The 72,089-nt window shown below is 41.9% G+C and overlaps 1 protein-coding gene across 1 annotated transcript; it reads right to left on the bottom strand.

Moving 5' to 3' along the window:
• Nucleotides 1–36,323: 36,323 nt before the first annotated feature.
• Nucleotides 36,324–48,033, bottom strand: rab11fip2 (RAB11 family interacting protein 2 (class I)). Its single transcript, XM_030748382.1, has 6 exons — nt 47,892–48,033; nt 46,485–47,073; nt 42,949–43,355; nt 41,686–42,040; nt 40,728–40,788; nt 36,324–37,249 (listed from the first exon to the last, which is right to left on the bottom strand). Exons 2-6 carry the CDS (start codon nt 46,835–46,837, stop codon nt 37,025–37,027), a joined length of 1,401 nt encoding a protein of 466 aa, XP_030604242.1. The 5' UTR covers nt 46,838–47,073; nt 47,892–48,033; the 3' UTR covers nt 36,324–37,024.
• Nucleotides 48,034–72,089: the final 24,056 nt, after the last annotated feature.

The following is a 72,089-nucleotide window of genomic DNA, read 5'->3' as shown; positions in this document are numbered from 1 at the left end:
TCCCTGTGCCCCTTTCATGATGTAATGACATTATCAATTAGACCCCATTAATTTAGCAAAAACAAATAAGCACCTCAGTACAACTCCCTTCAAGCATGTGGTTCTGATTTCCTGAATGTTTGTCAGTGGCCGCTGTTTGGTTAATCCTTTGGCCAAGGTGGTGTGGCCGAGAGAAGTCATGCCTTTCTCGCTTCCTTTCTGTCCTCTGAAGGATTTCTTTTGGCGCACTGCTAATTTTTCCTGCTTCTCTCCATTTGCCTGTAATAACTTATAATGCATATCTAGAAGGTTCATAGTTAAGCATAAACTATAAATCAGTTTACATTTATATTTGTTAATGCTAGAGTGGGCCGCAACATGGAAATGATCTAACTGAATAATCTAATTGGTTGAGTTAGGCTAAACCAGTTATACTGAAAATTGGTTATTGTAATAGCATCCATCATCCATCCATCTATCTATCCATCCATCCATCCATCCATCTATCCATCCATCCCCTTAACCACTTATCCACCTCAGTTCTACAAAAATAACACGCTAGTAATCTAGTTAATCTAGCTAGTAATCATATAGCTACAAACAACCACACTCTGAAAACAGATGTGTTGAAATAACACAAAATAAGTTAATTTTTAACACATCTCCCCATCTAGCTAAGGACAAACCATGTTGTGTTATTTTTAATAGAGTCACTGTGTAATTCTCTGTGTTAAATATTTCTACACATGACTTTGTCAAAAATGCCTTTATTGGATAAGATGGTGAAAAGTTGACAGCAAAGTTTGGGGGGGGGGATGAAGGGAATGACATGCAGAAAACAGCCCAGGGCCGGCTTGTCCCCAGGATGGTACAGCAAGGACTCTGGGTCATGGTACCCGGGTCACATGTTCCTCCAGGCGAGCTATAGTGGCACAAATCCAAGTAAGTGAGGCTCTGACTCAGCACTTCTGTGTTATTGTGATTTTACTTTATTACATCTCTTCCATATTTTAACACAACATATGTAAAATAAGTGAAGTGTGTAATATTTATTTTGGGGGCTTTTTGTCTTTGTTTGATAGTTCAGCAGTGAAGAGGAGACAACAAAGACACAAAGCAAAAAGCTACAGGCCAGACTCAAACCCAGGCTGCTGCATTTCAGCCACATGGCACAGAGTTGCCTGCTCAGCCCAGGGAGCTAAACTGGCAACAAATGTTTAAGATTTTAACACATCAAGAAAAGTCAACTGAATATTTACTGTAAAGTTTCTTGTCACCATCCACTAAGTGAATTGCCCCAACCAGGGACTCAGGAGAATCATTATTTGCTGCTGAAAAGATAGAGATTTAATTTAGACCATAAACCAAATATAAAATGTCAACACAGCTACTGTGATACCACCCATTGTTTTGTTTTTTCTGGCACGATCGATTGAAACATGACTGCATTTGGACAAGACAGTAGAGCTGCTAGATATAGCTAGCTAGATTAGCAAGGTGCATTTATTAGCAGGGCCACAATCACTCAGTGCTCACTATATAGGATATAGGATTATATAGCAAGTTTATTATTTTGTAATGCTGGTCATAATCATATCAACTATATACATTTTTATGCAGATGCCACTCCTTATCTTGATTTGGCCATTGCAAATCTACAGTCTGTTTTTGATGCATTTCAGAAATCTCTTATCACACAAACGCTTGTTTTAAACTCTGATCAAACTGAGTGCAAGATATTTACGAGGTCACGTAAAAGTATGCAGATACAGTCCATATTCAAAACCTTCACGTTCACAAGACAAAGACGAAATTGCATTTTTATACAGAAACAAATCTTATTTCTCATTCACAACTCATAAAATCAACAATCCACAATTTTCTCCACGCTTGATTGTGGTGATACTGTTCACAAATATTTTATCACAGTGCATTACGATTTATCGCAGGTGATTCTTTTCTTACTCACCATTGTATCTTATATGAAAAAGTAGGATGGATCTCTAAACGGGACATGTAAGTTATAATATGAACACGTACTGCTCAGAAGAAGGCTTAAAACTGGGGATTGAGACATTAGGAAAATGTTTACTGAAGAAATATATTTGGTTAGAAGCAGGATCATTTTCTCATAGACTGTATAACATCAGACTACTTTTAACAACCATAGCAGTCGCCCCCTGCTGGCTATTAGAAATAATTCAGGTTTAAGGCTCTTCCACATCTTCAGACCTGGAGGCTACGCCCACCTTTTATACACTGTCAGTGATTCATACTCATTTTCATTTATCTTATTGCTCCTGAGGGAAAGCTGAAAGTTCTGAGTAAGCGTGCAAAGATCATCGCAACAAAACACAACTCAAGTATTACTGACTGAGCCACTGCAATCAGAGAAAAAACACATCCAATGCAGGCCTACTGTATGTACACACTTTATACACACCGCACACACTCACAGGCTCATATGTGGCTGGACTTTAAATTTGTGATTTGTGCCTAAAATGCAAAGCTACGCTCGACTTTACCTTCATGCTGAACATCTGGTAAGGTTGCTTATACGTTACACGTTACAGAAGCTAACTGACAAACTTGAATGGCAAAGCAAAAATAAGAGACACATATGGTAATGTTTTTCTTGCAGTCATTATTGCACATGGCTTCAGGGTTTGGGGGGGGGGGGGGGGGGGGGTTCGTTCAAGCGGTTTAGCTACAGCAAACCTACAGTAGCTTATCTGAAAGCTAAAGTTGGCAACTTACATCAAAGTCCAGGAATATAACTTTAATAACTTATTTTTAGACAACAAGACTCTTTGGTAGACAAAGAAACTGTGTTTTCTTTGCTCCACCCGTTGTGGTCAAACACAAATGCTGAAATCTGCCACCAGAAACCAACGTAAGCACTGACTAAAAGACCATTGTGGTGTTTATAAGTGGATAATAGACTCTGAAAATAGTTATACCCATATTCACAGCTAACATGGGAAAAACACACATTCATAAATACACAAACAAACAATTAGAAACATATAAATATACACCAAGCAATATCAATCTGCATAATATGGATTTTATGTTAGTTACATGGAATTAAAGCTAAGTGGAAATGCCTCTAAAACGAGCCTGAGGAAAAGTTGACAACCTCCGCTGTGAGCCACTGCGTCCCAGAGGAGCAGTTCATACATTAATACTCGACCCCTGCAGGAAATTGGGGCTTTCCCTCCTGTATCTCTGTAAAACATATTCCACTGCAACAAAGGCTTTGGAAAGAAGCTCGATTTTTTATACTAATAATGAGGTTAAGACTGACGCTCATAGATTAGACCACAATGTCTGGCTGCATGGCTGCGCAAAGATGAGAAGTTGACCCCCTTTTTCTTTCTGACTATGAAATAGCAAAGAAAAAAAAAAATAAACAAAGTCACAGATCATACAGTTATGGCTGCTACTAAAATAACCACAGTGGTGTTTGACCACTGTTTAAAGTCTTTTTCTTCTAAATTAGAACATTTTTTATTAAAGTTTGAAAAAAAAAAGGAAAAGAAAACTAACATAAATAAACAGCGGGCCTAATTATTTGGTTTATCTGACTGGGTTTACTAAACACAAACTGACTTGTTTATGATTTTTTTTTTTAACCGTGCAAATATTCAGTTATTCTAAGGTTAATGGTGATTAAATAAGTTATTATTCTTTCCATCTGATCATTCAAAATTTCATAACTTAAGTGTGGCTCCAAGCATATCAAGTTCATCGGGGTCCTGTTTTCCCTTCTGTGGCTCTAAACCTTTGGTGTCTGGTTTTAACTGTGAAATAAAGACGAGTTTACGGCCACAGTGAGTGTTTTTGTCTGCAATCAAATAAACTCAGCATTTAGCAAAAGGAGCTAAATCTGCAATATATGGACAGACGATTAAATGGCAAAGGTGGGGAAAGAAAAGAAAGGCGTCACAGACTAACCACAGCGAGTGACCGCAGTGCAAATGAACAAAGTCAACAAGCACGTAGGAAACCATCAAGATTGTGACTTTAAGTAAACACTAAACATTAAAGAGAAACACTGAGATGACTAAAGAGACTCGGTAAACCGCATGCTACCGGGTCAGTGAATCTGGATTAACTATAGGGGTCTGCTCCTTTTTCTTTCAGTAAATCTTCTGTGTGAATGGTGTCATGCTGCCTCTGCTCAGGCCACGCTGACACTTCAATCCTCATGGCTCATTTACTAACCACAGCAGATTTTATTGTTTCCGAGGACCACTTTTGAGAAGCGGCGAGATGCTCAAAACACTGTGAACTTTACCTTATCGCTCCCAAACCATCAGAGGATGGGAAATGTTAAAGAGTTTATCTGCTCGCAGATTAATTTAAACAACAATGATTTTGATTATGACAACATCTTAATCTAGACTGCTGTGTTTTCTTGATAGCAGCGCAAGTGTTGCTTATGTGATTGCCTCCCTCTGCCTATCCTATTTACTTTAGACTGAAGGGAACAAATCTCCTGCTTCTCCTCCAGGTTGCCACACAGTAATTCCTGAAGAGAAATCAAGGACCTTGAAGCGTGTTAATGCTCACATATTGAAGTCTTACAGCATGGTTAAGATACAGTACCTATGAGGGAGCACAGATAAGAAGGTGTGGACAGTGATGCGAAGTTTCTGTGCAGCATGTTTGTGTAATATTGCATCTAAACACTTGGACTTTTCACCTGACTTATGCTTAGCCAATCAGTAATGTACATATTTATGCCAGAATCAACTTTGGATTGGGAGCTTTCTAGAAAGCTCTTTAGAGATATTTCCATTAGGTTTTAAAAGATTATCCAGCAGGGTAATATTTTACAGAGTAGATTTCTTTATGAAGTTATTCATTATTCTTTAGATGAGTTCATCTTAAGGCAGCATAGCTTTGTAAATGACTAACCGCTTGGAGCTCACATCTTGAGCTCTGTGAAACAGCACACTACATCACTAAACCTTTTGTTCAGAGGAGATACTTAACACAGTACAAGAAAATAAGGAAACATTTTAAAGGAATAAATAATTAAATCATTCTCAAGCAATATTTAAATGATCAATCTGGTAAAACTGGGGTAAACCCCATGCTTCCATTAAGTCTCCAAATAAAGCAATAATTGATTTAACAACAGTTTACACTGTAAAATAACATTACAGTTCTAGATAGCACTTTAGAAAAAAAATTCACAACGGCCTTAACAAGTTAGGCTTCGATTACACTTTCACCATCCGCACGGGTCTGCTTGGATCTGAGTTTTGTCATCAGACAGTGAGCGTGAGTGCAGACGTCTGCATGTCTGCCACTTTTTTGTGGGCACGTGGACTCGTCCTGGGAGACTTTACATTACAATCCACCCTAGGCATCGGACTTGAAGCAGACTTCAAAGAAGGATAACAGGAATGATAACTCATCCATTGTGTCTCTAGCCATCCATGTCCATGTCCCCAGCAGAGTATAATCAGGGCTTATGCGCTGATCTTATGATCTTTGCATCTGCAAGTGCATTGTTACAAAAAGTTTGAGTTATTCTGTTTTATATTCCTTGTGGACGTAATGTAATGCACTCAAATACAGTCTTGCTAACTACTCAAACCGCTTTAGACTACAAGTCATATTTTAACCATAGAGGCATATAGTGCTTTATTCTGTACACTTCGAGCACTCCATCTACCTCACACCAGCAGCCAATTTACAATCACCAATTAACCTAACGTGCAGGTCTTTGGACTGAGGGAGGAAGCCGGAGTACCCGTAGGAAACCCATGCAGACATATGGAGAACATGCAGACTCCACAAAGAAAAGCCGCAGCTGGGGTTTGAACCACGAACCTTCTTGCTGGGAGACGACAGAGCTTAGGTCAGACACTTTAACTTAGGTTGTTTTCACACACAGTTTGTTTACTCTGCTCTGAATCAGTTGCTGAGTTTGTAAACTGGTAGCTTTTTCCTGTGGTTTGTTTTTGTCCCACAGGGAAAAACTCCACGCAAACTCCAAGTGAACCAAAATGTGTCACTGCAAACAACGTGAGAACATTCAGTCTGTTTATTGCCCACGTGTGTCTGCAGCGGGAGCAACAAAAATAAATACTGAAAGAAGGTGCTGTGTTCTGGATTAGGCGATAACAAGTGAGCACTTGGCTCATTTTACAGCTAGTTGTTACAGTTTGTGTTCTTTGCATGTCGCTGGTACTCTGCCACATTAGAGAACGCAAAGCACACCTGACTAAGGGATGACCTTTAGCTCAAACTTGCAGCGTACACCTGGTAGTTGGGTTGGACTGAGGTTGGATCACGTTCTCACCGCTCTGGGGTTCATTTGGAGCTGCTTCAGGATCAACTCCTCCAAAAAGGTTGTTTTGGTCCGCACCCGAGTGCGATTACCATGTTCACATCTGCACAAACATACTGCACCGAGGGGGAAACTTGAGTTAGACTGAAAAGGTCTAAACACCGCAGTACAACTGTATTCTGATTGGTCAAATAGGCGTTCAAACATAAATAAAAAGAGCTTAAATTTCATATCGATGTCATGTCATGTTTAATTCCACAGTCTAAATTTGTTCATGTTTGTCTTACATATTTTATTGTCTTTATATTGTAAAGCCCCCTACACATATAAAGCAATTCACTCATTGCCCATTGGTTTTTAGCTGTTAGTTGGTCCCTAGTGACATTCCCATTCCAGGCTTGGTTGCATTGGTACCACAAATCTATTTCATGTCATACAGTATGTCACAGGTATGCTTTGTTTCCAATGGCAGTTGCTTCAGTCGCTCAAAGTTGAGGTTAGTTTAAAGCCCCGTCCACACAGGTGTGGTTACTACAGTAGATATTCCAGTCTCTGGTATCCCTCTTGTATATTTCCATCGTATGTCAGTCAACAGTTTTCTTTGCTCCCATTGGTAGTCGCTTTAATTGCTCAACTTTAAGTTAAGAACAGTTTATCTTGGTACCCGCCCACTTCATGTCACCAGATTTTGTTTACATTTCACGGTCCCCGATCGCCAAATCACTTGTGTGTTCCTGTGTGTGCGCCCCTTAAGGCAGCACATGCATAAATGCCAGTCCATTTCCATTTACTCTAGAGGCTATTACAAAACCTGTAGTAGATTAAATAATTGCATTATATACATACACAATTTAGTGTGCCGGTGATGCTAAAAACAATCCAAACATCATCAACATCTGACCTGTAATTACAGTAAGGATCACCCTCTTTGGCATAACTGCAATAATAAAGCAACAACTTCCTTTTTTTTCTCCTGTCCTCACATATCCACAGCTGCATTCATGTATTGGCTTTTGGAAAAAAGAGAGAGAATGGAATTTCTTCTTTGATTTATATGATGGGCCTGCTTTTGACCCAGTCGTACTGCTGGAAACTTGCCATCACCTCATGCAGTTATCAGTAAGCACTTGAAAGTGACCAGTCAACTATTTATGCTACGCTTGGGTCATTTTGGGCAGGCTGGACATTTAAGGAGTGGAGTGTTTAGTCAGGTGTATGAGTAAATATTTCACGCACGCACGCATGTACTTCATTTATTAAGTCTGAGCACCATGGCTGGAGAAGTGAATTTATGAAGAGCTGTTCCCAGCGGAGTAGTTAGAATAGTTGAAGTTGATGAAGACTCGGAGAAAGTAAAGAGTACAGTAGCTCCTTCCTCTTTTATCTCTAGAGGAGCTATGGTAAAACCTTCCAATGAGCACTTGTAAAATGTCTGTTGGTAAGCCGTGTAGTAGTTAGATAAGCAGAAAGGAAATCTAGAAATAAATAAAGTGGATTACGTCCTCTGAAAGCTCCATCTTTGCCCTACAGCCGACTGGGTAACTCTCCTGTCTGCATGATAATGGTTTTGTCAAGGCTTGTGACCCAGTTGGTACAAAGCGGGAAATTACGTCATTTGCAAATATGCTTTTATTCCATGATAGTGTATAATTGTACAAATGAAATGAGATTATCTCTCTAGTCCTTCACAAACAGCCATGCAACTCCATAGGGGGGATTGGAAAAGACTGATAATTTGCCAGGAAAAAAAAAAAAAACCCATGGGGTGGAAGCATATACTCAACCTTGGGCCCAGGTTATTTTAAGGAAAGCCAATCTTTGATCAGCCAAGCTGAAATGGCTAAGATAAGTGGGAGCTACATCTCGCGGCAGGACCGCGCACCAGTCTGATATTGCTATTTCCTCCCTGGTTTCTCAAGAGCGGTAAATAGCTGCTGCCCCCGCCAATCCCCCCACCCGACCCACCCATCCTCACTCCCTCCCTGCACCTCCTCCCCTCCCCCTTATCTGCTCCCCACTTTCTTCTGGAGATCTCTGTCACTTTAATCCACAGAGTCTGCCGCTGGTTAACAAGGAAATCCTGTGTCAATTATCACCAACCACTTCCTGCTGGGAGAGCAGCAGGGAATCAAAGGGGCCTGAGAGTCTTTCACACCAGAGAGGAGCAGTAGGCCTAATTAAATGGCCCTTGTGTCCCGCTGGCTGCTGGTGGCCGGGTGACAGATAGCCCAGCCCAACGATAACCTCCTTCAGCTGATGATTGTTTAGATAGGGGAGCTAGTAGGCACTTTGGGTGCCCTAAGGTTGGCCGATTGCGATCCAGGAGTCCAAATTAAGTCCCATCCAGGACGCAAAGGTTTATGGAGAAAAATGATAGATAAATTCTTTGAAATGTATGTAATTATAATGTAATGTGGGTGTAACGGATATAAGCGAGTCATGCTGAAATGAGCTCCAAGCGGTTAAAGCTTTACAGTACAGTGTATTTTCTGAGAGTCACCATAAGCTTTCCACACAAAAATTAAAAAAAAAAAAAAAAATCTCCCAAACTATAAGTCATTAAAATTCTGGTTTCATAAATCTGGGAATGTGAACCCACGATGCATCATTTGCACACTGGTGGGTGAAGCATGCATATTAAGATTTGATATGCCATATTTTATCTCAATTCTCAAAACCTTGCGTTTGGGAAAAAGGGAAAGTTACTTGAAGCCCAAATATGCAACGCTCAAAGTGACAATTCCCAGACCACTTTCAGGTGGAGGTCTGTGAAAGCACAACTTAAGGTTCAAACTGCTTTATATCATCTTTAAGCATCATATGAGGTCAGCAAATCACCAGCTCGCCTGCCTTGTAGTTGTCATTTCACTCTTAACTGTCACTTACAGGTATCTTGTGTCGCCTGCATAATGTGAGATTAAGCTATCACCCACAGTCACTGGAGAAAGTAGCTTTTTCTCTTCATTAAAAAAAAAAGTTACCTTCTAAAAACTCACCAGAATTATCATTTCAAATAGTGCCTGTATGAAATATGCTTCCTAGGGATTGGTTATGGATTGTGCATGATTGATAGAATAGGTAATTTAAGGGATGGGGGGTGAAGTGAATGCGAATGAATGCGTGCAGAGCTGCACACAGAGAAACTTCCTAGAATATTTAACATTTAAACAGTCTAAATATAGTGCTGGAATTTTACATTGCAACCAAACACTAAGAACAGAAAACCCGCAGCTAGATGAAGTTCATCACAGTGTCCTCCCCCCTACTTCTCTCAGCCTCCACTCCTGTTGGAGACAGCTTCAACCCCCTGTGCCTTGTCCACCTTTAAAATTTCATATGGAGGAAAAGGGCTGCAGAAAAACCAATTTACTAACAGAGCGACATCATCTGTTTGGCCGTTTATCTCTGACACACCACCCCTCAGTCCAGTGTTGACAGTACATGATATTCCATTAATCTGCCTAATGAAAATTTAACCAGTGTTATAAACAAATAATTGGCCATTATCCTCTCAAAGATCCCGAATAAATTACTTGGGCGTTTTTCATGGCTTCTGAAAGAAGAAGAAGCCGGCCCCTCCTGATTGATGTTGGAATAAATGCGGGGCCGGCTCCGACGCTGCGAGTGGGTCTCGGCTAAGCCTGTGATTGACTTAATGAGAGTCTTTGGGGTGAGTAAATGTTCCAAATTGCTCAGTCATTAGCTTTTGCTCGGCTGTCTGAAGATACCCCCGGATCTGCAGCGCGGGTCTCTCCTCTTGTACCATTCCGCCTGCAATTACATTTTCATTTAGAGCAAACCTCTGAAGTCCGATAGGCAGGCCCCTTTTCATTATGCTGGCCTCCTTTTTCTTTTTTATCTAAATGGTGTGAAATGTCTCTTCATTTAGACCAATTAAAGTTGAAAAAGACTGCGCTGTAATGAATTATCATACAAATTATTTACTTAATGCCACAATCTCTCGCCTTTTCTCCCTCTCCTCCTTTTCTCATCCTCCTCTCTCTGGCACGGGGTATGCACGGAGTCAGGCAGACGGGGAATTCGGTGCGAGAGAAGACGTGGTGGGAGTCCACAATGGATCTACTTTGAAACTGAAACTCCTCTCAAAATGATTTTGCTGAGGTTATGTCTCTCTTAAGCATTTATCTGTGTCTTGCATGAACTGAGCTCTGCATATGGACAGTCTTGACTAAATGGAAGAGGATGGGGAACCCAGCATCGGAACAAAAGGGAATAGTATGTCGTCAATATAGCTCATTTCAGATATTTCATTTCAGGAGATGTCTAAGCTCTTCTTAATTAAGGACAAGCTTATGGTTTCAAATTAACTCATTTAATTGAGGGGACCAGTTCTTGTCTGGAAGACGGTGTGGAGAATGTCTCCAGTCTCTGTCTGGAGGCTGTTGGCTCACGCATAAACACTGGAAGAGTTCACAACTATCACAGCAGCACCATCCATACCTCTGGGACTGCCTCTCTCTCCCTCTCTCTCCTCAGCGAGAGACACACTGCCAAGACTCCCTCCATTAGCTTTTCACCAGCAGAGCAGCTATTCAGCACATATTCTCCAGCCATTATTCGTTTTAGCAGCCAATGCACCATATTAGGGTTGTTTTTCACCAGACGACATAATGGGGAGAGGAATGAAACGGTATATTTTCACTCTTTTTAAATTTTTTTTTTTTTTAAAAGTCAGTCAATTCACAGGCTGATCATGCTGGTTAAAGCTGGTGGAGCTGAAGTGACTTGTCACCATGGAGACGGCAGCCTCTACTTCATGCCAGAGCAGTTCTGCTAAAGCCCCGAGATGAGGGGGGCAGTAAAAAGGAGCTAGTAGTTTGTCCCCTTCCTTTACTACAAATGAGGGAGACTGCCCTGACCTTAGATGGAAGCCAGATTTGTAACCAGAGGCCATATTTAAAAAAAAAAAAAAAAAAAAAAAGTGGAGCTGGTGAAATGAAAAGTCCTTGCCTGGATAAATTAGTTTAACGCTCTGCAGAGAAGTCCAAAGCGTTTTGGGGGGGGGGGGGTAAACTTAAGAGGGGTCAGTTTCGGAGGAGGTGTCAAACTGTTGCTAAACTCACTAGGCAATAATCTTAAGTACTCCATGATTTGCACTAATTGGTATGAAATCACCCACAGTGCTTAAGTGCAGCTACCGCTTTGGTTTGCTGCATCTGCACCGTGTCAGGGCCGATTCCTTTTGACAGCCTGGAAATACAAATACAAAATTGCCATATGGATCGCCCACCTTTGAGCTTAAGTCACAGGTACAAAGAGGGAATGGATTTGCACCAGAAAATCTTCTCTATTGCTTTTTTTTTTCCCCTTTCTTATCAGCAGCGAAGAATATAAGTGCTATTTGCTGTCATTATCAAGAAACACATAAAAGCTGCAGATATTCTCTCGTGGAAAGGGAGCCATTCTAAATATTATGACAGGAAATGATTTACACACAATGACAGGATTGCTGTTTGGCAACTTAGACGAGCAGTTAAAAGTGGAGGGGCGACAGAATGTCACAATATTTCCAGATATGTTCATTATACAAAGAAATATTTTGCCTTTCAGCAGGAGACAAGTGATTATGACAGTAATAAATTACAGCTGTGAGAGGATACGGCGGGGGTTTGATGTCAAAGCCTCCGCACTTAGATGTGTCTGGGGATAGTAATAACCACACATGGCGAGATGAAACCATTTGTCTCTGAAATATCAAGCTGTCTGAGTACCCAAGGATGTGTGGCATGCACCTTAATGCATGCTAATTGCTGGTTATTAACCTAATATGTACTTCCATTAATAGAGCGAGCTCATGTATAAGCAACATATAAGCACGAGGAAAGATGTTTATAGCTCTTGACAGCAATTAAGGCAGGTTATGAATCCGTGCACCTGATGCAGATTCAAATCCAGTCTGATTTATATTGTTTTAAATGTGAATTGATCTCGGGTGCTTGTATGTTTTGTTCCAGTGCACCTCACTGCACAAATGTGCTGACTTCGAGTGAAATAGTCACCTGTCATGAAATGTTTTAGTCTCAGAGCAGTGTCATGAGTTGTGTTAGGCGGTTCGGTGACACGAGAGGAAATTCTACACAAACCTGCAGGCTAGCATTACCTCCCTGTTACTCTAGCACAAAAGGGCTTGTTTCTACAGTATTAATAACTAAACCTCACCTAAAAATTAATTTGAAACTATGCATACGGTCCTGAATAGGAGAGGGTAAAACTATTAATTAAAAGTGGAACAGGTTCTTATTTTAGTGGAAAGTGGAAAAATTATGAGCCTTTGTTAAGGAGGGCCCAGGAGCAAAGCTTTCATTAGCCTACATGCATGGCAAAAGCAATTCATCAACTGTAATTTTGCCTCAATGGGCAAAAAAGAGGGATCAACCTCAGCATGCTATTTATGGAGATTTACGGAAGTCTGGGAAATGCTAATGTGATTAACATTTATCTACAACATGTTTCGAAATGGCCCTCATGTCCACGTTTTGCCTTTAAGATTAAGTTATTGCACTTGCTCAAGAAGAGAGAGAGAAAATTATGGAGTGATACAGGATCTGCTTTGCAGTGCAAGAGCACACAATGATGATTTTTTTTTTTTTTTTTTTTTTTTTGGAGAACTCTCTGTCACATTAGTGGAGGATTTCTTAACCCCCCCCCCCCCCCACCAATTCCCTCCCCTCTCTCTAAATATCTCTCTTTATGTGTGTCTGTCCCCAGATGAAGGCGCGGCGAGCAGAGCGGTGCTTTTGTCCTACCGGAGTGTCTCTCTCAAAAATGTGAACTGTTCCACGGATTAGCTGAGCAGAGATTTATTTAATGCATCCTCATAGAGTATTGTTGAAATCTATTTTGGGATATGGAGCTTGCCAAGCTCTAAGCCTGGTAATATATGCCTGCTACAGTTTAAGAGAGAGGGTTCACAGACCCTCTTTATGTTGGGATCATATGGATCACACAAAGTCATTGAATATGAAAATATTGAAGGCTGGTTGCACATTTATTGTTTTTGCACAGAGCCTGCAAAAGGGTTGTTTCCATGCCCTCCCTCCTGTCTCTTGTTTGTATGGACTGTTTAAATATTTGATGTCCTAGAGAATGATTGTGATATTCACCAGATAAGATACTGCACATGCATATGCCATGAGAGGCCCCTATTTAAGATACCGGCTTAAGGTTTCTGAGAGGCCAACAAAGCCATGGATGGAAAAGACTGCAGTGCATTTGCATTTAAGCTGTGGATTTAGGAAGAGCTAGAGCAGAATGAATACTAATAATGCATCTAATTTAAAATGCTAAGTATTTACCTTAGAATTTATTCAACCAGAAAGCCTTATAAATGAAATGAAACGACATATATTTATTCAATATTTACAGAAAATGATAGCTGTTCTTCATGAAGCATTTTTTATTAAAAAAGTAACAAATTTGTCATAGTTCTTTTTTTTTTTTAAAGTTTTTACTTGCAATGTAAACTGCGCTGGACCACTTACGGTCTAGAAAAACACTAAAAATAAAACAACAACAGAGACTACACTTCCCAGCATGCCTGGAGGGGGGGGGTTGGGAAGGTGGGGTGGGGGTGGTGGTGGTGGTGGTGGTGGAGGGATAAGGTTTGGACCGGTTCTCAACAGAGTGAATGGGTAGCAATGTAACAGAGAGTGACACAAAAGAGGAAAGCCAGGGGGTGTGCAGGAGTGGGGGAGAGGGAACCGGACAAAAGAGAAGACATGGGCTTTGCACGGAGGACATGATAAAGCCAGGAGCATTATCGTCACTGTGAAAGACGGGGGCCATACTTCAAACGGGATTTTCTCTCCATGACAGGATACTCCGCTGACGCAGAGCAAATAGCTCTCTGTAGCAGTATATACCTTCAGGGCTTCTAGGCTTCTTTGTGAATTCAACAAACTACAATGCAATGATAGGATCTCATGCAGAGAAACCAGAATCCTTGGTACCAAATTATAGATAAGGTAAATACAATGGTAGCTAGGATAAAGTGAAAAGTATTTGACAAATATTTTATTGCACCATATTTTATTTCATAACTGAAGGGAATAAAAAAGTAGTAATAAGACCAACTTGAAAGCAGTTCCAGCAACTGATGCATTGCTTTAGCTGCCATAGTGGCGGCATTAAGCTTTACAAATATGACTCTTGCGAGGAAGCCGCAGGGTTCAATCAATTAGTCTGTGATTATTATTACTTCTGTTGTTATTACTAGTCCCCGCAGCCAGGCTGTTATGGTAACCCTAGATGCGGTCCATACTACTAATCCTTGCCCCTTCTCTAACCTTAACCTTTACTCTCTTAATCAACATCATATTTTAAGCAAGTGGGCAAAATATTTACATGTTATCTCTCGCAGCGTTCAGTGAGAATTTGCTTTCACTCTGGGAATTTTGAGCTGTGTTCGCATGCATTGCTGTGTGTACAAGAGTGTGCACATGCATGCATATGTGTGTGCACGTGAGGGAGTGTGTGTGTGTGTGTTATTGTGTCCGGGCTCCACTGTTGGTTTTTCATCTTTTGTCTGAGTTAAAAGTCACAAGGACATTAGGGTCCCAATAAATTAGAGGAAGAAAGGCTCGCACTGTAGATGGACTGCAGTGGGTGGTGTTGTTCTGACTTTATAAAACTCTGTCTTGCACATTATGGTGTTCCTGACAAATAAGGGTTTAGGTTTGGCCTTAGAAGTTTGTTGTAAAATAGAAGATATTTTGAGTTAATGAAAGACAAAAATACAGTAGGAGAGCAACCACAACTAGACAAGTTTATATCCCAGACTGGTGGAAAAGCTCTTTTTTTAAAAATTGTGTTCAATATTCAGCCCATCTGTCCTCAATTCTGAAAATTACTACTGAGAAGTTTGATCCAACAGCAAATAGAAACTGGACAGCAAGATAAAGGAAAAGCACGAAAACACTGAAGCAAGCAAACATCACAGTGAGACAAAGATATTTCCTATGCAAAGCTTGCACACAATGTCATGTGTGATAGCAACGAATCCCGTCCAAGTCACACGCAGGGGGGTTGGTGGGGAGACAGAAATGAGGTCGGCTGCCTGCATCTTCCAATGATTCCCCCCTCTTAGCTCTGATTCTTCTGATCCACTATCTTGCCATATAGCAAGGGGACACAAAGCAGATTTCAGCTTTGGGCTAATCTCATTAAGAAACTCTAACCACCCTATGAGTAGTGGGGGGAAAAAAAAGCAACTCATTCTGCACTATGCCAGAGCCAAGGCTCAGGGAGGCAGGTGTAATGTTACATAATTAGCCTCTAAACGGTAAAAAGGAGATTATTGCAAATGGCCTACTAGCCAGCACATGCAGTGGACCTGGTCCCTGAAGACTCGCCAGTCTAGTGAAGCTGAAAACATCCCTGGGGAATTGATGTGTGAACAAGGAAAAACAGGTTATTTGCACAAAGAGTGGTCAAGACCCTCTGCAATTTTCCTTACTTTAACAAATGATCATGGGTTTGATTATGCAGACAGCCAGTTCGGCGCTGTTGGTAATGCTGTAGAATTACCAGTGACACGTAGCTCATCTTTCCACTGTCTTTCATAAGTGGAAATTTTAATTTACACCGCAAGATGGGAATTCTGTGAGGCCCGAGTTTGTCCTCCCGCTGAGATATCCTGTCAGCCACCGGTGGTGAATCTGCAGCTGACTCCTGTGTAGAAATGGCTAACAGAAGAACCGATAGTCGGTTTGATCCACGAGCCCACACCTAGTCACACATAACCTCAGCCGGACTACCATGTCAGATTGTTGCCATATGTGGCACGGTGCACCACTCTGCCAGTGACAGTGATCGACTACTAACGTTCACCACAGCCATCCAACAAACATTACTGTCAGAGTTCAAACGCTAAACGGGCTCAAATAAAGGATTTCTGCAGCACGTCGCGGGCACAATAGCCCATATTGTCCACCAAACATGCTAATTAGAAAAACAGATGATCTGAAAGTCTTTCCGGGCAGAGCCAGTTAGGACAAAGAAAGAGAGAACGGCGGCATTCCTTTGTTGCCTCTTCAGACACACTGAAGCATCGGCTTGTTGTTACATAAAGTTGTATAACAAATGAGCCTGGGCTCTTTGAACTGGCTGACCACACAAGCCTGGAAGAGTCACTAGGAGCCCAACATGTGGCAGCAATAAGAAGGCCCCGCCCTCCACAAGACATGTGGGAGACACTGCATTCCTGAGGAGCTCATTAAAGTTAAAAAACAAATCCAACAAACACTGGCTCAGTCTCAGAGGACCATGAAATATCTAGGACAGGCCGCGGCAAACGACGCCTGCCATTACCCCCCGATTTATTTTTCAAATTTTTTAATAATTTGATCATGTCCATTGTCTGCTCCTCGCAGCACCAAAAAGACACAAACCTTCAGAAATTCTCATAACCCCTGATTCCATTTGCTCATCATCTCTATGACTTTAATGAATCGGTGCGAGGAGCAGCCGATTTTTCAGACACATTTCAAAGACAGTGACATTTACCATGCCTTTTATAAAGTGTACAGATGTGGTTTAGCGTTTAAACCTGTCACTGAATTTGGCTTATTTATAATGCTGTTTGTTCCACCAGTCTGCCCAGTTAAGCTATGTGCTGTCTGTTTAACTTGGCTATAAACAGACCATTGCTGACTGTTTGAACTCCTCCTCATACACATGAGCAAAGGGTGTGTTTGACTTTTTTTCTTATTTATTTAGTTTTTTTTTTACTGTTATTGTAGAATGTGACATGATATTCAGCTTGTGTACATGACTTCACAACATGAGGCCGCGCGTTATGAGGATCCCAGAGTGTATTCACTTAAGATTTGATAAAAACTCAATAAAATCAAATGCCCACCGGGGAGGTAGTCTATAGCAGACATCTGGCATGATTATTTTCAGCTCTTCAGCTAATCCTCTCTAAATGTAAACTGAAGAAAAATGTGCCAAATGGCTTTAGAGCAAGACTGAATTTTGGACTTGTGAAAGATTTAAATGAGTTTTATAGAAATGTTAGAGGCATTATTGGAAAACACAGTGAGACAATTGTAATTAGTTTTCAGCCTGTCACATTTATAATCATTATCCCACTTTTTAGACATGCCAATTTTTGACTCCTGTTAACCATTGCAGCTGTGGAGAAGCCACATAACATAGAGCAGTTTTTTTTTTTTTTTTTCTTTTCAGGTTTTGATGTGCTTTCATCTGTGTTGCTGGGCGTTAGATGTTTGATATGTAGCGCCGTGACTGGAAACGCTTGAGTCGTGTGCATGCCATTCAGAGGTGGCCCAGTAAGAGCTAATCTACTTGTCAGGGTTGACTGCCAAGCATATCAGCCCACACACTTCACAATATGACTTTATTCATACTGTAGATCTGGGACATTAACTGTCTCTGCCCACCAGAACACAACACTTACGCCCACCGCTCCCAATGAAAGGAACCTACATTATAAGCCTGTGCAAACGATAAAAAAACTGATCCACATCCTGTGCACCTCTCATCTTCAACCCCCGTCACCTTAAGAATACAACCTGAACCTTTCGGAGACACATGCCCGACTCAGATCTCCACTTAATTTGTGCTACTTTGGTTTGCCTGTGAGGAAGCACAGCACTTCTCTACATTTGGATGTTTCTATTCAGCAGTGTTTAGGAAAACTGCCAGCAGGATGTTTGGACAATGCTCTACTTTACAATGGATGAGTTCTTATGTAGCCACATTTGAAATAAAAAGGCTTTAGGGCCTATGGGGATTACAGCAGCTGCATCATTAGGGACTTCTCAGATGGCTACCACCATAGTGAGCACAAAAGATTCAGAAACATAACTGCTTTGTGATTAAACGAGTCAAACCCAGAATGAACATCATCTCCAGGCTGACAAATGTGGTGCTGCCTTCCAAGCAGATGCCCTGGAATCATCTTAAATAAAAACACTCCAAATCACATAGATGCATTTGATCAGGCTTATAGCACATTCTAGTAAAACACAAAAAAAATGGCTGGCATGATTTATTGAGCTCAAATAATAGTTCCTCACGGGCATTTCATAAATCTCTAATAGGGCAGTGACCTCAGTCGCTGGCACATCATAAATCTACATCAAGAAAATTGGAACATCAAAACGCACAAAATACAGCAAATATGTTTAATATGTTTGCTTCAATTAAAGAAACTTAGTACAGGTCAGATAGGCAGCTTTCATAAATACATTAAGGGCAACCCATTGAGCAATTATTTAGAAAGCAATAACTCCTTGATAAAGAAGAGGCGACACACAGACATCTGTAGTCGATTAAAGCCTCGCAAATTTACAATGAGGCGGAAAAGGGATGTCAGGTTTTTACACTAATTTAATACGAGGTCTTAGTGACCCGGCTATTATGAGAAGGATTCTTTTACATAACATATTGTAAAGATAATTTTAACTCGAACCCATAAACCAGAGAAAGCTGTCACAGAAATGGCTAGTGCCAGATGGAAGAAATATCACTCTGGACCGTATTGTAGCGAGACAAAATGAAAATAAAAACGTATCCAAAGTTCACAATAGCAAAGCTATTCAAATAAACCAATAAATAAATGAGTGTACAAATGTGTAAGCCTCAGGGCAAAGAGAGGATCTTGCTGCCAAGTCACAATCTCAATCTCAGTTTGTAGTGCACCACAAGGGGCAGTGTGCAGTACATGACAAGTAAGGGCTGCAGTGCTGATTCACATTTGATTCACTGCAGGGGTGGGCCGCTCACAGAAGTCACTTAAGGTTATCAAGTGTTTGTGGCTCTTTTTTTTTCCCCACTACAAGTGTACAAGAAGAAGTAAATCATAAATCATCATTTAACACTGTTACGCGCGTCTGAATCTTCGTGGGATGTATATGAAGGTGGAGCGCTCTTTTTGAGGATGCAGTCAGAGATTTTATGCAGAACATGAAGCTGAATGCTGCTGCTGATCACTGTTAATATGATGTTCCTCAGGCAATACAATACTGAGCCAATATTAAAAAGACACTTGAATAATTGTCCATTAACTCCAAAATGACTATTCACTATCAATATGCCATTAAAACGAGGTGAGAGGAATACTGAATGCTTTATGTGGCCAATTAAAAGGTTCTTAGAGGATCATTTTTATTTGAACTAAGAGGCTGCCGTACTCTGCTGTCTAATTCTTACTCATGAGATCGTTTCAAAGGCGATATTTTAAAGCACAATACTGTGTGTGTGTGTGTGTATTAGGTGGTGGCAGCATTTGTAAGTTGCCATTTAAGTACTAATATTATTATTGTTTTATTAATTATCTTATAATTTTATTTATTATCTGTTGTGTTAATTGCAAGACATTTATGAAAGTAGTTGAAATTTTTATATGACCTATACAAGGCCGTATATACTACACTTGGCTGTATTATTCACATATACAGTCTGTTTCTACAGTACATAGAGGGCTGGTTTTTCCATCTGTGTTTACAGTTAAAAAAAAAAAAAAGGCCAGATGACCCTCCGAGGAAATCAAAGCTGGGGGGGCTGTAGAGTTTGTGGAACTTGAGAGCACGACCTGAATCTCTTTCAATCTATGTACCAAATTGATGGCGATGAAAATAAAACTCCGAGACACAAAAAAGACACTTGTCTGCAGATTAATGTCTTGAATGGAGGCCTGTGAGGGCAGTCTTTGTCGCAAGCCTCACATTGTGCCTCAGCCTTCATCTGAGACTAATGCTCAAACGACCCTAAAATCACACACCAGGCTGAACAGCGCAAATGGGACACATAAAGTAATAGTTTACCTCACAGGAGATGCTCCTGTAAGTCACAGTTATTTAGCAGTAAATAAGTAAGCACACTCACTGGAGGAATTATTACTACCGTGTGTGTGTGTGTGTGTGTTTTTTTTTTTTACAATGTCACATTTAGGCTCTAATATTCTCCAGGAAAATGAATATATTTGTTGACTAACAGCATGGATAAAACTCTTAAATATTCTGCATTTTTAATCTGGTTTAATATTTCCACCCGTTTTATGCAAATTACAGTCTATTAACATAATCTCATTTGAGAATACATCCTTTTAAAGTAAAAGATTATAACCTATTTTTTTAAGCACATATAAATCAAGTGTTATATTGAAATGGTAATGTTTTAAAGTCTGTGAGCTCTGCAGAAAAGAGGAGCATTTACATATACACTTTCTCCTGCATTAGTGGCTCAACACTACATGAAAAGAAACAAACGAAGCTAAAACCTCCATGAGGGAAATCATCCAACAGCTTAAATGTCTTGGCAAACACGAAACATCCATTTAAAGAGCCACAATAAACAACTGCAAATATTCTCTTTGTGATATTTTGTCCAAAATATACAGCGTACATGCATGCACAGTGTCTGATACCAGTACTGTCGTTGACAAGATTAAATCAATTTTCCTGGCATGGAGAGGAGAGCAGAGGGAAAGGTAGGACATTACCTTCAGGCATTTAAGTGGAAACAGGGTCTGTAAAAGCTTCAGCGAGATATTGAAGTGGATAAAGATGTAAGAAAGGGCCATTATGCTGCTGAGGTAAAGGGGGGGTGACTCTATCTGTCTCCATCCCCTCCTCCTTTGCTCTTTACGTCTGCCTTGAACTTGTAAGGAGTTCAGCAGGACTGAGCCTACAGTCCAGACAGGCCTCTGGAATGCGGGTGCAGCTACTCAAGCCCGTCTGACCTGCCACCGTACCAGCTCCATTTCACTGGGCTAACTTACCTATTCATTTACAATGGGACTTCAACTTTATCTTCCCTTGTAACACAACATTAACTGCCAAAGAGCTGGAAATGCATTATCAGCCTGCCTCAAAGCTTGGATTGCTTCCCTCATAAATAAGATCATTATACGAGTGGTAATCCCATTAAATAGATCATTTTGCAAATATCTAAATCCAATTAATAAAGTGTTTTCAGAGGGGGTGCAGCAAACACCGCCTTTTAGAGAGCTGACATGCTGTGACTCCAGCTCTTTGTTCCTCACTCCCCTAGTACCAAGGGTGATATTAATAAATACAACCTCGAGTCTCACATACCCTCTGACAAAAAAAAAAAAAAAAAAAACATGATTCAGTTGGAGCTTGCTCTGGTAAAATGTAAAAAAAGAGAGCCTATGGTTATCAGTAAGAAAAAGGATATATTTATTTAAAGTTAATTTGACTACAGATTGGGAACGATTTGCTTCAAAAAGGACCTCTTTCCCCACCTCTCACTCTGCCATGCACTGTAGTTGCTTGCATAATGTGCTTATAGGATGTCCTTATGCTGTAATCCTGTAAAAATCCCTAGCTGGACTGAGCTAAAAGCTTTTAAATGATTGCCAGATGGTTTAACAAATTAGCCATTTATGGAATTAATTCAAACTTGTTTCCTAAATTATTACCATAACTCATCAGTGGAAGTGCCCTCCAAGTGCCCTTTAACTTTTAGGCGTGTGCTCCTGCACGGACCATGTCAGTTTCTCTGGACAATCAGTCAGAATACAAGAAAGATGGAAAACAGTCCGACTAATTAATTGCCCTTGTATAAACGAACCATCTGCGAAAAGGAGGCATTATAATCCTAAAGTAGATGCCCCTCAAGTGCTTGTGTGTTTGTTCCACTGAACTAATAAAGTGCATAATCCGATAAAGGGTGATATCCTAAGCTTTGATTGTGCCTGAAGTGGTTGTTTTACCTTTGTGGAAAGTGCATCTGGCATGGTAAGAATGTTTTTGTATCTTTTCATGCTTTTTAATTGCCTGCTGAAGCTTTTAGGAAAGCACTGCTGTGGTTAAATGAATTAGAAAACAGTGCCCCTGGGTGATGTTAACACATTGCAGTCGCTCATCCAACGTGTATGTAAGGCAGCTGCCAGTGAATGATCTATGTGTCTTTTATATTGCTGTTTATGGTACAGAGAGAAGGAGACCACAGCTCTAATTATGGTTTTTAAATATGTCTTTCGCTATCTAGATAATATCTTTGTCTTAGAAGTTTTTGTTTTAAGTCTGTGATTGTTTAAATCACACTGGTGACACTTTTGATTGTGGCGTGACTCATGAAATAAATCATGATGTCAAGCGTATGTTTGTATCAATATATACCGTTCCAGTGATAAGCTTTAAAAATTCTGGAAAGCTCCGTGTGTTCAAAGCGAGCAGCTTTGCAGCAGTTCACAACTCAGCATCCTAATGACAGCATCATTAGAAGTATCATAGCGGTAATTATTCTCTTCATCTGAGCACGAGTCCATAAAGAGGGGCTGCTAAAAAAAAAGAAAATGGAGGCTGAGGTTGAGGCCAGTCTCTCCCCCTCTTTCTACACGGGCCCCCCCCCCCCCCCCCCCCCCCCCCCGTCTAATCTGCCTTTTTCTAATGAAGAGAAGGAAAGCGAGAACAGCGCAAAGAAAGAGATGTCAAGATTGAGGTCGGCTGCCCCCCTCACAGGGTCAAACTCGAGGGGTTAATACCTGGTGTCCGACACTGCACATAAACTCCGCTGAGCTCATCACACTAATTAAACAGACACACATCCTCTCGGAGCTCCGATGGCCAATCGCTGCCAGCTAAAAAAGCAGTCCATTCATGGAGGTTGGCAGGGTGTGCATGTAGGGTGGGCTGGGGAAATGCTACCTGCCCTTCCTCAGTTTGATTAATGTGAAGAACAATGGTGCTCTTGTGGCCCGCAAGCCTCACTCCACTTGGTTCTGGTTCACTGCTCGAGGAGAGGGAACTGCATGTTCCAAATTCATACCCCCAGACGAACCACCACCTAGCCTAACAACTTCTCTACCACTGCCGCCTTCTCAAAACACCTCCATGTCATGCTAAACACGCTGAATGCGGTCGCATCAAATGCAGAACATTGTTAAAATAATCTTAAAGCAAAGCGTAGACCGGCTGACAACAATATCTGTACGCTCTTTTCTTTCCGGAACTTTCTCTTTGCCTCATCACAAGGTTTTGGGAATGCTGCTGTATTCCATATTTGAACAAACACTGAAGATGAACGCTGGCCAGACGGGATTAATCGCTACAGGAGTCCTGGTCATGGTGACCTTTACTAGAGAAAGCTCGTCATTGTTTTCAGCTCCACAAACAATGGAAACAGCTTCAAACTTCAACAACAAAGTCTAAACACTGAAATGACCACTGCAACACTAAATGATTTAAACTTAAAACATTCCCATTCTTTCTTGGTAGTCAAAGCGACCTCATCCTCAGGCTGCTACGGCCTACTGAAGTAGTGAGACTTGATTCTGTGAGATGAGTTAGTCAAGCAACAGAGTGAGAATCCAGTCTAACTTACCTGAAAATGAAATGCTTTGTAAAAGGCTTTAAAATGAACAGTATACAACTGTATTACCTTACTCTACAGAATTTCCTGTATTTTACACAAATGTTTACAGTTATCATTAAACTAAGAATCATGATTATTTTCAAACATCAAATCCTCATTAAAAAAAACAAACAAAAAAACAAGAAACGTAAACTGAAAATTTTTAAAGTTGCTGTTTATTTCTTCTAAATAAACAGCTTTTAAAACTAAACTTTGTGCCTTTAGACTGGAGCCAAACCAAGGCTCGAGTCCGATTCGTGGTTTCCTTATAGTAGCTCTGCCTGGGAGGCACTAAACCGACATTTATTTATATAAAAATGTCACGGATTATTACGTTAATATCTCATTTGTTTGTATTTCCTCAGACTTTAACAACTGTTAAATGAATGCATCACTTGGAAGTTAAGAGAAGCCAAGCCTTTGGTTTTGATGTTTCCACAATACATTAACTAGTGTTTTATGTGGGCCAGTTTTATCAAACGTGTCAGCGCATATTTTTTTTTTTTCTTGGTGTTGTTGTGAAGAGCAAAAGACAGCCAGCAATTACATTCATGGGATAAAGACATCAGCGTCATCTCTCTGAGGGAGTGACAGCATAATGTTATGCGAGTCAAAACTTGGGCGACATAATTAATTGCAGCACCTCCTGAACTCAGGACTTGTAGGGTTTTTTTTTTTAACCAGCGCTTTGCCAATCCTCTGAGCTTCAGCAATATCAAAACAGGGAGACAAATTGAGCCACCTGCACGTCTCCGAAGCTTGACAACTCATCTCACTTGCAAATTGCGAGCGTTTTGCCCCCCCTACAAAGGAGTCCATAGAGGCTAGCGGGCTCCTCACCGGCCAAGGTTTGATAGGTCTTCATGCAGCTACGTGACACTTTGAAAACAGTGGAGACATTCCATAATACTGGAGGCTGGAAAAAGAACATGCACAGTCCTAATGATGATAGTCCACACGGCTGAGGCTACACTGCTGGTCACACACTCTGGGCTGTTTGGAGAAGTGCTTCACAATTATCTGCAGTGAAGTTATATTTGAAAAACAAACCACGATTAGTGCGCTCCAAAGCCCGCAGTGAGGATTATGAAACACTGCCATGTTGGTTTTATGTCCCATTAAGTTTATATAAGATTTTTAAAACAAATCCGGCTGGTTACGAGACAGCTGAAAAGCTGCATTTCATCATTATGATTTTAGAGGTGAAGCCAGTTAGTCCAAAAAGATGTCTCAGTAACTATGGAGGGGTCACGGGGTAGGAAAAAGGAAAATCTTGAATCTGTGGACACAGTTTGCCGGTCCTCGAGGACGGCTTCCCTGGATTTCATTCATCTGTTTTCACATGAATGTTTTTTCTACCATATGGCATCTCAGAGGCTTGGAAGTAGCATGCTTCCACAGTTAAGGATTAGTACTGTATCTTATCGGCCAGTCAACTCAGATGTAAATAAGGATGCGTCTGAATATATGGGTGCGCAAAGTAAATGGTTGCAGCGATGTGACTCGCAGCTACTGTGCATCACAAAAAAGAGAGAAAACCCGACAGAGAATGAGGCTAGAGACAGACGTTTCAATTCCTTTCATTAAAACTTATTACTTTGTATATTATGGTATTGTAATCCTCTCGATGAGCAATTTTGTAGCAGCATAAACCATTATTTATCTCAGATTAATTAGATTAAAGACCTTTTAAATCTCGTTTGGTGCAGAACGCCCATGGAGCTTCTCTTTTCACAGCAAAGAAACATCAATAGATCTTTCCTGATGATCACTTTTTGTAGATTAGAGGATTGTTATTAATTGGTCAATTGGCTAATTGTTATTTTTTTCCTAATTAGTCACCGCAGAGGAAAAACAGGCTTTCTTCGGTGACCCTCATTTACACAACTGTCCTTGTCACACATCTTGTATTAGGGGATTCACTAAAATGCCAAAATCTGAATTATTAGGGCAGAACTGCACGACTGTGTGTTTTGGAGAATTCAAGGCTGGATAAAAATAAATAGAAGATTACAGATAACACTACTAACTCGAAAAAAAAAAAAATCTTATCACCCATTGGATATTGCAAAATATTGGCAGTCAAGCTATGAGAACACATTTCAGAGAAAAAGCCCACAGTGGTTTGTGTAGGATGAGGCAAGGTTACAGATATTTGCATTCGCAGCTGCCTGCCTGCTAATAACACATTCATAAACTAGTGTAGAAAAAAGGGTGCAAACCAAGAGTCACTGACAGTAACAATGTTAAATTCTTCTTAGTTTTGGTCTCTACTCTTTCCTGGTGGTTCCTGCCATTGTTTATGGACTATATTTCCACAAAAAAAAACCAAAACTTGGGGCTCTTTCTCATCCAAGAAAGCTGAACAAATGGCTGCCTTGTGACCAAAACCATTTGCTTTCTTCCTGTTCTACAACAGTAGTAGAAACTTTTCTCATAAGGTAAAGCAGGGAGAATGTTTATGAGGAAGACTTTCCAACCTATTTAAAGGATTATAAAGAATTTGTCTTCATAGTTTGTTTATAAAAGATGGACGCAGCTGATGTAGCCGTATTTAGACTCAATTTTAGTCTTTTGGCTGTCACCGTCTTGTTTTGTTGGTGCCAGTAGTGACTACCTACTTAACTTGCTACTTCACTAACACTTAATAGCAAGCCTGGTTAGCAAGATCCAAGCACAGTGTTTGCAATTAGTCCTGAGTAACAAAAAAAAAAGGAGAATTTCATCCTCCAAACTGGAACACAGACTTGTTGGATTGTTGGTACAGTTAACTTAATTCCATTTCAAACAGCAAGCCGTGTTATTCGTTAGATAATTACACTGTAAATGCTCCAAACACAGTCAAGCGGCCCAGAGTGAAGCCAAAGCAGCCATGCCCCCAAAGATGGGTGACTTTAAGCCTGTGCAGTTGTCATGAAGGAAACAAATAGCTATATAGAGCAAAACAGTTTTGTAACAGGCTGTTAACATGTGCTTTCCTGCTCTAAAGTTGGCCATTTGGGGAACTGCGGTATTTGCCACATCTGTGATGACTTCATTTTCAGTCCCCAAGGTTGGCTCTTGGTACTCACATGGATCAATCTTTTTGCCAAAACTGTAAGTACCTATAGCTACAAGAGCTGGTGCTAATTAAAAGGCACAAAGATCACATCTAATATTGATTTTGGGCTGATTTTTTTTTCTCTGATTACATTAATGTGTATGAACTTAATTAATATTTAACAACTGTTCGTGGCATTATTTTGGAAAGCATTCTCACCTAGCTCCAGAAACTGTTTCACAGTACTGTGATGTTTTTCAACTTTTAAAACTGGATGCTTTCCATATACTATGCTGCCAAAAGTATTTGCTCACCCATCCAAATCCTTGAATCAGGCCACAGGTGTATAAACCAAGCACGTAGGCATGCAGACTGCTTCTACAAACATTTGTGAAAGAATGGGTCGCTCTCAGGAGCTCAGTGAATTCCAGTGTTGTACTGTGATAGGATGCTACCTGTGCAACAAGTCCAATTGTGAAATTTCCTCACTACTAAATATTCCACAGTCAACTGTTATAACAAAGTGGAAGCGAATGGGAATGACAGCAACTCAGCCATGAAGTGTTAGGCCACATAAAATCACAGATGCTGAGGTGCATAGTGCAAAAAGGTTGCCAACTTTCTGCAGAGTCAACTTCAACTTCAACTGGCCTTCAGATTAGCTCAAGACCAGTGTGCAGAGAGCTTCATGGGATGGATTTCTATGGCCGAGCAGCTGCAACCAAGCCTTACATCACCAAGAACAATGCAAAGTGTCAGATGCAGTGGTGTAAAGCACGCCGCCACTGGACTCTAGAGCAGTGGAGATGTGTTCTCTGGAGTGATGCTTCTCCATCTGGCAACCTGATGGATGAATCTGGGTTTGGTGGTTGCCAGGAGAACGGCACTTGTCTGACTGCACTGTGCCAAGTGTAAAGTTTGATGGGGGGGGGTTGTTTTTCAGGAGTTGGGCTCATATTAAACCCTATGAATTAAGAATGGGATGTTACTCAAGTTCATATGCATGTGAAGACAGATGAGTGAATACTTTTGGCAATACAGTGTAGCAATGACCTGTAACCAGTGCTGTCAAAGTAAATTGAAGGTGATGGAAGGCAAAACAAATGTTAATTCTCTAAAATATCTAACTAAGCCTAAAATCAATAAGCAGACTGCGTTCTGGTTCATTTAAGTAACAGGTTAGAACTCACTATCACGTTGGTGTGCTGTGATGTCACATTCTCCTGGCCGTGCCTCCCCCTTGTAAACTGTCCACTGCCATCATCTGTAAGGAGACCGGGCCACGCAGCTCAACAAGGTGCTCTGTATGAGGCACTGTGAAGCCAGACACTCTAAGACATTGGCAGACTTTGCTTAGCTCAGCCCAAAATGTGCAACACTCTCCCCTCAAACCCGGGCTTGTTTAGCTGCTGGCACATGAAGGCATCAGTCAGATGTATGCCAGCTGAGCTGAAGTGTGCCCACAGAGTACACACTGCAACATCACTACCAGTACTCGTGCCCTCACCTTGTCTACCTTGGCACTTTTTGAGTTTGATGGAAAGTGCCAGACAGCATATTTATACATCTTAATTAGCAATAATGAAGCCCGGTACCTGCCAACAGTCTGTTGCCAGTGGTTACTGTGTGGTGTTGACTAGACTGTATGCCTGTTGTTTGTCTGCTACTTACATGAGAACTGCACAATTGAAATGGGTGAAAGGATCATGTGTTTTGCTAAAACCAATTAGATTCACTAACAAACACCTAATGATGATGGATATTTAACACTTGAGGATGAAGATATTTAGCCTGAATGGGCCTTTTACATCATGTAATAAGTAAGCCTGTATCTATAGGAAGGTAAAGCCTGCAGGCTACACCATGCCCCAGATTTATAGAACATTATGAATGAGCAGGAGATGGTTATTAGCTGTTCGAACTGTTTGTCACGTTGTAGCTCATTCATTTTAAAGGGCCTGTCAGGACATGTGAACTACAGCAAATTCTGATGATGTTTAAAATCGCCATGATCTGAGGCCATGTTTGGATGCAAACATGTTTAGATCTGTCGGCCAAGATAAGTTTGAACCCTGCACAGCAAGATAGTTTTATGGAGTTGTAAAAACAAGTTGCATGGATTTTTAAAAATTTTTTTTAACCATGAAATAGGCTACAACCATCCTACTGACGTCTGGATTTATGGGCTGGTAATTCCCCTCTGGAGTAATTTGGCTGGTACATCTGCAGCTTAGCAGCATTCCAGCAGAGCTCTCCTGTGCTGTGAAGTCAGGAGATGACTGATTGATTGATTGTATTACTCCAGTTTTAGCATGGCTTTACAGAGCTGTAGCAGTGAGGTTCTAATGTGAGCTATCCAGCGAGCAGGCTGCTTGGGTTCTGGGTTAGCCTGCTGTGATCATTGCACATCAAAGTTAGGACCTAGACTTCCCAAAATAACACACTGCAATAACAATAAGCCGATAGATACTGTTCTAGATTACAGGAAATTTAACGTAATTCCAAACAGAATTATATGTAAAATGTCATTTTTACAAATTATAAACCTCTGAATACAGCATAGCTTTTATTATGTGCTTTTCCCTGGTAATAACACCAAAACTCGCGTATCAGAGTTCCTCATCACTGCCTTGATCCTTCCACATGTTATTTCTGGTGCCAGCTGCAGGCTAAAAATGATTAAGTGCAAACCTATAGTGTGCTGATGGAAGTCTGCAGCATTTACTGCTCAAAGACCAGTTGCTTTATATTATCACTTTTCACATGCAAGTTAGGAAGTGTTTTACCAAAAAAAAAACCATTCCCAGCCTGCAATAAGGTAAACCTAAAAAACACGCACCTAAAATTTAAATGCATTTTAAAGAGATTCCTGGTGGTGCAGTTCCTAAAATTAAAGACAACCCGCTAATTAAACAAACTATTAATTAGCTAGTTAGCAGCTAGCTACAGAAACTACATTATGTTAACTTTACCTTAATATCACCAGATACTTTACCGTTTGGTGCATATGTTACGATGCTGAGCAACAATAGTTAATTTGCTAGTAGCATCTTGTCTGTATAAACAGGACATAACAAAATGAAAAGGAAAAAAATGTAAGGTTAGCAAAATATGAGATGACACTGACACAGGTACACAAATTAATTGTATAAGCGTTACAAATACAAACTTAAATACCTTATGGAGAAGAAAAAACTGAGACATGCTTGAAAAACATGGGACGGTACCTAATGAGGTGGCCAGTCAGTGCTTGTGACCACTGTCCTGCTGCTCATTAATCCAAATATCTAATCAGCCAATCACAGGGCAGACATGGTCAAGACGATCTACTGAAGTTCAAACCAGGTATCAGAATGAGGAAGAAAGGTAATTTAATTGGCTTTGAACATGCCCTGAAAAAGAGAAAAGAGCGGCAGGTCTCTGGCCAAAAAGGCCTTGTTGATGTGAGAGGTCAGAGTACAATGATTAGTACAAAATCTCTGAGGAATGTTTCCAGCACCTTGTTGAGTCTGTGCCACAAAGAATGAAGACAATTATGAAGGCAGAAGAGGGTCCAACCAGGAACTAACAAGGTATACCTGATAGAGTGGTCAGTGAGCGTATATATAGTCTAATCTGTTACATTTCTTCAGCATAAGTGTGCTTGAGGTCTTCTATAGACAAGCTATATTCTTGTACATTTTTTGAACGTCACTTCACTCTTTAAGCTCTGACAGTATAATATGAATTAAGATGATTTGTCTTTGGTAAGTACAGTTTAAAAGTTTTTCTTTAAATTTAAGGTTAATATAGTTATTTAATGTCACTGCATCCTTTTTGCAGTTAAATGGGTTCTCTTCCTTCACCTTCACACTTGCTTGCTCTTCACTGCTGACACTTCTCTTTCCTCTGGTTGTCGTCTGGCTTTGTTCACCTGATACCAGACGCGTGGCAGCTATCAGGGGAAGACAATGCCGTCAATACAATGCTCAACGCAGGGATCCACAGCATGTTTGACAGCTGATTTATCTCAAGCACCTATGTAAAATGTTAACTATCCAACAACAAAGGGTCCTACGCTAGATGAGTGGGTGCGGTCTGATACTCTTGGGAGTTGGAGGGGGTTGACCTTGACATCTGGCCCCCGATCATGCAGCTAGTTCAAGCCAGCTGCCCAAATAGGTCTGGTTTTTCCCCTAAAACACCTCATCCATCTGCTGAATTTCGTGTCATATAAGTTTCTCCATGATTGCCCGAGGCACTTCCATTCACAGACACGCGCAGGGTGACACTGATCCCCGCTTTGACGCCCATCCATATTTAAAGGGGTGCGCAGGTGACCTGTGGGTGGCCCTTTCTGGCACGCTTGGGCTCTCCTGCGCCCACAGAATCTTGCATAACACATTTGTTAGATATTTCCTCAAATTACAGCCATATGATATAATGCACAATGAGCTAATGGGCTTTAGTGTAGTAGGCACTCAGATGACACGTGCCACCATCGCACAAGAGATGGGGATGAGGGAAATTCAATCTGTTGATGAATGTGTAAGGATGACAATGATCGTGCCAATTAGCTTATGAATACAACAGGTGACACCTACATAAAGCCCCAATTACACGCTTTTTGATGTTCAGGGTTCAGGCACCCTGTCAGTTAAGATAAAAAAAAATATTCATTATATATGATGCCACTTCTGTTACCTATAATTTAACATTATGACAACAGGCAACTTATACTTAGTCTCTTATAAAGTCTAATTCTTCAGTCAGCACAGGTGCTTATGCTGCCATTTCACCTGTAGCATTTCAAGATTTAAAGGAATTAAGTGCTTTTCAATTTATTATCTTACTCGCGTCTGCCGTTGCCACTCCTATGCAGCTCTGGGGTGGTGTGCACTGGCAGCTGGTGCATTGCTGAGATGCACCTCTTCAGGGACGACTAAAGTGAGGTGATTGGGGGGGGGTCATGTTTTAACCTGTTATGTGGCAGGAAGACGGGGAAGCAAATCATCTCCCACAAAAGCATCGACTGGTAAACAACACGAGTGCTTCTTGTCCCAGAAGATTTCACACAGCGCTGTTGCACACGCGGGCGAATGAAAGTGGAGTTTTTAAAAGCAATCTTGCTACTCAGTTGTCAAACGATGCAACTTCTCTCTCTCTCTCGCCTGGAGGGCATGGGAATTTCTCCAGAACAAAAGGAAGCGACGCTTTGAGCAGGGAGAAAACAAAAGCTTGACACAAATCGGCACAATTATAAACACTAATTGTGGTTTAACTGCCAGCGAGATCAGAGTTAATTGAGAGTGGCTTTTAATTTATCCACAGGACAGGTGTTAAACGGAAGAGACAGCGATCCACTTTATGGAAGATTTGCATCAGATTTGCGCTGCACTGTTGGATTAAACAGATCTACTGCAACAGATTCACAACACACTATAAAATTTAAGTGTCATTTGCCATTAGAGGTTTTCAATGTGCCTCAAAAACAAGCAACGCACCAGTTTTTCCTTTACTGTAACTTTATTGAAAAGGACTTAACAATCTTACCTGTGCCTTTCAAGCTACATCCAGTGAAACATTGGAACTGATTTATAATAGTCGTGGTAATATCTAAAAGTTCATGTTACAAACTGTAGCACACGAAGAAATTGGTGAACAATAACTGCACCATTAAGTGCTATTGTTGGCACTTTACATTGTAACCATTAACAGCATTATATTGTCATAATACATACAGTTTCTACACCACAATGTAAAACTACAATAATAATAATAAAAAAAGAAAACAAAAACAAAAACATACATTCGTATCCCCAAACATCCAGGAAAGTCTTGCATATTTGCTAATGTGTAAAAATTAAACACAAAAAGATGATCTAACTTTCACATCTGTTAATTATACAGTTCTGAGTTAAATAGATTACAACAAGGTCATGAGGTTTGATCAGAATGAACCCACTAGAACCCAATCAAGTGGATCAAAGGTTTAAAAGTTGGCTAGTGTGTAAGTGATACATAATCAAAACATGACCGACATGCAGAAATGACAAGAATTCAAACACCCATTTAATTGATAATTGATTTGTAACATTACAAAGTCTGAATGAACTGTGAGACCAATCTCAAACTCTCTCTCACTCTCACACACTCACACTCACACACACACACACGACAGAAACCAACATGTTTGCTTCAAATTATTATTTTAGGTCTCCATCATGTTGGGGCACCAATAGCTACCCATGTTTAATTGTGTTGGCCTCTGTGCACTAGATGCCATTCATTCCTCTAAACTTGATGACGCTTCGCTAAATAGCGAGATCGTTCATAAACGCCGTCATCATTTCCTTCAAAACTGTGTGCCACATTACAAGCACCGTCAGGGGATTTAGCTGCAGCTTAAGTCTTAGTGTCTGGCAGCTGTATGTGGCCTATGGCAAGCAGCATCATCGTATCAGTGAAAGACTACCAGAGGAGGATTGTCAGATCCCCGCTGGAGCTTTAAGTCATCTTCATCAGAAGGTTCAATGCATGCTTCATCAACAAGGGAAAAAAATAAAAAATCCCCGTGTATGTGCACAGTTTGTTGGAACAGGGCGGACATTTACCTAAAACTCTTAAAATATTGAAGGCGCACACTGATGAATATGCACAATTGATATAAACTTAAATTACAGTGTGGGCCACTTTCTATAGGAAAATTTGCCTTCAAGCCTTTTAAATGCTTTGCATATTCAAATTTATTGTATGAGAAACATTATGCAAAGAGGCAAGGAATATTGATGCAGATCTTCCCTTGTTTTTTTGGGGGGGTGTAAAATATCGCTTTGCACTGTTGTTGTCAAACATAATTTCAAAATGCTTTTCATTTAGATTTGCCTTTTCGTATGACATCTACCAAAGCACCAAATTATGTTAAATCATAAAGCAAATGTATCAATCAAGCTAAAAGACAAACTGACAGCCAAAATTAATTAATTTGAACTACTCACCCCCATTTTTCATTTGAACTAAATAACCCGAGGGTGCAAATGTACTGACATCAAATGTTCTCAGACGATATCTTTTTGTTAGTTAATCATTCGAGCATAAGGGGCACATTGTAGCCTTGAGAGTAAAAGACCTGTTCCAAACAAGATTTTCTCTGATATACACGATGACCTACACTAGAACACCACTGCCAGAAATGCACACGTTTGCTTTGCTAATGAGAGATTTTGTGTCTATAACAATAATAAAAAAAAAAAAAAGCATGAGAAATAAAAACACTTCAAAGCCCGAGAATCACAATCGAAGCCAGTTATCAGTTCATTTGAGCTCACTGGAAGATGGTGAATAATGTGGTTTTTTTTATTTAACCTGGCTAACACCTTTCCCAGGAAGCACAATTTCAAACATTTTAAAAATGTGTAAAAACTCAAAACTTGAAGCGATTTTGCAAGTGACTATACAGAATATACAACGGAGATCTCGAAAAGATCAATGAACACCTGGCAACCTACCAATACAGACCGGTTAAAGCGGTTAGGAAAGCCCAAAACACACGAGTCCAGAATTAACACTTCAGCCAAAGTTGGAAGGCAATCAGTGAGAAGCTGATTCTTAGCCATAAAACACCCATGGTTCCAAAAACGAATTTAAACACTGTCAGCATTGCAAAATCATACAGATAAAACATCAGATTACCATTTTCCAGACACACAGGAATTAACCAGTGCCTTTGCCACATGATCAGACAGCATAACCACCAACAGTAACTTCCATAATGTGTGTGGCTAAACAAAAAACAAAAGAGGGGGTTAAACAAAAAAAAAAAAAACACACAGTCATGAAATGTTCTCTTTGGATACTCCAAATACTTTAAAGGCAAGCAAGGATCAATGACCTTGTTAGCGTACCATTAACATACAGTTCAGAGTTAAGTATGCCGACTGCGAGACATTCAGTAACAGGAGGTTTTGGCCTTATGTTCACACACCATCTGATAAAATAACCACTTTCACAACAGAAACAATGTAATGACTTGTGTTCGAGTGATGTAACATTCATGAAAATGTAAATTGTGTTTGTGATGACAATCCACAGATAAAGTGTAGCAGTTTGTCTCACCTGTGATTTTTGTGATTTCATACAGTGTAAAGGTCAAATATTTTTAAGACATAAATAGTACAAAAACCACCAATAAGGATAAGATGGATCTGTTAAACGTGGCCACAATAAGTAAATGACATTTATGTCACTATAAAACATGTTTAACACTGTGAATACAGCTGGAATAGACAGCTATAAATGTATACTACAGCTAAAGATCTTGCACAAACCATAGACTGTATATAAAAGATAGATTTAGCCTCTGGGTCTAAAAGTAAAGCCAACCACCATTTTTTTTTTTTTTTGACCTGCAGGAGGTGGGTGGTGAGGCCTCTGTGAGAAAACAAGCCAAACCCTCTCAATTCACTACTTTAGGAAACATTCTTTTTGCTTTTAATAAAGTGTGGCATTTTGTAACATGTGGTCCAATTTAGAGCAAAACAAATGGATAAAGCAGGCTATTCTTTAAGGTCTGCAGGCTACCTTTATGATTGAAAAGTTCCCAGTATATGAAGTGTCCTTAATTTCTCAGTCCCATACGCCACCTGATCACCAAGCCTGGGTTCACAGATGGCTACAATGCTGAACTTGAAGCCTCAAAAGAGAGGGGTCCATAAACCAAACCAGCAAGTGACACCACAGTGGCTATTTCCATCTGTGTTTATACAGTCTATGGCACAAACACAAGTAAAACTGAACTTAGCTTTATCCAAGACCAGCTTAATATGGGTACCAGCAGTGAGATCCACCAGCTGCCTTGCAGCTAATTTGGCATTTGTTCAGGAGAAACAGATAAATGAACAAAATTAAGGAGCATAGTTTAACATAGAAACCGTAACCCTCAAAGTGAAACAAGAACAGTTAGCTTTTGATCGTTATGGATTACCTAAGTGACATTCACTGCTTATTTACCTCAAGAAATTATCAGTGAATTCTCATTAGCACCCAGTGACGTGGTAAAACACACTGTACATAATGAATTTGAGCCCAAAATAGGAATTACACATACACGAATACTGAACTAATCAAATGAGAAGTATGTTTTTGTAGATTCAGTGTTTTTACAATAGGACAGGCCGTGGAAGAGGATGCTGGGAAACAGCAGCACAAGGTACCTTACAAATACATTGAAAATCATATTCATAAGTAAATAAGCTGTGAAAATTTGATAAATAAAGATTACTCAACATAAACCCACATGTAGAGTTTAATACAAAAAAAAAAAACTGTCTGAAGTAGAGGAAGGCTGTTCAAATCAGTAGCTGTAACAAAGAACCCCAAGCTTTTCTATCAACTCGAAATAAAGAGATGAGTTTTACTCCAACATGTGATTACAATGTAAACAAGAACATTACCAGCAGAATATAAAGCATTACTTTTACGATATGATTATTGCACTTAAAGTAAAAATTATCACCTCCAGCGAGTGACTGTAAGAGCCTTGGTCAAAGAAAATTAAATGATAGTCATCACAAAAGGAATAAAAAAATAAAATGTCAGTAACTGATAAAAGGAATGTACATTTGTTCTTGGGGTGGGGGGGGGGTGGGGGTAGGTGCACACCTCAGTAAGCTAGAGACAGACAAGACTTCCAGGAACTGTCTAGCGACTTCTTACCCTAAATATCTTCCAGTGTTTCTAAGAAAATCCATCACTCAAGCTGAATGCAAACACATCTGCAGCCCGGAGGAGGCCTGGGGAAAAAAGCTGATGCTGCGACGTGTACCGCAGTTTAAGCGGCAAGTTTTTGACTTGCACTTGATTGTAATTACAGTACCTACAGCTTCATAAACCCCTTGACCATATTTCAGCAAACAGCACATAACTGTGACTAAAGCATCTGGTAAACATGAATTTGGCAGCATTTAGGCTGTAAGAGCTTCTCGGCAGATGATGGCAACTGTGTGTGCAACAGACCTCTGTGGGTTGACAAGTACAGCACAGCTAAATGTAGTTGGTGTGAATAGACTTGACTTAAATCAGCTGACTTTTTCCTGTTGAGGTACCTAAGAATACACTCCAAGAAGTACTCATGAAGAAATTGTAACGCAGTTATAAGAAAACTGCAAAAACTGTATGATCTTAAAAAAAAATATGTAAAAGCCTATAAAAATTATAATCACTGAATAAAAATGCTCTAATAACTCCACAGTAATTAATGAGTCCCATTTGTTCCCACTTATTTTGCCACCTGATATTGATACATGAGCTATTGCTGAACCTTCATTAGTACCTTTTCATCCTGGGTCTTTTTTCTACTTTTTGGAAATTTTGCCTGCCTTCTTTTTTGGCTCGTAGGGTGTCCGTAGAATGCTTGGCGTCTCCTCCATGACGCGTACGAGTAGGTTATCAATGTAGTCTTCCAGCTCCCTGATGTGGGCATCTTTCTTTTTCACCACTTCTTTCTGTTTGATGAGTTCCTGCACAACCTCCTCAAAAGACAAGTTGCTGTAGGCGGCCACACTTTCCTGCGTCGCCGCCTGAAAATAGAAAAACCAGGAAATGTTCAATTAAACGGCAGCAGATTTTGAGGTAACTTGCCTCACAATGGCCATACTGTGCATACATTTGTTTTGTAAAAGAAGTCTTAAATGTCTGACAGTGGGGATGACAGTAAACATAAGTCTTTATGCTACAGACTAATTAGGCTTGTTGGCAAATAGTCACATGTTTATGTTTTGTGCTGTTAATAAAAGCTAACTGAAGACTGTTAAGATGCGACTGTTCTCCTGGGTTTTAGCTCTGATGTCAATTAATTCTGTAACAAATGCACTCATTTAACACTAGTGCAATTTACAACAATTTGATTTTGGCCTATCACAGACTATCAGTGTATAGGCTGTCTGACATGCACCCATGTAAAATTTTTTCTTTTGATCCTAAAACAAAACAAAACAAAAAAAATCAGAATAGATGATGGAGGCAATTCAGACATTGTCTCATTAAATAGTTTGTCTAGCTGTGCAGCACCAACTCCATCCTAGTCTTAGCACTGTCAGCAGCAGATACGACAGAGGTAATGGTGGTGTGGAGTCAAGAAGTGCTTTCATGGTAAGCTGCTAACTACGTTGCAAAAGTCTTGAGCCACCCCTCATTTCTTTTTAATTTTGCTTCCAAGGAGCCAGACTTTCTTGTATTTCTTTTAAAGTGGTCTTGAGCAACAGTGCTCCAGGATTTCTGAAGGTCATTCAAAGTTTTTCTTTGGACATTGGCTGCTTTTTCACTCATTTGCAGTCCAGTCCTTGTACTTGAACATTTTCAGATTTTTTTTGTTTTGTCCTTTAAGCCACTTAAAAATCAAAAAATGTCTCATCTATGAATCTATGAAAAATGCCAACTAAGGTTGAGAGGCATAAAATTGTATTTTTGAACCAACAAGGTGATTACAAAAAGCTATTAGTTGAAAACTTGGCATATCTAAGCATGGTGTGCAGTGTGTCCTTAAAAGGAAAATCTGAGGAGACTGGACAAAAGAGGTGGTGGTAAGCTTTAAGAAGAAGAAGAAAAAAAAAACTACCTACAGCAGATGAACAGTATCTGAAAGTCATATCCTTAAGAAATAGGGAAAAATAATCCAGCTGAGACCTGACACAGGACCTGAGGGACACATCTGGACCTTCAGCTGATCCATCTGCTGTTCACTGAAGCCTCATCAGCCTAAAGCAGCCATTCTTAAGGAAGGGAAACAGGGAGAAAGGCTGAGGTATGCCAAATTACTAAAGAACTGGACTGAAAATCAGTGGGAACAGGTCTGATGGAGTGAAGAATCCAAATGTGAAATGTTTGGTTCCGATTCTCATAAATATGGATGGAAGAGGTCAGGAGAGGGGAGAGACAGCGAAAGCCTCCAGCGATGAGTAAAGGAGGCTTTGTTATGGTTTGGGGCCGCATTTCAGCCAATGGTGTCGGAGATCTTGTCAGAAATTATGGAATTATGAACGCAGAAAAGTAAAAGGAAAAAAATAAGAAGCTTGCCTTCAGATTGTGTTAAAGAATAAAGGCGGTCGTACCAAATACTGACTTTCAAGTTTGTTAAAACTGTACAAACTCTGTTTTCACCTTATATGCAAACATACATGAAAATGTTTCAATAAATCGCTGCACCTATTTCACATTTTCATCAAAATATAAAGAAATGCCAGGTGGCTCAAGACTTTTGCCCAGTAACCTACCTAATCTAAATTAAAGGTTACAAACAGGGACTCCCATGTATCCCTGTTTATCTGTAACTTACAGTTACCTTAAGTCATGGCTTAATTGCTCTAATGGTACTTATTTTTTCCTTTGCTTTCTAGTACTAAAACATACAATCTGTTTAATTCAAGAAGACTCAGGCAAAACCTCCCTCTACTCTGCCGGTACTTAACAATAAAGATTTCCAAAACAATTTAATCTTTGTTTTGAGGAGGAAATGCCAGGCTGCATATTTCTACAAATAAAGGTCATGCTAATAAATGCCAAAAAAAGGGATGCAACCCAAGCCCAGCTTTGCTCTTTGAGGACAATCTATTTGGACAGAGCAGCGTGGTACAGTATGTGCAGATCATATTGCGCGGGTACGAGAGGAGCTGTAATCGTTTTTAATGAGGGACCACTTTATCGCTTCAGTGCTGGGCATCCTCCCCTGAACGGATAGAACAGCAAAGCCTTCACCCTGTTTAAAATACCACACTTATCAGCTTCCACTCCCATGCACCATTCAAGCCTTCACTGCTGGGTAAAGACAATGCAGAAAGAGCTGGAGCAGGACTGCTTACCAGGTATCTTATCGCTTCTAACAGCATAGAGGCTACTGTGGGGCGACACAAACCAAAATGAAATATTTGCCACAGAGATTAAATGTCCAACGTAAGGAGGGTTTCAGGAATAGAGCTCGGTAACCTATTCCTCACACACAAACACACCTACAAAAAAAAAAAAGCCATCTCACTGAAAGATACTGCACTTAAGCCATCTGAGAGGGAATAAGAGAGCAGACAGCCATATGGAAGGATGTTGGTTTCACGTACAAGTGTGTGTACATGCACGCACGCGCACACACACACAGCATAGTAATCAGGAGCTTTAGTGGCTGGTGACAAAGGCCTGGAAATGACCATGAACTGGCAAAGTAATGATGACCATTTTTCTGCGATCAGTAGTGAGGAGAAGATAAGGCGCACACTTGGCATTCTCCAGTTGTGTCATTACAGTTTCTAATGAGCTCAGCTTTGAGAATCTAAAAGCTCAGTCCTTTGAAATCTCTCACTGCCCTCCCTCCCTCCTGCGTGTGGTTAATTAGGGCCTTGAAGTAGAGGAAATGGGAGCTGCCATTTCTGCGAGGCACAGCGGCATGCACGGGGGCACATGTGTGGATACCGACAGCCCTCAACACCCACAGAGAAAGGTGAGGAAAGCCATTATCAGCATTCTCCTTCTCATTTAGGCATCACTGCAGCTACTGCCCCCCCTTCTCCTTCGTATATATCAGTTTTGCTGTGTAATAGTCTGCGAATTGTAACCACTAAACTACTAATAACTACTAAAGAGTTAAAAAAAAAAAACTTTATGTACAAATAAGGTAATAATGATTTAAAATAAAAAGTATTTCTGTGCCTGATCTCATCAAAAAGCTGCTATTAAACAATCTGTGTAATACGTAACTATGACTGACCTTACAGGCCGAAATTTCACACCACTTCAAACTATGATTAGATCAGACATGATGACCGATGTATGCAGCTGCTAATTAGTCTGAGTTTCCAGAGGTCTCACAAATCCATGTCACCAGCTGCTTAAGAGTCCTCAATTACAAAATCTGCCTGGCAGTACGTATAAACTGTACACAAATGCAATTGTTGAGTTCATTTCCCCTTTTTTTTCCCCTCTCCCCACCTTCAGCCACTCTCAGGTAAAGTTGACATCTCATAACAATATCACCTTCCGAACCACATGCTTTTTACAAGGAGGGTTTCTTACAATTTTCTTGTCCTTCTTCTTCTGACCAAAGGTGATGTCAGGTCCTGTTGGTTTTTTGTCACTGCAAAACAACCAAATGCAAAGTCAGTAATCACATGAAAGCACAACACTGTATATTTTAGCAGAATTTTGCCAATATAGAATCTCTGAGGTACTCACCCCCTGTGCTAGTACAGGAAATATATGAGAATAATAATAAATAGATTACCAAGTAATAAATAATATGCTTGAAGCCACCTTTTTCCACCCATGCACTACATTACAAATGACCGCTGAGCTAGTGTATGACAAAGGCAGCAGTAAAGATGATGGACTAGTGCCTACAGAGATAAGTGGTTAATTGGGTGGTCTATCTCTTCAGGGGATCTCATTACTATAGCTCAGAGGGCTCCGTTATCAAACCCAGGCACTCTAAAGAGCCACTAATGACACCTTCCAGTCTGATAAACCAGAACTTAGCTGCAGTGCTCACCAACTCTTTATGCAACACAGGAAAAAGATGTAACTGGCTCAGTGGAAATGTTTGAATAATACTTGACAACATAATGAGAGGGAGAGAAAGGGGGTCTATCAGAAAGTAGATTTCAATCAACAAGGTATTCAAAACTTTACTGGAAATCCATAGCAAATATCATGTAGTGCAGTGACTATTACATGGGGTACTAAGATCCTGTTTTGGGATTTTGGGATGATAATTTGATTATATATGAAAAACACACGAGTGACATGCTGCAATCACTGCTGTGCAGGAGCCAAACACAATGAGTCTGAAATCCACATCTGACATTAACTGAAATATTTCTGAAAAGACGGTTGTCGTATTTAAGTATATTCACTTGTAAATTTCAGGTGTTTTGGACTGACTGATTAACTAAGACAAACACGGAAAAAAAACCTTAGAAAAAATTGTGATGATGGTAAGATAGCCAATAAAGCTAACAAAGAAAAACAGGACTACCTGGCTTTGTAGTTGGAGCTGAATGGGTTAGTGTCTGCTTGTGAGTCTCCACTAAACGGGTTGGGGGACCGCAGGTCTCCGGAGCTCCCCGAACGCCCCCCGTTGTTGGTCTTGCGGCCTTCCTTCTTTCCTGTCACGCGTTCCAGTAAGCTGACCTTCTCCTTTTTCTCCTTCCGCTCTGGTCGGTCCCACAGCTGCCCGTGCTCCCCCTCAAATGGGTTGCGATTGCGTGGGAGCGTGGCATACTTCTGTGGCAGGGTGTCAGTGATATCAGTGAAAGGGTCACCGTGTGCTTCGCCGTCCTGGAAGCCTGGCACCTCGCTCTGGGAACGCCTGTGAGGGCCACCTGTACTTCCTGGAAAAGAAATCAGAAATGTTACATTTAAAACGGGAAAAATATGTGATTTTCTTTTAAGTTTTTTTTTGTAACAGGGTTTGGAAAAAGCTGCCTTTTTTCTAGCTTTTGTCAATCCCTGATATATCCTGTGAGAATGGATGAACTCAAAATGGTCAGTTCGTTAACAGTTTAGACAGAAGAACCTGTAAAAACCAAGTTGATCTCGCAGCCTTCAACTAATCTTTAATCAGCAGTGGTTTATAGGAGTCATTTTAGACATTTTCATATCTGCAACTGCATTCAGACTGTTAGAACTTGAGAATAGTTCCCATCCAATTCAGTACTAATTACAAAGAAACTTTCAGGAAACTCAATCTTATCACAAGGTGCCTGCCAATGATTATCCGTACCCTTAGAAGGACGAGAGATGACTTACGGATAATGTAAATCAGACTACAATGATAACTGACTGTAGCTTCTCTTAGCAGGAATCAGAGTTTTACTGCTTGTCACTAAATTACCATGCTGCATGTATAAAGTCTAACGTGATTACCATCACAGATGAACATTTTTAAAGATGAAGATGAAAAGACAGCTCGACCCACCGTTACGTACAGAACTCTTAACTGTTATAATTTTAACACTTAAGAATGAATGCTCGCTGAAATATTTTGGATACTGCTTGGACCACTAACCTCCATCCTTGAAAACAAAATCAAATGAAAATGCAGAAAATACTAAGTGATCATCAGCAACTTCAGTTAATATGGGAACTGGTGGTGTTTTAAAACTGTACCAGTTCTTCAGAGATGAGTCAAGCAGCAATAAAAGTTTACCAAAACAAAACAACAACAAAAACAAAAAATGCATTTCTTTAACTGACAAATGAAAAAACTACTCTGAAAAACAGACGCTTTGGTCCTCACCGCTCTCTTCTATGGAGTTCATGGAATCCAGTTTGGGTCGAAAGTGGGTCCCAATGAGATCTGACATGGAATGTGCTGCAGAGAGTTTATGGGCCCCGGCCAGCAGTGGTCTCTTCACCTTTGCTTCAGGCTGGGATTGCGGTTCTGGTGCGACGGACTGACGGCTGGGCTCCGAGTCACACACAGCGGAGCGAGGCAAGATGGCCGAAGAAGTGTCACCGAAGCCGCTCTCGTGTTTGCGACCCTTCACTTTGTCCTTAAGTTTGGAAAAAGGTGAGCGGGGCTTTTCCTTCATGGAGAGGTCAAACATGCTGGCTGTCATGTTGTTCCTCATGAACTGAATGCTCACTTGAATGCGACCTCGTTCTTTCCTCTTCTTCCCGGGCTTGGACTCCAAGGAATACCAGCTAAAACGAGAGTGCAGGAAGCTTAAGCTGAGCAAATTCAATGAGACAATTTATATAAAAAGAGCAGGGTTTATAAAAATCCTCCGAGTTGATTACACGTAATGCAACATAATTCAGGAAGACAGGGACACAAAGTCAATGTGGTAGAAGTCCTTACACGATCAAACAATATGACAAATGGAAAAATAGCCCTCATTCCTTCTAATGGGCTTTACATACATCTTTATGGCTACCACTGAAAAGGCTAATTTGAGAAGACTAATCCAAAGGAGACACAAATGCAGGGGCTTAAATCATTTGAACTTTTTTATGACACATATGAGAACACAATTTATAATTCAAAGGATAAACATTCTTTACAAACTGACCTAAAAAAAAAAAAAAAAAAAAAAAAAGCCTGCTGCAGAATAATATAGACCATTTCAGGCTGTTTTTGGGCTCCTGTTTGTTTAACCTCTCTGCTTTTTTCAACTGGAAGTAATGGGATTTATGCCTTCGCTCTGAGCGAAATAAAGTGGCATTTGCACAAATCTGGCCTTTGTTCAGAAATGCAACGACAAGCAATTGGGAAACTGCAAAGCCACATCGCAGGCTTTGCACACAACAGTTCATACATGCTAATGAGACACATTCTCTGTGTTAGGGGGCTTGTGAAGGAGGCCATTAGGAAACCAGCATCAGAATGAAACAAGCATCAATATTTTCTCTCTGCATTTGTCACAAACATGTAACATATTCTAAACTACGGTGATTTCATCAATATAACCAAGTCTAAAAATGTATGTAAGTGTATTTGTTTGACTTCAATTACTGATATTTTCTCCGAGAGTTAATGAAGCTTTACAGTACTCCTTGAAGTCCGGCATGAAATTTCAGTTATCTGTTTAATCGGGGGGAAAAAAACAAAAAAAAGTGTTGGTATTGGCTTTTTAAGAAATTGCAGCTGTTGAACGCTATTCTAATCCATCTAGCTCGTGTCCCAGGAGCCTCAGTCATGAAAGGCCTTGCTGGGGCCCAATTCCCAGGCTGCGCGCCATGCTCAGCCTGATCAGCAGCCACAGCATGCCGCTGCCGTGGGGCCGAGACTGCACCTCACGTGTGTCTCAAGGCCAAGATAAACCTCGCTGTACTTGGAACCACAATCCTCCCACTCGGGCCCAAGCCGCTGGGAAACTCCTCACAATCAACAAACACAGGTGCGCGATAATTATGGGCTGCCTTCTCAGATATCAGTACGGGCTTGCCTCCCCAGTATGCCAGTTCAAAAACATTGCGGATGGGCCGCGGTGAACAGAGACCCACTGTGGAGTGTGGCCATAGTATCAAGAGCCCTGGCATCATTGTCAAGTACAGCTGCAGCTAGCAACAGGCCAGCTAGCAAAACGGCAATATCCATTACAGAACCACCGCTGAAAAAGTGCACAGCCTCAAGGTGCATCAGTTGAGGCACCTAAATAAATAAAACCCATTCACACTGATTATAACATATTGTGATTCTCCCAACTGATGGGCAAAGAGGAAGTCCACTAATGTCCTTCCCTCCTGAAATGTGCAGCAAGCTAATTAACACCAGATCCAATTTGGTTTTGCAGTTCCTGTTTGCTTAATGTAGGGTTAAGAAGTGTGTGTGCGTGCGTGTGTGTGTGTGTGTGTGTGTGTGTGTGTGTGTGTGTGTGTGTGTGTGTTGGGTCATCAACCAGTCATGAGTTTAGCCAAATATAACACAATCTCTAAGCTATGATGGTCTACATTGTGTTAATTTGTTCTAATGTACATTTATCCATTTTTCTCTCTCACCTCAAGTCTTTTATACAGTAACTTAAGAATAATGTTGAATAAGGACAATCCCTATACCAGAATGACTTTACCTGAAGCCAGCTAAACAGCCTTAACAAGCCACCTGTTTATGAAAGAGGTGACTCAGACAGACGCCCACTATTGTCCACCAATATGTAGGCACAGGCAGTTTAGAGTCTGGAGTCTCTGCTTTCAAACTTCAATTCCTTTTGTGCCGAGAAAGGCACAGTGCATTGAGGCAAGATTATAACATGAGGGGAGCAACTAAACTTTACACAAACAAGCCAAGATTCAATCCCAGGTTCCTTTGGCTGTGAAGGAGAGACCATATTCCAGTCACACCTTTGAAAAAACTGGGAGTATAGGAGTGGCTAACAAGACATGTCTGGCCAGCTCCACTAGTTTCAGTTGGGCTAACTGGTGTCAGCAATTAAACTAAAATAATCTCTCTGCAATGTAGGCCGGTTCATTGCTAAGCCTCAAACAAAAGAGCTTCGTGAAGATGGAAAAAAACAAACAAAAAAAAAAAACTAACATGCTCGCTAAGTGAGCATGAAAGTGTATGACTGATGTGTCAAATAGTTTAAAAGTTAAGTGCTTCTGTTATAGTATTTCATCTACTCTGCTCTGCTTTTAACATTAAATCTGATGTATTTAATAAAGTGCATTTCTAAAGCAAGTGCACAAAGGGAATAAAGGACAGTGCAATGGCATTTAAATCATGTGGTGCAACAGGGCTGGGTCATGACCTTAATTGAGACCACAGTGCAGAATATAACACGCAAAAGACAGTGCATTTGTGAAGTCTAATGTCACAGTAATACTTGTGGCAAATGTGACAAATAACAACTGACTTAGCTCATGGTGTAATCCACTTATGACTGGAAAGGTTGTGCAAATATTTTCCAATTCCTCTCAAGAGTCTGTCTCTATAACAACAAGACATCACATACAAAACACCTTGAATAATGCACATGTGATGCTAATGTCTTAGGACTATACTATAAACATACATGTTGTATGTCCCATGATTTGTGCTAGTGTTAAAACTGTCACAGGTTTTCTCTTGAAAGGACGGTGCTGAGGCTCTTCAAAGTACTGTGGTATTTTATGACTACTAGTGTATATACGTTTACATATAACCCGTAAATATCACAGACAAAAAAAAAAATACATGGTTAGACAATAATCTTCTACTTTTTAACTGGCGGTTTTCATATTAAAATAAGTGTAAATGCACCTGGAGCCTACCGCAGCAGTTTTTATCCCAAAAAATTAACCGTTGTGGCTTTTTATGATATCTAATACACTTTTACAGTTTATCATACTTACTCAGTTTTCTTTCTCTCCTTGTTATCAAATATTTCATTAAGATTGATGCACCTCTGACCCAGAAACTTGTCCATCCCAACCAAAGAGCGATGCATCACTATAAGGCAGAGTTCATACACTTCTGGGTTGCCCTCCAAAAGTAGGCCAGGCAATTCGAAGGAGGCTTCTTCTCTCCACACAGGGTTAAGTGTCTTCTCTGCCACTGATGTTGAGTACTTCTCCTTGCCCAGCTGGATGATAGTGTAGGCATCATTGGTGCCATTTTTACCTTTGGGTTGTAAACCAGTTGCTTGAAGAACAGTGGCTTGGACATGGGTTGGAAACCACTTTTGAGACTGCTCGCCCAGTGACATTGTAAGCACTGGCTGTTAACTGAAATCCATTCAAAATAAAGTAAAATATTATTTATGTAGCTGTTTTTTTCAGAGAGTGCGACGTGCAAGAAGCAGCAATCATGATTCACTACAGTTTGGTGTCCATGTAGGTGTTGTCTAGAAGCAACTGCTACAATCAATCACAAGTTTGACAAACTGAGCAAGCCTCATCTCCTGTCAGATCACAGATGTCCAAGCCACTGATGAGTCATCTGCTAGAAAAACAGAACAGAAAGAAACAGGAGGATGTCATTATTTTGCCAAGAACTAAAACATGGATCTCAGATGCACAGAGAGCACTGATATTAAACCAGGCAGCCTACTAATGATTTGATGGCAGTCACTTTTGAAGTAATACGGCTAAGCAGAACTCACATTTTGCACTGTATGATTTTGCTGAATATCTTTAAATATATGTCTCTAAGATGCAGGTTCAAGACAGATATTGATGATCTCATCCAGTGACACATTTTGGAGTCATTGTAACTGAATTAGTGAGTCAGTCAGGGGGATATGGACCGTTTCAAGGATTATTTTCAAATTGAAAATAGAGGTTTTGACTGAGATTAAGAAGCTGAGCACATAGTGAAGTAAAGCAGTCATGACTTATGTCTCTAGATAACTCTAGGTGACGCACTGACAAGCTGTACATTAAAGAAGTGATACAAGTAGCCACAGAAGTCATATTAAGATGTAATGTCCCTTTAAGTAAGGCTCTTTCCACAGGTTTGTCATAACTAAATGTTTATAAACTGAACACAACATTCAAACGATGCGAGGCGAAATTAAATTGCGACTTTTTTGGTGAAGCTTTGTCAGGGTTACATTCAGTTAAGGCTGCAGGATAACGTTAGCATCATGCAGCTAGCTGCTGAGCGCACACACAGCATCACCCACACACAGACACAGACACAGACAGAGACACACACACACACACACACACACACACACACAGACACAGACACAGACACACACACACACACACACACACACAGACACACACAGACACACACAGACACACTCAGCTGCTTACCTCGGGGTCATTTTAACCAGGACTACACTGACACTCAGCGCTTCAGCTCGGCACAAACTCTTTCCACAAACACACTCATGCGACACATTCAGCTACTGTTCGCCGCAGCTACTGTTATTGTTGCAGTCCATTACTGCTCACTGCTGACGGCCGCCGGCGAGCTTCACTTCCTAATCTGACGTCACTTCCGGCTCACCCCGGTGAAAGTTGAAGTGTCAAAATAAAAAAAAAAAGGTGATAGCGCGCGCACAGGTACGCGCGCACGCTCTAACGAAATTAAAATGCAGATGGAGAAATGTAAACATGATTTAAAAAAAAAAAAAAACTCTACCCATAATCGGCGCTGAGTTGTGGGCATACTGTGCAGGTAAGCAGTAATGACGGGATATGTAACTAATTTGAGCTAACACACTCGCTGTGAGAGATTGTTACACACGTGTGTGCACAGCGTGCGTGTGCTCGCGCGTTTCCTTGAGTGGTAAATCACACAAACACGGGAAGTGCTTTTGTTTCATGAGTGGGACATGCAGGTTCAGATAAGGGGTTCACTTGAATGAACACGGACATGCTTGTCACCCCACTTGACAAGTGCATCTTAACCAAACACACCTGTCTGTGTGGGTTTTTATCGTTCTGCCGCAACCAGTGCAGTATGTACACACCACTGGCCCTAGGCTCCGGCTGGGCCATCCATCAAACTGAGATTATTGCACTTATCTAGAGTACATCTCTGAATGAAATGCTAAGGCTTAGTGAAATATTAGGCTGTACAAAAATGTGAGTCAGATAGCGTTGAATACATTCGTGGATCTCACTCTCATGTTTTACATTAGCTGTTCCATTAGGGGAATATGACAGTACATTGCCACTTTGTAACCGTGGCTTTAAAGCATGTAGCAAGTGGCAAAATATGGGACATAAACTGTGTATCACATTTAGTGTTGGAAAAAGGCTTTTATGCCACTTAAAATGGATTTACAAATAAAGCGTGTTTTGAAATGTAATTTGAAGTTATATAAGTCATACTCTGTGCACTTTTAGGTTTGTGTTCTCTACAGCCTTCCTCAAGTAATTCCTTCAGCTCTCTGATATTTAGGTAACGTGAAAGTATTTAAATAAAGTCCTGTAATATTGAGGGGCTACTCCACACTGCTAAACTGAAATATTTGTATTTTTATTTAGACAGGGACAGTGAACAATGAAACATTAACCTTGTATAAAACCAGGAGAGGTTCATTGTACCAGGTTTTAGCAAAACTGCAATTTTCCACCTGGGAAGGTAAATAGAACAATAAATTAAAAAATTGCATTAGCTACAAACATCAAATGATTTAGATTTAAAACCTTCAAAATCCCTACATCCCACCCCAACCCACAAAATTATGACAATTAGTAAAATTAAGATAGTACACTGTCAAGTCCCAGATCCTAAAAAAATCCAGCAACACTCCAATCCTTCAATTACAAATGTATAAAATACATCAATCAATAATATACAATCACAATTTACCCTAATTCACAAATGCGTGTATTTTTGCTGTGGCATCCAATGTTGTGTGAAAAAATGTGAAAGCTCCTACATGTTAGCAGCTCTGTTGGAAGAGAATTCCACTGATTTATGGCCACAAAAGAAAAGGAAGATTTCCCAAATGAAGTCCTAAGTTTCTGGAATACTGCGCTCTCATCTCGTAACTGACCAAGTGGCTTGTGATGCATTTTCAGAGCTGAGAAACGCAAATTCTAGTCGCTTTGTGCTCTGTGATAAATTTTATATCTTTACAGAAACAACTAGAATTCCCAAGGTGTCCTGTAATATTGTGTTAGTATTATATTTTTAAATGTGCACGATTTCTGAGAGCACCCTGATCAGTACTCTTTTGAGGGGGACCGTACATCTTTATCAAACCTTTTGTTGTTGTGTTTGTGTTTGTCTTTTACATGTGTGTAAACACATAAAATCCAAATTCAATCCCACTTCATTTAATTGTAGGCCACTGTGGACATTGTTATAAATTAGCAAGAGAGTCTTATTTTGCTAAATTTAAGTTACAGTAATTAATTCACTTGATTTGACTTGTCAGTATGTAAAAATAGAAGAGTTCAAGGTAATTTCAGATACAAATTATATACATATAATTATATAAATAATGATGGCATGATGCATATGTTTGCTGCTGAATCCCAAACCATTCAGAACAGTTTTTGCCAGCTGAGCTATTGCACAGCAGGATAATAGAGCAGATGAAATATGTACATCTGTGCAATTTTCTAGAAATATAACTGTAGTCATTCAGGCTCCAAACACTAAGTGTTTGGCAGTATTCAGTTCTCATATGAGGGTAGAAGCTGTTCTTAAATCTGTTTGCCTGTGACATGATGGGCCTGAAGTTTCTATCGGGGCGGGGGGGGGGGGGGGGGGGGCAGCAGGTCAAACAGATGGTGTCCTTGGTTTGACAGGTCTTTCAGTATGTCGGCTGCTGTACTGAGGCGGCGAGAGCTGAATATGTCTCCCAGCGAGAATATAAAATTGCATATGCTGTGACACAAGCTTTTATCCAAGTGACACACTCCTATTAGACATTAGATGGAAGTGGGACTGTGCAAAAAAATGTGGCTGCAGAGTGTGAGCTCTCAGTGACTGACCCACCAATGGGTTAAAATACAACAGCGAAGATTTGATTGGTTTGAGAGATTACTCATGAATGTGTGGTGGCCAGCAGGGGCAACGTTAGAAGACAAACAAACCCACAAAGACCAGTGGGAGTCTGATGATTTTTGTTTACAACTCAGGTCAAGATGTGATAATGCTTCAGTTTGAATAATCGCACTGTGCAGCTGCTGGACGGCGTCCAAGTGTTTATGATTTATCCAGTCGCTCCACTCACATTCCTTTTCGGGAACACTTTACTATCTGCTGCGCTTAGCAGTGTCAGGATTGAGCTGAATGAAATAACAATCAGAGACGTGCAGATACACAACTAGGGTCATGACACTCTTCCCTTAATATGACAGTAAGTCAAACTCTTTCATATATTACCCTCTGTGTGAACATAATACCACAGTACTTATTCTCAGCGAGATAAAAACATGAAAGACGCTGCATTCCAACATCACCTGTATCCTTTTATTACTCTCCCCTCGAAGAGTGGTGCATTTAAAAACAAAATATCACACTATAAACTAGAGAATAGTAATGTAAGCACGCCGTCTGCATTTTGAGGGAACAGCGCAGAAGGTCATAAACTGTCCAGCATGTAAGCGAACCTTCTTGCATGGCCCGGTCCACATGTTGAACCACATTAGCTGTGGCCCCTAACGGCCGCCATCCACTTCCCGCACATGGTTCTGGTTTAGGCCCCTTTCTTCAACACTATATAGGTTGTATTACATTTATTAAACACTTAAAAAAAAAATCTCTGGCTGCAAGGTTGTCCATCTGTTGAGGACAAGAGAAAATATATGAAAGAAGCATGAGACTCGGCGGGGAGAGGGGAAACAGTTGTGATGTCAGTGCTGGTCTTAATGTGGTGCAGGTCAAAGTTCTGGATGGATGACTGATTTAAAAGGTATAGCTTTTAGCTGAGTGAACAGTCAGATCACAGATGAATTTTAATCAAAAAAGAAGGAGAAAGGCACACAAATCACCCCTGCTTTGCTCTCAGGAATGTTTTTGTGCATGGCTTTGATATATAGGTGCAGATGTGCGACTGCAGCATGACGAGCAGAGCTAAAAAGGGCCGCTAAGCCGGGGCCACATGTCAGCCCGGTGACTCCCTAAAGGTCTTGATTTCTACCTCATAACCTTAGAAAAAAATAAGTGAAATTAGCACTAGAAAAAAAAAATTGCATCATACTCTCATGACTAGTCCTTTTTTACTTGTGCTTATGTTGACGGACTAATTTTTTTATGAAACAAATATATATGTCATGGCCGGGGAGGAAACGGACGAGGAAGGACTCACATGAAGGACTCCAGAAGCAAACATAACTAAAAAGGGGATTTATTTCAACGGGGAGACACAAATACAAAAACCTTGGAAGGGAGGCACAGGGAGACGAAGGGCAGGCACAGGGAACACAGGAACATGCGGGCACAAAACATCAACGACGCGACAGAGAACAAATGAAAACTGAGGGCTTAAATACACACTGGGTAATCAGGGCAAGAGGAAACAGCAGGGAACAACAGGTGAGGCAAATGAAACTAATTACACAGGGGAAGCAAAGCTAAACACAAAGCACAAGGAAATCACATTGGCAAAATAAAACAGGAAGTGATAAACCAAGGAACACGCAGACAAGTCACAACACTGGGAACATGACAAACATACAGGGAGGACAAACTCAGGAAATAAACTATTAACACAAAACGCTGGGCCAACGGCCCAGGACATGACAGTACCCCCCCCTCAAAGGCCGGCTCCCGACGGCCAAAACCAGAAACAAAACCAGACAAGGGTGGGAGGCGGGGGACCAGGAAGGAGGGCCCGAAACAAAAACAGACAGGGAGCAAACAAAGTCAGGAACAAACCCAAAAACACAAGGAAGCACTGGAGCAAGGGTAGAGCACAGGGGCAAAAAACAATAAGCAAAAGGAACAGAACAAAGAAAAGCAAGGGCACAAGCGGAATAACAGTCCAAAAACCAGAGCAAAACATGGGGATGAGAAAACAAAAAACAACCGGATGAAAATAAAGCGACGGCACAAGGCCGGAGAGCTCCAATGTCCAAAACAGGGGGTCGAAACAAGGAACAGTCCAGGAGCTATGACAAAACAAAAAACAGCAGGGGAAAAAACAGTCCACAGTTCAGGGGAGTCAGTGGGAAATCCAAAACAAAAGACACACAGTTCAGGAGGCCGCAGAGGCCAAGGGGCCACAAAGCAAAGTCCCAACGAGGGAGGCCGACCGCGCTCCCAGCGGCGGCGGCGACGAGGACGAGAAGGAATCACTGGAGGCCGACCGCGCTCCCAGCGGCGGCGGCGACGACGAGGGGGAGTCACTGGAGGCCGACCGCGCTCCCAGCGGCGGCGGCGACGACGAGGAGGAGTCACTGGAGGCCGACCGCGCTCCCAGCGGCGGCGGCGACGAGGAGGGGTCACTGGAGGCCGACCGCGGGGCGTGCGGCGGCGGCGACGGGGAGCAGACACTGGAGGCCGACCGCGGGGCATGCGGCGGCGGAGAAGGGCGACCCCGGGCTCTGGTGGGGAACCCTCGGGTGACGTGGAGCGCTCGGACTGAGCGGAGACCCCCACCGGCTCGGACTGAGCGGGACCCCCTGGCTCGGAGCGCTCGGACTGAGCGGAGACCCCCACCGGCTCGGACTGAGCGGGACCCCCTGGCTCGGAGCGCTCGGACTGAGCGGAGACCCCCACCGGCTCGGACTGAGCGGGACCCTCTGGCGCGGAGCGCTCGGACTGAGCGGAGACCCCCACCGGCTCGGACTGAGCGGAGACCCCCGTCGGCTTGGAGTGAGCTGAGCCCATGGGCTGAACGGGGCCTACATAGTGAGGCACCGGATGCGTAGGCTGGGACCGCGGAACAGGGCACACTGCTGCTTTATTGAGCAGCAGGGGCTGCTCGAGGAATAGCCGAGGTGCAGGGGCTGCGTGGAAGCAGGCCGGGAGACGACTGGCTGCGTGGAAGCAGGCCGGGAGACGACTGGCTGCGTGGAAGCAGGCCGGGAGACGACTGGCTGCGTGGAAGCAGGCCGGGAGACGACTGGCTGCGTGGAAGCAGGCCGGGAGACGACTGGCTGCGTGGAAGCAGGCCGGGAGACGACTGGCTGCGTGGAAGCAGGCCGGGAGACGACTGGCTGCGTGGAAGCAGGCCGGGAGACGACTGGCTGCGTGGAAGCAGGCCGGGAGACGACTGGCTGCGTGGAAGCAGGCCGGGAGACGACTGGCTGCGTGGAAGCAGGCCGGGAGACGACTGGCGGCGTGGAAGCAGGCCGGGAGACGACTGGCTGCGTGGAAGCAGGCCGGGAGACGACTGGCTGCGTGGAAGCAGGCCGGGAGACGACTGGCTGCGTGGAAGCAGGCCGGGAGACGACTGGCTGCGTGGAAGCAGGCCGGGAGACGACTGGCTGCGTGGAAGCAGGCCGGGAGACGACTGGCTGCGTGGAAGCAGGCCGGGAGCCAGAGAGAGCGGGCTGTGAGCTAGGGAGATCTGGCTGCGTGGAAACAGACCGCGAGCGAGAGAGATCTGGCTGCGTGGAAACAGACCGAGAGCTAGGGAGATCTGGCTGCGTGGAGACAGACCGAGAGCTCGCTGACACTGGGGCCTGAGAGGGAGCTGACACTACTGGAGCTACAGAAGGAGCAGGAGCTGAGGGAACTGGGACCAAAACCGAAGGAACTAAGACAGGGGCTGAGGGAACTGACTGAGAGGGCACTGAAACAGCTGACACTGGGGACCGAGGAAGAGTTACTGGAGCTGACTGAAGGCGAGGGAGAGCGACTGGAGCTAGAGCTGACTGAGACCCTGCTGCTGCAGCTAACACAGAAAACCGATGCGAAGGCTTGGACCTGGTTGCCCCCACCCGCGGAACAGGAACGGGTGCAGAGGTCAGCCCGTCCGTGGCTGCCCCCACCCGCGGAACAGGAACGGGTGCAGAGGTCAGCCCGTCCGTGGCTGCCCCCACCCGCGGAACAGGTACGGGTGCAGGGGGAGCTGGAGCCAAGGGAGCGGGAGCAGGGTGAGCAGAGGGAGCTGGAGCTAACTGAGGGGTCTGAGACTGCGACTGAGGAGGAGCTGGAGCTAACTGAGGGGTCTGAGACTGCGACTGAGGAGGAGCTGGAGCTACAGCTGACTGGGAACACTGCGACTGAGGAGGAGCTGGAGCTACAGCTGACTGGGAACACTGCGACTGAGGAGGAGCTGGAGCTACAGCTGACTGGGAACACTGCGACTGAGGAGGAGCTGGAGCTACAGCTGACTGGGAACACTGCGACTGAGGAGGAGCTGGAGCTACAGCTGACTGGGAACACTGCGACTGAGGAGGAGCTGGAGCTACAGCTGACTGGGAACACTGCGACTGAGGAGGAGCTGGAGCTACAGCTGACTGGGAACACTGCGACTGAGGAGGAGCTGGAGCTACAGCTGACTGGGAACACTGCGACTGAGGAGGAGCTGGAGCTACAGCTGACTGGGAACACTGCGACTGAGGAGGAGCTGACACTGGAGGAACTGACACTGGAGGAACTGACAGAGTGCTAGGGTGAACAGACATTAGGGAAACCGACTGAAGGCTAGAGGGGCCTGAGTACGTCAAAACTGGCCGCGTGGAAGCAGGCCGGGAGACAGAAAGAGCAGACTGCGAGCTAGAGAGAGCAGGAGCTAAGGGCGTTAGAGCTGACTGCGAGGAGACTGACTGCGAGGAGACTGACTGCGAGGAGACTGACTGCGAGGAGACTGACTGCGAGGAGACTGACTGCGAGCTAGGGAGAGGAGCTGACTGCGTGGAAGCAGCCTGAGGCACAGCTGACTGGGGAGACTGAGACACAGCTGACACCGGGCACTGAGAATGCGCTGACACTGGGGACTGAGAATGAGCTGACACTGGGGACTGCTGTAGGTGGAGGGTGGAGGTTAAGAAATCCTGCACTAACCCATGCAGAGAGCCAAATAACCAAGGGTAATCATCGACTAGCCCTTGCAGCTGGGCCGTGAGCTGTTGCTGTTCCTGCTCACATGGGTCAGCCAGAAGGTCCATAACCAGTGAATCCACCCAACGGATAATGGTCTGCTTTGCCACCTCAGGGAGGGGAAAGGCAGGGGGGTGACGGGAATAATTGTCCGCAGGCATAGTAGCGTTGAAGCCAGTGTTACTCACGGAAACGGAGGATTGGGTGTGAAGTGGTGAAGCGGTCCGCGGCGTTATACCGCTCGGGTCTCGGGGTGCCTTCCGCCGTTGCTGCCGGGAACTCCCTCTCCTCCGCGGCTGCCGAGGAAGGGAGGGATCAGCGAAAGGGGAGGCAGGTGAGTGACGATGACGGGGACTGTTCAAAGACGCTGGGCCCCCCAGCGCTAGACGAGTGCCGTCGAAAAAATTGGAGCCGGAGGGGGTTTTGTAATGGTCGCGTCGTTCTGTCATGGCCGGGGAGGAAACGGACGAGGAAGGACTCACATGAAGGACTCCAGAAGCAAACATAACTAAAAAGGGGATTTATTTCAACGGGGAGACACAAATACAAAAACCTTGGAAGGGAGGCACAGGGAGACGAAGGGCAGGCACAGGGAACACAGGAACATGCGGGCACAAAACATCAACGACGCGACAGAGAACAAATGAAAACTGAGGGCTTAAATACACACTGGGTAATCAGGGCAAGAGGAAACAGCAGGGAACAACAGGTGAGGCAAATGAAACTAATTACACAGGGGAAGCAAAGCTAAACACAAAGCACAAGGAAATCACATTGGCAAAATAAAACAGGAAGTGATAAACCAAGGAACACGCAGACAAGTCACAACACTGGGAACATGACAAACATACAGGGAGGACAAACTCAGGAAATAAATTAACACAAAACGCTGGGCCAACGGCCCAGGACATGACAATATATAAGTAAAGAGTAGAAATAAGTAACTTTAAAGCTGTAGCCATAATTAGATTTTTGAGAACATTTGGCTTTGTGTCCACTTTGCTGACTTCCAAATTGTATTTTTGATTTTTGCTGTTTAAGTCTTTTTTTCTTTTTTGTTTGTGATAGACACTTCCAAACCCAAACCCGGGAGCCCGTGTTGTGACGCCATCTTTATTTATTTTATCCCAAGTCCAGAAATTAGAATACTGGTAGCAGCAGTATCTCGTTGCACAGTTAGGTATGGAATGAGCTTGAGATCATGTGCGGGCATCCTGGGCTGTCATGGTGAAAATGTTAACAGCTGACTCGCAGTGTTCAGTCGCTCTAAATGGTGACACAGTGAGATCTCAGAGATAATTCTGGTTTCAGAGTGTGCTTCTGGCATCCTGGACGCATCTTGTTAAAGATATTTCAGCAATGCCCAACAGGAGGTGACCTTCAACCTTCCCAGTTGGAGGGATTTCATGTGTCTCTTTCTCAAGCACCTGGGGCCACCTTGGAAAAGTATCTGAACTGGTTGATAAATGGTGGAAAATCAGTGCGTGGATGCCTCTTTGTGTAGACTGCATGTCTATTTGTGTAAATGCTGCTTTGTATATTCAAAGCGTGTACCTCATTGATAAATTTGCTTGGCGCGGTGGTTAACAGTGCTGCCTCACAGATAGAGGGTTGAATCTCCTGGTTGGCTGTGTGGAGGTTGCAGGTTCTCCCTGTGGGTTTCCTCCCACAGGCTAAAGTGTTAACTGGTGATTCTAAATTGGACTGACCACCGTCTGTCACAGAGACTGTACCCCACCTCTCACCTTTCTTCATTTGTAATGTTTTCAAATGGTCTGAATTTTGGCTGTTGTACATTGTTTATTAAGGAATGGCACATGTTTAAGCTCAACAAATAATAAGACATTTAAAAACTTATCAGTCGTCGTGCTTGTGTGCTGATTCAGCCGCCATAAATGTTGCACTACTGATTTTTGGGGGAGCTCGCTAAAGGCCTGTGTAAATTAGCGCACCCTAACATGCACAGTTTAATGTCAGCAGCACACACTGGGGTCATGTTTAACAGGGCAAGGAAACAGGTGTCCGTCCTGCACCAGTATGAAAAAAACTACCCGGGCCAGAGGAAGCACCTACATGTGTATGCCCTGCAGTCAGCCCCGTACAGGATGAAATAATTCATCAGAACTGTTCAGAAGAGTCATTGTGAGGCAAAGTTCAGAGGCATGCTAATGACAAGAGCATGCTTGCAGAGAAAAGGGAAACTGTCAGCTCTGAATGAATTGGGAATGGCAGAACAGAGGCTAGGCTGCTTCAAATTCCTTATATCTTTATATAATGCATGTAGAGGGTTTGCAAATGTCCACAAGAAATTGGTGGTTGTGTAGCACATGGTGCATGCATTATGTTACTGTGTATGTTACTCGCCTGGCTTGTTTTACTACAGCACAGCCTGTTGGATACTTGAAGATGCAGATACAACTATGTTGCTCATTTGCAATAACTGTCAGTGCAATTTTATCAGCTGAAGATATGAAAATATCAACTAGTTTCTTTTCTTAAATCCTGCTGCTGAAAACACAATTTTCCACAGTCAAAGAATGCAACTGCATTTTACAGTGGAATCATTTCAAGTCATTGCAAGTAACGATTAAAGAGTCTTTGCAAATATCACGTTTGTAAGAAAGTTGAATAGCGTACCAATATTTGCAGAGGCATTTGCATATTTGCATAGGCACTATTTTATCTAATGGTGAGACATTTACATGTAGAAAGAAATATTGCATTTGGACAGTAAGCACATTCAAAAACACAAAAATATGGAGGATAGCATTACTTCAGCTCTCTAGAAAGAAAGGAGTGGGTTGTATCATTACGTTTACCAGTGTTCAGAGCTTGGAGCAGAAAAGAATGATCTTATTACCACTTTCTACAAGGATAAACATCCCACACAGTTCCTCAGTCTGCACAGTTTATAGCAATTTGCCTATATTAAGTCTCAAATTACCATTTTTTTGTACACAAATATATGCATTAACACTGTAGCAAAGTCAGACTTATGTATAGATAAAACATTGTATCAATACAACAATATATAAATAAATAGATATGAATAATGTAGGTTTTACAAAAGAAAATTAAATATGCTAAAAAAAATATGAAGAACAGTTAATTTTACTTTTAAAGCCACAGTTTTTGAACCCACTGTATGGTGCTTAGAATAGAAACTTTTGTTACTAGTGAATCAAGATTTTCACTAAAATCTAATTTCCTGTTCCTTGATTCATGGCATCAACTTTTTGACCCCTAAATTTACTGAAATCTGGTATTTTTTGGCAACTTTGTCTTATTTCCTGTCCTAAGAATTCTGCAAATTTAAAGGAAAACCTTGATCCTTTGACTCTTACAGTGAGGGAATCTGGTGGATCTGCTGAATTTTGCTGGCATGGTTTGGGTCCACTTTTCTGTGTAGAGACTCAGAGAATAAATGCCAGGGTACCTACAACACATTATTAAGACTCTTTATACTGGATATCCTTTAACGTGTAACTCATCTATATGTCATCTAAATTAAATGACCAATTTTTATATTTAAAAAAGATGTAGGCAAAAATTTAAGGTTGCCTTCAACTGACAAGCATGCAGTTATTTGTGTAATATACAGTCAGATGTCAGTAGACAATTTCTCAAAAATTGCATGCATAAATATACTGACAGTTCTTTAAGAATTTATGGGTCAAAAAGATGGCATAATGCCCTTAATGTTTCACTGACAGGAAGGATGTCAGGAGGATCATGAATACAAAAAAGATAATGCCCCCCCCCCCCCCCCCCAAATAAATCTCCATGTCGATGACCTTTATGTTCTCTCTGCTAAAGGCCAAGAACGTGTGAGCACCTACAACCTGGAACGATGAATTCTGTGCTTGATTCGTCAGGTTGAATGACAGCTGCCATGATCTGCCATAGAGAGCAACACCTCAGAGGGATGGTGGTGCAGTGTGGTGTTACTGTAGCACTGTCACCTGATTACAAGAATGGTGTGTGTTTGAATCTCTGAGTCTTTCTCTATGGAGTTTCCGTGTTTTCCCTTTGCTTGTGTGGGTTTCCTCAGTGTTCCCACAATCCAGTAACATGCATGGTAGGTTAATTGGTAGCTCTAAATTGGCTGTAAGCATGAATGCAAGGTAGCAAAAGTACATAGAATAAAGTGCTGTATGAATAGATGTGTAAAAAAGTAAAATATGGCTTCTATTGGAACCTCTTCAGTCAGGCTAAAAAGTGCTATATAAACATCATTCTCCTCCCTTGCAGCGTTGCTAATATCATCATCAATGCTGTGTTGTGGGCCACAACATAAAGTGGAGACTGACACAGGAGTTTGCAAATTTTGGATGTTGATTTCAATAAATATCTTAAAAAGTATGGGGTAAATTGCAGGAGAATAGCAAAGCAAGCTCCAGCAGCAAAAGAGTGGAGATCATGCAAACCTCTTCAAGGAAGCCTTTTTTTTCACACCTTCTCCTCATTCTCAAGCCCATGCACCACCCAAAGACTCTTGCCTGCAACTGCAAGGCTGGTTGGGGGTTACAGAGGTGCATAACTATTATAATTACTACAGAACAAAACAGCTGAGTCCAAAATTTAACCTCCTAAATTGAAAATGTAATGCTTTATGCCTGTTTTTTTGTTTTTGTGTCTTACAGCAGAAATATGACAAACAGTGTGTGCTGCTTGGTCTGCTGAAGGTGTCTGATCAGTTCCTCTGAAGTGGATCCTCTCTCAGGTCAGACGCACCGCGGCACCCTCCTCCATCCTTCTCCGGGACACAGCGCTTACACTCTGTGCCGTCCACACGCTGCATCTTCATACGGGTTAACATGTCTTCCAGATGTTACGATCACAGCATTTTCACTAACACAACTATATTCAAAACTATATTAGCCCTCATCTTTTCATGCAGTGATGGCATATTGATAGTTGTTACATTGTTAATATGACAACAAAGGTCAAGGTCTATGATGGAGAAATGTTGAAGTATTGTCTAATTTCTGTGTCATATCAACCACAAAAGGTTACTCAGATGACATTAAGCAGAGCTGACATCTCTGATTGGCAATTTGAGGCTCATGACCTTTTGTGATGTATACAGTATTACTGTACTGAGATTTCCTGATATTGCAATGACTGGTTTGAGTAGATCGCTCTCTTTTTTTAAGCATCAAGACATTTCCGTTCAAACCAGCTGAGGTGTGTTCTTTGCCTCGCTGCGCCCACACAGCCACATTGGCCACAGGAGAATAGCACAGTGCTGCACTTCTTGCACATGCAAACTACCTGTTACAATAGGTAATATACTTACGAGTTAAAGGGGCAACCAGCATCCTAATCAGTGACCATTTGGCACCATTAGGTGCATCAGTCATTTGTGAAACAGACTCCATCCATGTCGCACCTGATGGTTAATCCCTTAAATTTGAATTGACTCTGATAACAACACTCTGCACTCTAAGCCTTTCCATCTGTTTGCAAATAGTTACCCATTTTCAATTATGAATATGTTTAAAACCTCATTCTAATGCCTGAAAAAAAAGGTCACATTCAAACATGGCTTTTGCCACAAATATGCTATTTTCTAGCAGAAAGGCCAATTTGATGCTCATCATATGCCCCGGTGTACCTCAGCGCTGTTTAAAGAACATCAATGCAAAGGGGGATTAAATATTCCTGTATTTTGCTAATCATTTATGAAATGCATAATTATCTCAGCTGCTTGTTGAGTGGATTAGGAATCATTGATTCTCTCTCTCTCTCTGTCAGTGTATATATAGTGTCTACCTAAACCTTTCAAACTCCGCAATAGAAATATTCTGGATAATATGTACGTATATAGTTGGCAGAGCTGCACTCCGGTTCATATTTCATGCAATGTGAATGACTAATCCATGAAATGTGTGGGTGGGATGATTAACACAGACACCAGCACTGAAAATATGTTTGCTTTGAAACTCTGAATGTGATATGAACATGAAACTATGAATAATTGGCAGAGAATAGGAGCCTGTGTAGATTTAGAACTCCGAAACGCAGTTTATGACTAATTGTGTTAAGTGAAAATGAAGTGCACTTTTGTTCCTGGGATAATTAGCTTTTAAATGTTGCGAGGGTGATTGTGGAGGCTCTCCTGGGCTCCGCTGCTTTTGGAGTGAGCCCTCTAGCTCTCCCATGGGGTAGCGGCGCTTGTTACACGCAGCCTGCGGGCCAGAGGAGAGGAGGGAAGGCAGCACTTGTTAGGAGAGCAGCACGCACAGGAACATTTCTAGCTGGTAGACAACGTGTTGTTTTGGCTAAAGCCAAAGGTTACAGTATCATTTTCAAACTTAATCAGAGTTGTTACTATTTGTGACAAAAAAGATTCATTTGAGCCTTTTTCAGCTGTGGGGTTTTTTTTTTACACGCACGATAAATTTTGTTAATGAATGCACAATTTTGGGAGCTTCCATTCTAGATGATAATGGTGATTTATTTACTATCGGGACTGCAGAGTGGATAAAAAGGGTGTGCTTTTCTTAAACTGCACAAGAAGAGCTGTTAAAAAAAAGTTTCGACCTTTTGCTTTGTCTGTGTACTTTGGTTGTATTATATATATATATATATATATATATATATATATATATATATATATATATATATATATATATATATATATATATATATATATATATATATATACACTGTAGTAACTTTTGAAACTGTTTCCTGTAATATTACAAATTTTTTTTGTAGTTTTTACCCAATGCACTCAAAGGCAATCTGGTCCCTTTGAGTCTTTGAATAAACACGCATTTCAAAGTGCTGATGAACAAACCTTTGCGACTCCACTAGCACTTCTGTGAAGGTTGCATTTTGCCCATCTTGAGCAAGAGTTCCTTCTGTTAATAAAGATCTGGTTCCGGGTGTATGGCTAATTAATATTGCTGGGTTAATTACAATTACTTACTGAAAACGTCTTTAAATGTAACTCAAAGTTATTCAGGTCGAAGCGGGAAATTTGGCCCCAGAAAGAGGCGAAGGAAGGAGGAGGATTTAGTAAAGGCGGGACAAAAATAGGTGGTTGTGGTGGGAAGACGGCGAAAGAGTAATTGTTCGTTGTGAAGGCCACAAACAGAACTCCTGCTGTCGCTGAAAAATCAAATCTGTCAGCAATTAGAAGGAGGCCAAGCAGCACTTGTCAGTGGACAATGGGGCAAGAGGAGAGGAGGTTAGCAATTATTAGAGCTGATAGAGTACCTTTATTTATCTAAACAGCAGGTTAGTTGCCCAATCTCCTTCTTTGTCACTTGTTGCTTATGTGAAAGGGGCACCACTTAATCCGAATAGTGTTCCTTCTGGCAACCAATGGGTATTATACCCGCGCCAAGAGCTGGAGAGGGCTGCTTTTCAGCGTATGGAAGAATAATCCAGGGGTTGATCTCATGCTCTTGCAATGCTTCCTTTGCTCAAAGCACTGATCAGGATCCCTTACTTTTGAAGCTATTTATTAGAAGTTTAGGGGGGGGTGTAGGGGGGGGGGGGGGGGTCACTAGTTTAAAACATCTAGTCATTATCAAAGACTTCTGCTCCTTCAAGGGGCAAAAGCCCACAGGGTCTCAGAGAAGGGATTTAAGATGTGTGGGGCTTATTTTCATTTAAAGCCAACTGCAAATACAGTCCACAGTATAACTCAGTGGTTCTCACAGAAATATAGCAGCATCTTGTAAACTCGGGTCTTTTGTTGAGTTAATGAAAGACACAGAGAGATGTTACTGAATGGTGGCTCGGGGGGAATATTTTTGGCTCTTTGTGCGTTTTTCTTTTTTTTTTTTTAAGACTGGAAACTTCACAATTAGTCTGAGATGTTTAATAGTTTCAAATTTGTGAGAAATGTTCTCACCTGAGGTTTTAGCAGTCTTGTAAAATACATTAAAAGCCAATTTAATAGCAAAATATAATGATACAAATAACACATTAAATGCTTCAGAGTGGCGGATCAGTTTGTGATATTAATTTATTAAACACGCTCTGCGAAGTTCATCATTTATTTTTCTTCATTTCCTTCACAACACACAATTTTGGGGTAAAAAGTTTCTTGTGCTTTATGAAGCTGGTGAGCGTAAAGCAGTTTGATATGAGCGCTTTGTTTCAGTGTTACAGTAAACTGTCGTCATGTGTTTTCCGAGCGTGTGTGCCGTAAGGTAAAATTTGCTCATGCAGTTAATTGCATTAGTATCTCTCAGGTGCAGAACGCAGATGCTTTGCAGCAGTTTTACGTCAAGCAGCGAAAACAATTTATGTTTGACAAAGTCAGCAATGTGCTGCGAGGAAGGAAACGGGCTGGGGTGACTATAAATTATTAGATAAATTGTTAAGTTTATGGTTCTTTAAAAGAATCATGCAGAATGGCTAAACTATGTAATTTGCTGATGATGTGAATTCATTTCATTAATGACGCGCGTGTATTTGCAGTGTTTTCGACTCGCACTCTGGAAGCTGAGAGCTCAGAAACATCAAGTCAAATGTGCGGTATCTTCCAGTGTGCTTGATAACTCTTGTGCTGACACAGGCTAATTTCCTCAAACATCCATAACTGGGTAGAAAATTAAAATCAGCTTCGCTCTCAACGGCTGTGCCCGATTAAAATTCAAATTGGAAATTTTATTAGTAATGTTTCAATAAAACTTTGGAAAATAACAAGAATTGACAAAGTTTATTTGAAGTCTAATTGTTAGAGTTAGGAGGTTAAAGTTTATGACTAAATGTTCTTCAGATATTGAATATAAATTAATCTAAATATTTATTTTTTCACTAGCCTATAATGAGCATCTTTAGAGGTGAGTCGCTTTCAGTGTGTTTGAGCTGAATTACAGTGAAATCACTGCCTAATGTCGGTGATCTTTAGCTCCTTCTGGCATTTGCCTCCTGACTCAGAACGAGTGGGATATTTGGGGTGATACGGCCCGATTGTCAATGAAGTATGCAGAGTGTAGTAAAGTGGTGTCTTAAATATCCCTGTGTGTATGAAATCCAGATGTGCAAAATATGAAATCCCATAAATCACCAGAGGCTGATAAACTCTCTACATTTGGTCACTGAAAAATGCATAAGTACATCGCTCATGGCTCAAAGCAGATTTCTAAAGATTACAGAGATGCATATTTCTAAAAAGTGGCAGGTTTTAATGTGGTTTACAGAGCGCTGGGATGGGAGAACAAGCAAGCAAGAGCCATAAACTGGAGACACCGATGGCTGATTCTTTAAGTCGACATTTAGGTATTTGCCCGTTTCTCACACATGCAAACATGTGCCGCTAAGATGCATTACTGACAGATATGAAAAACTCATTTGTACTCGTTGTCAGGTACGAACTTAACCTCGTACAAAGAGACACGTTAGCTGGAAAAAGAAAGAAACTATTCATGTGTATTTGGGAGTAGAGTGGAGATGTTCTCTCTCTCTTTTTTTTTTTTTGTGTGTGGAAAAAGTAAATCTAATACTTTCTCCGCTGTTAATTTGTAGAAAATTACTCTGATTGGAGTAGAGGGAAACTGGTGGTCATGAAGAACACACGAAGAACATTGTTTCTTTCTTCAAAATGCTTTCACAGCTTAAACAAATTTAATAAGACTTCTTTTGACTGACAGGAGGGTGCTCTCCCACAATGTCTTCTTTTTGCTCTCACATTCCTCGTAAGCAGCTGTGCGCCGTTTTGAATGAGATGAAGGCTGAAAATGTGTGCCTCGCGCGCATGCACACACACACACACATACACACACACACACACACATGCTATCGACTTGGAACAAGCGAGACTCTCATACAAGTCTCTGCAGGCCTGAATGTGCTACTCATGACACATCTCTGAAGAGCTATTTTACGTCATTGAGAGTTTTGTAAATTCAATCAATGTGCATTACAAGCAACGACTACTTTATTTAAATCCACTCGAGTTTGCGAGTGTGACATTTCCTGAGCCGGTTGCACAGGAAGAGATGGATTTTACATTTCCTGCAGCAACATGTTTGTTTTTGCGCTGGACAAGGGAAGACCTTGTAGGGATAAACAGGAAGAGATAAAAGAAAATAATGCCATCTGTAGAAAGTCAAAAAAAAGGGAGGAGAAGAAAAGCACGGCGCTGCCCAAACGTCTGTATTTGCTCGAGTGATCTCTGGCACAAAACAGGCAACGAGAGGCAAGCACTAAAGATGTCTTACTTTGCAGTTTCTTTTGCTGTGTCTCAGTGGTAGTTATGTTCATCAGATTTCCCAGCCTCACTGAGTCAGAGGCACAGTGGAGGTCTGTGCAGGTGGCACGGCTGTAGAGCCCGGCGGGGGTTTTCTGCTCCCTCTCCTCCTTCTCCACAGGTGCTTATTAGCACATATGAGCTGCCACATGTTCCCAGCCTGGTCACCGCCCGAGGGGGCAAAATCAGTCTTTGCCCGTAATCTCCACAGCCTGACCAGGCCCTCAGTACCGCTAACAGGGGCACATGGTGTAGCGTTTATGAAGCACAGCAGAAGTATTATGCTGCCGTTTTCTCTCCTCTTTGTTCCACTTCTCACTCAACTGCTGGATAACCTTTGTAAGCATCTCTGCCTTTATTTCCATATTCCAAGTTTAAGGTCAGGATGAAATGTGATATCAATGCAGATAATACATGCATGTAAGAGATATCTTCTTTCAAAGGGTAATTCAGTTTGCAAGCTCTCGTTGCAAGTGTTCTTTTAACAGCTATCTAACAGCCCAGAACTTGGCCAGCAGTTGAAATGTTTTGCACCTGGCCGGCATGACAGAACCCCATTGTCATCTTAACAGCCCCCCACTCAGTGAGACATGTGAATGGTTCTGCTGTGTGTATGTGAGAGGGCATGGGGGGGGGGGGTGCGGCTGGATAGGAGCTATCGTGTTTGAAGTGGGCATATGGTCGTCGCATTTGCATTTATGCCCTTCAGATTACTTGTTTAACTCGTGCTAAACACCTCACTCAGTTGGGGCTAATTTGATGAGGTCATGGTATGACCCCGTGACCCGCTCTCTCATGTTCTCTAAGTGAAACCAGCTGAGTCACAGAGTGGGAGAAAGATGGAGGGAAGGGAAGGGAAGTAGAAAGGATCTCTGCATTGTGGCTGGACTGGCCTGGCAATCGCTGAACTTCACGTGCTCATCAATCTGGAGCGGCGTGTCTGCCGCTCGGGGGACACTTTTCTGCCGTGAGGCCTTCTCTCAGCCATTACACAGCTCTGCAGCTCTCCTCTCAAGCAAAGCATCTAGTCAAAACACATTCAACAGACCTGGAAACAATAACAAATGCTCCAGATGCTCCAGCTTCCTATCACTCTACTTTCCACTTTGAAGATGTTTGTAAGAGAGGATCGCGCCTATATACATTCAGCCACAGATGTTTGTGTGTGTGTGTGTGTGTGTGTGTGTGTGTGTGGCCAGCCCTCATAAAGACATTTATTATTATTTACATATTTCAGAACTCTTAAGAAGCGATTTAACCGTGAATTATTTTACATGAGCACCTTTAAAATTATAGTTTTTAAATTGAAAACAATTTTTTTTTATGTTTAAAATAATATTAGCATGTTAATAACAGCACAGCTATAAGCATGCATAGACATGCATATGTAAGCACACAGACACACACAGTCACACACACTTCTCTCAACATGAAAGGCCAGGCACAGGAATAGTAAAAGCCCTCTTATGGAATGTTAGTGAGGCCTGTTGAAGTACTGATCCACAGCGGCAAACCGGCTCTTTTCTTCTGCTGCAGACTCAAGTGTTGTCCAGACTCCAGAGAATAGTCCCGTATGGTCTGAGGGGCTACATTTTCCTAACCTCCAAGGCACCGCCGTGAAGGCGCCTCAAGAGAGCCTCTTCGTGTCAAAGGGGGAAAGCCATTCAACTCGAGAACGGCCTCTGGCTTTTGATCAGTTCACAAGTACAGTTTTACAGGGGGAACTTTTTTTTTCATGCAATGGGAAATCTTCAAACACTGTGCGGAAATACATCTCTTTCGGATGTACCTTAATAGGTAGTGCTTTTAACATGGGAACTTTCACAGCCAAGGACTTGCTTGAAAGCCTCCTCGGAGTAGTGAAAAGCACGCTCATCGCCCAGGGTGTAGATGGTCCCCTTTAAGAGCTTCTCTCTGTCCTGATTTTCCTCCAGCCAGCGGCTTTGTATGTTCACTGGAGACCCACATTGACTCCCAATTAAGGGATTAGGATAAGATATCAGAACCATTTTTCAAAACACATAACATTTACTGGCTTTCCCACAGCACTTTGGATCACCCCCTCTTATTCTGGCACACTTTAACTTTATTGTTATAGACGGAGCAGCTGTTTCAGAGCCCAGCGTGTTATTAAAACTGTTGATCTAATACTTGCAGCATCCAGGATAAACTGTTTTCATTCCATTTTGACCAAATTCAGTTTTTTTATAAGCTCGTGTTTGTGCATAAATTATGTATGCCCCTTACTCTTTTTGAATCCATACTTAATCCTAATTTGAGATGCTAGTTATAGCGTGGGGTTGCGTAAATATAGTATCAGAGGTCTTTCCGAAGTGGGTTCACATTCAAAGGTGTTGGAATGTCAGGTTTTATTTGGGGTGTCTCTGTGTTTCATGTGTTTCTCTTGGCACTCTATAACTGCCCATTATGCTCCTATTAAAGTTCATGTTGCTGGAATATTGGGAAGAGGGGGGGGTGAACTAAACTCTCCTCAAGGTCATGTTCCAGTGGAAAGAGCCAACAATGCCAGTGCTAATCCCTCCTCCTCCACCACGCTCTGACCCCATCCCATGGCTTGTAGGACTCTGTGGTGGGAGAGGACAAGAGGCCCAGCTTGTTCCTATACTCAGACCAGCATTAGGCAGCCCAGAGCTCCTGGATTATCTGCCAATTAGCACCAATTGTGCCGGACGGCATTAATGTAATGTTCTATATTTTTTAATACCGTTTAATTTTTCCTCCTCTTCTCTCCCCTCCTTCTCTTTGGCCTAATCAAGATTGTCAGCACTCTCTTTTGCCTTTTCTCATTTAAAATAAAGAGTTGGGGTTTAATTTGGCATTAAGAGCGTAGAATATGCTTGCCAGCAGAGCGTTTGTTGGAGGGGAGAGAGTCAGCACAGGAAGGGGGGGGAGAGAGAGAGAAAAGAAGGAGAAAATCATTTTATGGGAGATACTGTGAAGGACTTTGTTGAACAGGCCGTGAGCCGCAGTGTCCTGCTATATTAGCGGGGAAGTCAGCTTTGTGCCGGAATAACGTGTGCCTCACTATTGTGCCCCCTACGGTGGAAGGGTTTGGTGGGTTGGATTAGGAGACTCCATTACATTACCCTAATAACTTGATAAGCTGCCTCATCCAGGCAACTGATCCTCAAGTATTAGCACTCACGGCTCGTTACAGCATTTCAGCAGCTGTATCTGCAAGACAGTTTGATTTCTCATTATAACCGACTGATAGAAACACACAGCTGCAAAAGATGGTGTCTGAGGGCACCATGGTGTGCACTTTCTTTCAAGGCAGACCTGTTTTTTCATCAGAGAATTCAAAGAGACCATTGCAGTCATTTTTCCACTGATTTGGACTGGCGTTGGCAATAAACAAAGTCAGCAAACCTCCCTTCAATTTAAGAGGCTAAATGATAATCTTTAGTCTGCTATGAGGGAATTCCAGGAGAAATTTTATTGCTATGAAAAATGTTTTACAGTTTACACATAATTGACTCTGTACTACCTATAAAAGTAACTAATCATTATAAAGGTAGGTACTTTTCACACGGTTTAATTATGAAGCTATTGCAGGTGTTAGGGCATGTCTGAGGCTTGATTATGAGACACGGTGTTATTTTTATTGTCATCTTTTTTTTTTTTTTTTCAGAATAGACTCATTTACCTGCCTTATATAAGACAAGTTGTTTCCCACACACGGCGGAAGAGGAAAAATAAGGCAAGTTGGCAGAGTGGGAGAAAAATGTGAAAAAAAAAGTGAGGAAAAGAGGGTGTAAGACGACAGCAAAACTGAGCGTGTGAAAGCATATGAAGGAATTTTTATTAAAATGCTAAATTTTTGTCATTTTAGATCAAGTGAATGATGGAGAATGACCTTCATTACAATGTTTGAACATATAAAAAAAAAAAAAGTGCCGGCATGAGAATGTGGCAGAGGAGCGAACAGATTACACATAAAGCCGAGCTCTTTGATGTTAACTGTCCAGCCCAATTAAGCCCGAGGACATGTGTGAATCCCGACGCTTTCATGGATGGATTCAGGTGACCGTCTGCGTGCTGCAAACCATACACCAACCTATCCCAGACTGCCCGTATAAATTAAATCACTTTTTTTTTTTTTAACCTGAATTTTAAAATGTAAAAATAATTTTCATCTGATTATTATTCAGGTAGTTATTGGCGGTTTCTATTTAAAGAGAATGCAGAATTATTAAATTAAAAGTAATAACATTTAATTAGTGCCTAATTTAACAATCCAAGCTAACGTGGTAAGGATTTCCTACAGTACATTGCACTCCCGGTGTGTCCAGAAATCTAGCTGCTGCTGCTGCTGCTGCTGCTGCATGGAGGAGCTAGGTGAGGGCAAGGGGCCACTGGTCATTAGCGATCCAGCTTCCCATCATAGTGTTAATATGGGGTCAGGCTGTGGACTAGAAATCCAAAACACGCAGCTGGCACAAATTCAGGATCTTCACGGTTGCTGTTTTCACAGCGGAGTGAAAACAATCCTCCGCTGTGCCCCCCCCCCCCCCCCCCTCCCCCCCCCCCCCCCCTCCCCCCCCCCCCCCCCCCCCCCCCCCCCCCCCCACCACCCCCCCCCCCCCCCACCACCCCCCCAGTCTTGCCGGGCTGACCTTGCCCTTGGGCCACACCACCGTACACCACCCCAGCTGTTGTCACTCTGCAGCCACAGAAAAAAGCCCGGTTACTTCGCCTGCCCTTCTTGCTGGGACCTTTTTTTCTTTGCTGTGGGCCCTTCCTGCAGGTGTGCTAAGGTCCTACCTCCCCCTGTTTGATTACAGCACAGGCCAAACACCAGGGCTCTCCTCCGCCCCGGTCCTGCGGGTTTGATTCAGGGCCTCCAAATGCCTTTTAGATCCCTAATCCTAAACACTTAAGCCCTTCCTGATGGGTTCAGCTCCAGGTCCCAGCGATTTAACCAATCCAAATAGTGAGAGCACTGAGGGGTCGACTTCGGCCGAGTTGCCTTTTGCCCTTTTTTTCTTTTAATTCAGCGTATTAACCCTTTCCCACTGATTGAAGATCAAGAGATGCAGTTGTAAAAACACAAGTGTCATTATTATTTTTTGAACTGTTACACCGCGCTTCTTTTAACACCAGTTCTGGTACTTGAATCCTCACAATTACATCTCCATTTTCCACGCTTTTCATTCAGTCGGAGTTGCCGTCGAGCACGAACACAGATGAAACAGCTTCGGTAGCGAACCTTAAAAAGACATGAATAGTTTCTGAGATCACTGAATTTTAAAAGATATTAATGAATCCTGCACCGGCCACAGTGCAGCATAAACATGACCAAAATGAGCCACAGAGAATTTCTTCTCCCTGAGTGTATACGTTGGTTTAATTTTTCCATTTTCCTTTTGCTGTTTGAGTAAACAGGGTTGTCCGGGCCTCCACCTGTTTCATGGTGCTTGAGAAATGGACTTTTCCTGAAAAGTCTATGACCTCTGACCCATCCACAGCAGGAAGAGGCTGCCAGCAGGCAAATGCCCTCCTGTGTGGCCAACTGCCATTTAACCCCATAATTGTTACAAGGCAGCTCCCGCCTCGTCCAAAAACTCGGTTTCCGGAAATCGCTCTTAAACAATCAAATAAACGCACATGCAGAGAATTTGCTGCGCCCAAGGCATTCAAATGGAGCTTGTAAAGCAGTGATTTCAGATTTGCTGGTTGGACTTGACACCTTTGAAAACACGCAAAACACTGATGAAAATTATCCCTGCGTTAATTGAGTCAGAAATATATATTTTGAAGATATTTCAGTCGCAACAAGCATTACAAGCTGAAAAGGTATTTGTTTTCCCAAGTCAAAAACACTCGAGGTTGTCATTTTGTTTATACAAACTAATACAGTTCTTAAATTAAATAAGTGGGGAAATCTTTTCTTTTAGCCAGCAATTCACCAGTTAAGATCATTCCATTTTTGTTTGCTATTGAATCGCACTCGGCCTCAGGCTGTGTTGTAGATACAGTATCCACTTTACCTTTATCATGCAGTGCTCTGGCCCATCAGGCTTTCTATGTGGTTGGCTGCACTCGGTTATTTTTTCCATCCCTGCACATTTGCTTTTTTGCTCGGCGCTCACCTCCAGACTCGGGCTTAGAGTGTTTCCCCTAGCAGCCTTTCTGATAGCAGTGCGCTCGGTGATTGCTTCCCAGGATCAGAGCGGCATGCAGCACGAGCAGGCGGCTCAGCATACCACACATGCTGCGAGATCAAAGGTCATTCTTGGAAGCCCGGGATTATGGGGGAGGTAAAATCATGTTTTTTATCCTATCGCTTTGTTTTTGATCACCCTATCTGACCCAC

The sequence above is a fragment of the Archocentrus centrarchus genome, chromosome 15 (assembly GCF_007364275.1).
Source record: "Archocentrus centrarchus isolate MPI-CPG fArcCen1 chromosome 15, fArcCen1, whole genome shotgun sequence".
NCBI lineage: Eukaryota > Metazoa > Chordata > Actinopteri > Cichliformes > Cichlidae > Archocentrus > Archocentrus centrarchus.
Note: the sequence above shows the minus strand (reverse complement) of the source record. Positions and strands in the feature narration are given on the sequence as shown.

What these genes read in the sequence shown, in the direction of transcription:
- rab11fip2 (XM_030748382.1), bottom strand. Translation starts at nt 46,837, where the DNA reads ATGTCACTGGGCGAGCAGTCTCAAAAGTGGTTTCCAACCCATGTCCAA. An exon ending in AAGGAGAGAAAGAAAACTGA is followed by an intron (nt 43,356 to 46,484) that starts GTAAGTATGATA and finishes CTCTCGTTTTAG; the next exon opens with CTGGTATTCCTTGGAGTCCA. An exon ending in AGAAGAAGGACAAGAAAATT is followed by an intron (nt 37,250 to 40,727) that starts GTAAGAAACCCT and finishes TTCTATTTTCAG; the next exon opens with GCGGCGACGCAGGAAAGTGT.